Source organism: Haemaphysalis longicornis, unplaced genomic scaffold, assembly GCF_048455015.1.
Source record: "Haemaphysalis longicornis isolate Haplotype H1 unplaced genomic scaffold, Haemaphysalis longicornis Haplotype H1 scaffold_2, whole genome shotgun sequence".
NCBI lineage: Eukaryota > Metazoa > Arthropoda > Arachnida > Ixodida > Ixodidae > Haemaphysalis > Haemaphysalis longicornis.
The window spans coordinates 266784356-266856444 of NW_027526295.1; the positions used below are offsets into that span (position 1 = coordinate 266784356).

At 48.7% G+C, this 72089-nt stretch overlaps 2 protein-coding genes across 2 annotated transcripts; both read right to left on the reverse strand.

Moving 5' to 3' along the window:
* Window positions 1–8153: 8153 nt before the first annotated feature.
* Window positions 8154–9006, reverse strand: LOC144170665 (polypeptide N-acetylgalactosaminyltransferase 15-like). The gene has a single exon (XM_077700595.1). It carries the CDS (start codon window positions 8905–8907, stop codon window positions 8680–8682), a length of 228 nt encoding a protein of 75 aa, XP_077556721.1. The 5' UTR covers window positions 8908–9006; the 3' UTR covers window positions 8154–8679.
* Window positions 9007–9160: 154 nt separating this feature from the next.
* Window positions 9161–43174, reverse strand: LOC144168623 (polypeptide N-acetylgalactosaminyltransferase 1-like). Its single transcript, XM_077697570.1, has 7 exons — window positions 43029–43174; window positions 23009–23189; window positions 19897–20224; window positions 18218–18403; window positions 16027–16161; window positions 10420–10577; window positions 9161–9248 (listed from the first exon to the last, which is right to left on the reverse strand). Exons 1-7 carry the CDS (start codon window positions 43102–43104, stop codon window positions 9161–9163), a joined length of 1152 nt encoding a protein of 383 aa, XP_077553696.1. The 5' UTR covers window positions 43105–43174.
* Window positions 43175–72089: the final 28915 nt, after the last annotated feature.

Consider the following 72089-nt stretch of genomic DNA (forward strand, 5'->3'; position numbering starts at 1 on the left):
CAGTGAGAGCTGGTCCGCCTCGTCAAACAACGCATACAATCTGCCACTACTACTGGTGGCTACTGCTAAACTAGATGGAACTTATCGAAGATACATGAGAATTGAGGCGTGCCCGGATTAGCAACCCACCAGTTCCAACCCACATATGGAGGCGTCGACGCAGAGCACCTGCCTGCAAAAACGTAAAGGACAATCCCGCCTCCACATAATACGGAAATGTCATAAACAGGTGATTGGGTTTCATTATTGTCGTGGAAGCGTGACCATTGATGACTCTCTGCTTGAAACTTCGTCCAACATCTAGCAATGGGCTACATATTTTTATGAAAGATCAAGCGGTGTAGTAAAATTTGACGGCATTGAAGCCATTTTTATCCGCGGATGTTTCTTTAAAATTGTAGGTTTCTCACCATGTTGTATTTCTAAGTGTCGCGTTTTTCCTCTTGGTACGCCGCAAAAAGTAGGTTTGGCTGTCTCCTGGGAACCTTACAACACATTGACTGATTGGGGCATTTCTTATTTATTTATTTATTTTATTTTTAGTTATTTTATTTTATTTCTCATTTATTTATTTATTTATTTATTTATTTATTTATTTATTTATTTATTTATTTATTTATTTATTTATTTATTTATTTATTTATTTATTTATTTATTTATTTATTTATTTATTTATTTATTTATTTATTTATTTATTCATTCATTCATTCATTCTCCGAGGTCGGGTAAATTTCTCAAATACACTCTACGCCGTCGCCGACGTCCACAGTCATCCGACCGTGGCCGATGCGCTTCGACAGCCTTTAAGAAGCGGGCACCACTCCAAAAGTCTCGGACAGAGCATACTCGGCCACTTTCTTCGAAGGGTGTGCCGGTACGGAATTTGTGTTTCCCGCTGATCAGTTCAGGTAAGCCCTTTGGACAGCCCACCTCATTCACGGCATTACCCTCGCCTCGTCAGTTATGAATATGAAGCTGGTTGAAACGAAGGCAATGAATTACAAACTGGGGGGAAATCTCCCAATGTTCCACCAAGTTGCTGCAACATACGGCAGGCGTCCTCTTCATCTTGTTTTGTTTCACTGTATAACACTCTGCAACTTTAAGGCGCGTTAACCTGGGTCTGAATTCACAGTTGGGACAATTTGTCTTTTTAATGCGTCCATTTCGAGCGAGCTATGATTGGCTAAAAGCAAACGATCCGGCAGTGAAGTAGCAAAACCAAGGCGGAGTGTCTGTTTGTGTGCGTGTCATCGGCCAAAGTAACGGAGTCGGAGATGTCGCAAACGCAACTACGTCGCAATGAAGTATTTGAAATGGACACAGCTGAAAATTCCGCTCTTTAATGCATTCGTCGTTTTGTTTTTGTCTCAAATTTTGTTTTTGTTGTTTGTACTGTTCAGAGACTGCAATGCGATTACTTTCACCCTGTTGTCTCCGGCAGCGTTGTAAACTTGCTCAACCTGTTGCGTGGCTTTGGTAATCTCAAGATTGAACTAAAGGTTCGGGCTGACTTCTTAAAATTTTTAGCTTTCGTAGCAACAGATTGGTACGTATTTATAAATAAAGCAGGCCTCAAGGTTTCTAGAAGTTTCGTACGCTGCAGCGACTCATTTTTACTCAGCAAGAAATAATGCGCTCGTGGGTAACTTCGGTATCGTGTAACTTTAAACATGGGAAACTATAGAACACCGGTTTTCGAGTCAGTGATAATAGCTCGGGTCAACTTCTGTCACCCAGGAAAGCCGGTCTATCGATGAAAATGCGGCACATGCATCCGCTGCTTGCGCAACAACACCTGACTGCTTTTTTTTCGAAAACGCGTACGTTATCAGGGCGAAAGCCTCACACATCTATGTTTCATGGAACGCGTGAGGTACTGAAAAGAGTACGAAAAAATAGTGGTACAGAACATCGGTGCTTGAGCTGGAAAGCGCGAGCAGGAAAATAGACACAGCATCGCGGAGGAGATTTCTGAGAAAGGATGACGACACTTAGTACGTTCCGGATGCGCCTTGTACACGTCGGCGCGTGGGCGCAGAGATCCATTCCACATCGCGATGCGTGACGTTGCACGGCGAAAGTGCGCCACGGCGTAAGAGGCTACAGCAGCTCGAAACGCCGCTCGCCTTATAACGACCGTCGGGAGGAAGCGGCTATGGATGAAGCTGCGCCAGTGGCCCGACGAGACCCACACAAAAGTTCAACAGAAATTTTAACAGCACATCAACACAAGGTCCACCTAGGCTTTCGCCTTCACATTCTTCACGTGTTCTAAGCATCCCCCATAAATTTTCTGAGGGCGTGCTTGTAGTCTGGTTTCCTGGAGCAGTTTATAGATGCGTTGTAAGGCTCAGTTCACTAAAGGCACTAGTACCGTGATTCAAATTTGTGCGCCCACTGTGGGCTTGTACGTAACTGGTGCGAAGAGATGCTCTTTTACAGCCTTTCCCCCATGCAGGCACACGTCACCTGAGGCTCCCTATATTTCGCACGTTCCGAAACTTTTTTCCGTAGAGAAATTTCCTCCGCCTGAAAGATGCGAAAAATATAAAAGAATGTTCTTCCAACTTGGGCCAGAGTGGTGGGCGGAGGAGGGGGGCTATGATGCGTTTTAGGCCAGCGATATTCTTTCTGTCCAGCGAACTTTTGCATGGTTACTTTCCAGTATACGCGCCCCAGAAGTGACCAGAAAACGTGTGCGCTCGCGTCAGACTTCTGGTATTTTCAATAAAAGATTAAAAGTCCTTCACACACTTTCACCTACTTTCCTAATCCTTTCGTTTTCCCTTTTTTTTTTTGCACCTTTGTCTCAAAATCTCACGTGTTGTCGGTCAGGGTTTACTAGCGGAACGCTGGGTCAACCGAAAACAAAACAAAATATAGCTTATACTTGCGTTCTGCCGGAGCATTAGAACGGCATTCCGTTTGTTTACGGCAGCATAAAAAGCTTCTCACATCCCATTCCTACAGAAACAACTATTTTGGTTCATCGCAATATCCCTGCTGTACAACACACTCTCGAAAGCGGGATAGACCACGTTTTTGTGGAAATCATACCCCCCAGAAAAGACGCCCTCAGTCTCTTTATTCTCAACGTTTACCGCAGCCCTCGCTTTCATAGGCATCGTTTTCATTCTCTCTTCAAAAAGGCTGCTCTTGTTTCACGGAAAAACCCAATCGTCATAACAGGTGGCTTTAATGCACACCATCCAGCGTGGGGCTACAGAAAGAGCACTATCAAAGGCAGATCATTATGGGAAGCAGCACAGCAGGAACAACTTACCCTCCTCACAGATCCCGCATACCCAACCAGGCTGGGCAACAGTGTTAGCGTAGACACTACCCCCCGACCTAACCTTCAGCATATATGTCAACCCCCAAGCCCAGTGGGTGAACACGCAACAGGATTTAGGCAGTGACCACAAAATACTGCACATCAAAGTCACCCTTAAGCACATGTCCCGGCAGATGAAATCTGCCACCATCGTTGATTGGGACGCCTTTAGACGTGCCGAACAATCTCCTCGTCTCACTAAAGACACTCTTTCTGAGTGGGAGGACGGTCTGCTCAATCGCGTTAAATCGGCCACACGTGAATTAGAAATCGATGCGGACCTTCCCCAGCCAGATTCACGCCTCGCTCATATGTGGCAAGCTAAAACTAGCATGCGAAAACGCCTCTCCCAACAGAAACACAACCGGAACCTCCGAAGATGGATCGCTCGACTCAATCAAGAAATAGAAAATTACTCTTTTAAACTTGTGGCTCAAAACTGGGAGGCCACATGCGAGTTTATTTACGCCAATTTCAATTCGAAAAAAACTGGAACATCCTCCGCCATCTAATTGATCCCAGCACCACCAAAACAGCTCAATCCCAATTCATACAATACCTAATTCACAATTTTGAAGGATCAGAGCAAGACCTTCTGAACTACATCACTAAGAAATATGTTTAACAGAGTCCACCCATCATTCAACACCCCTCATACAGAGGCAACTCGAACGACGAATTGGATGCCCCCGTAACTGAGGCCGAGGTAAATGCGGCCATACAGCGGCTGAACTCCAGATCGGCCCCCGGACCAGATCTGATAACAAATAAAATATTGCGTAACCTAGACGATTTATCAGTGGAGGATGTCACACGACTCTTCAACGAATGCTGGGAGTCTGGTTCTATCCCGGAACGCTGGCGTACTGCCAAAACGATCCTAATTCCTAAACCCGGCAAACCACCACACGTAGATCACCTTCGCCCCATATCATTGACATCGTGTTTGGGTAAACTCTTCGAACATGTTATCCTTTCCAGATTAACCAGTTTTGCCGAACGGAAACATCTCTTTTCGCCCTCGATGTTTGGCTTTCACCCTAACTTGTCCACCCAGGATGTTATGCTCCAACTCCAGCACCATATTATTGACCCGGCTTTTGCCCCTGTGCGGACAACCAAGGCTATCCTCGGCTTGGACCTTACACGAGCATTCGACACCATCTTCCATTCGGCGATTCTCGCGGGTATAATGAACTCACATTTGGGAGAGCGGACTTACAACTATATTCGTTCTTTTCTATTGGACTAGAACGCTCACTCTGCACCTGGGTCCCATTAAAACGTCCTCAATCAGTTTGGGAAGGACTGGCACTCCCCAGGGCTCGGTCCTGTCACCCTTTCTTTTCAATATCGCTATGAAAGACCTTCCTCCTTTACTATCGACCCTATCGGACCTCCACCATTCCCTTTACGCATATGACACCACTCTTTGGATCTCCAAGGGTTCGGACGGACACATTCAGGACACCCTTCAAACAGCTACCCAAATGATCGAAACATACACATCTAGCCACGGCCTCTCCTGCTCTCCACAAAGGTCCAAGTTTTTCCTCTTTCGCCCCCCCCCCCCCCCAACATCTCGATTACCACCCAATCTGGCAACATCATACCTACCGTCGATACCATTAGGGTCCTTGTTTTGCGCCTCCATAGCAAGGGACACAACCTAGACACTATCCGAGAACTTGAACGTGGGGTATACCAAACTACAAGACTAATATCTCGAATAGCTTCGAAGCATACGGGTGTCAAGGAGGGCAACCTCATTCGACTCATACAATCCTTTGTCCTGTCCCGAATAGCATACTCGACCCCCTTCCTAACCATGAAGCTAAGTGAACGAATCAAAATTGACGGCTTGATACGTAATGTTTCAGGGTAGCCCTCGGACTCCCTCCAAAAACTTTCAACGACCGCCTCCTTGCACTGGGTGTCCACAACTCCCTTGACGAGATTGTTGAGGCGCAACGCACCGCCCAATTAGAAAGACTCACTAAGAGTCACACCGGTCGGCACTAGCTAGCTTCCTTAGGCCTTTCACCACCCACCTCCAACCATCAGAAATTGGTAGACATCCCCCCTTCCATCCGCCAGACGCTCCGAATCAAACCTCTTCCGCGAAATATGCATCCCGTACACAATGAGGATCGCAGACTGGCCCGCGCGAGAGCCCTTGAAAAAGCGTACCCTCCAGGCTCCCCCACGCTATACGCAGATGCAGCAACCTATCCTACCAGAGCGTCTGCTGTGTGGTTGACTCGAAACCGTGCTCGAAACAAGTCCAGCTCGCTTCCGCCTCCTTATCTACGACATCCTCCACGGCGGGAGAAGAGATCGCCATCGCGTTGGCTATGACCCACAGTCCCCACCTTCAAACAACTATGATCAGCGACTCTAAATCAGCCATCCAAAATTTCCTTTACGCAAGAGTTTCCCCAGCAACTTTATCAGTCCTGTTGAAGGCACAGAACATTCGATCGCGTTATTTCACTCTCGTCTGGGCTCCCGCCCATACCGCGCTACCTGGAAACTCAGCGGCCCACGAAGCTGCTCGAGCTTTGGTCTACCGAGGGCTCGATGGCGCCGCCAATGATAGTGAGATATTCACTCTACGGGACAGGCTGCACACATACGGGGACATCCTCGCCCATTACCGCTTGGAGCGTGCCATTTTTCTTCCTCCTCACCCATCTCTATCCCGATCCTTGGCGGTCATATATCGGCAGCTCCAGACCCGCTCCTTCCCCACCCCTGCCATCATGTCAGCGATCTTTCCCGACACCTACATAGACGAATGTCCATATTGTTCGGTCCCTCACGCATTGTTATCCCATATCATATGGGCCTGGGATAGCATCCCACTATCCAGGCACCGATCCCATCCCATTCTCCTTACTATCACCAGCGAGGCGCGCTGGGAGGCCGCCCTGCGTGACCCAAACCCCCAAATTCAAGAAGACCTGGCCCACTTGGCCGAAGGCACCGGACCCCTGCCGAAAAGAGGCCTTGCTGCCCGACGGACGACGGAAAAGACGTCGCCGGCCTAATCGCCCCAGCTGTGGTCAAATAAAGTTGTTCTGTCTGTCTGTCTGTCTGTCTGTCTGTCTGTCATCGTCCGAACGTTACTTGAACCGCAAGGTCGCTCTACGTTCGAGAACATTTGTCGCCGTTCGTGAAACGAAAGCGCTTGCAAAGGCGAGCTCTTGAGCTAAGGAGCAGCTGCTTTTGAGAGCAGTAAAGGGAGGTCGATGTCGGTGCATTTCTTTCGTTTTTTTTTTTTTTTTCGAGGTTTCATTACCTCTACTTGGTCCGTGCTATCAGGCGGGAGTGGGCACATATTTAACGACCCGCAGACCTGGAAAATACTTAACATGTTCGCGAGGGCTCTATTCCTATTGAACGCGCAAGTTATTGTCAGGTATTGGGTAATAACATCCCCGAATCATATTTCTCTACGACGTATATATTCGAGACAAACCGGCATTCGTTGTCGGCGCTGCAAAACGAAACCAACCTCTCAATGGGCCAGTATCAGTTCTGAATGAGGCGACAATAGAACTCACTTGGGCCTGACATATTCCGAGGTGACAGGGGTGATCTGCTGCTGGCGTCGCCAACGCCCGTAAGAGCGGCGACGACGCCAGCGTCCCCGGATAGCTCTTGTTGGCGTTGGAGCAGTCTATCAGGACGCAGCTGTGTTTTGAACTGCCCTAAACGTTCTATTTGCTTACAGACATAATTATAACAAGTTGTTTTGAACGCTAAAAGGCAAAAAGAAGCAAAATAGAAAAAAAATGGCCGCGTATCTGCTCCTTTCGTTGCAAATGTCGACAAAAGACGATAGTCTTTGTCGACTTTTGACAAGTAAATACCCCCCTTCGCTTTCCCGCTCACCTCTCATGTTGTTCCTCTCGCGTCGCGCTCCTTCCAAGGAAAGACGCCAAAGGTTTGCTTAAATCATTTTAAATTTACCGCGTTCCACTGCTCCAGGCCGGGTGTCTCGATTCAAATAAACGTTTTATCTCTCTCTCTCTCTCTCTCTCTCTCTCTCTCTCTCTCTCTCTCTCTCTCTCTCTCTCTCTCTCTCTCTCTCTCTCTCTCTCTCTCTCTCTATGCCAACGCTGCCGTACGGCCAAAACGCGCGTGAATCGAGGCGCCCTACTTCAACGTTTATAGAACCGCGTTTCCCTATTCCACGTGCGTTGCAAGCAGAACGTGGAACCTATCCAGTGGAACCTTTCGTGACTGTTGCCGGTTGATTCCTTAAAATGCCGCAAGAAGCTACAGTGGCGCGGGTGACAGCAGGTGACAGCGGATTGAATTTTTTTTTCTGCAGTTGACGAAGTATTTAATTTCGCAAAAATCGACTTTTTATGAAGGAACACTGCAAATATCACTTCTGTATTAATTTGTTGTCTTATATTTGCGTAATGTCTTGTTCTTCTTCAACAATGTTGACAAGTATGAACATTACACCGGACTTAGACGGGTAGATTTAGTTGTGACTATGTAAGACTATTGCGCCGGCATTGTTTTACTTTGGCCGGGTGGCTGAATCGAGTCACAGACAGACAGACGGACAGACAGACATACAGACAGACAAAAATTTCTGGGCTTAAGTAGCCCAAGAAAGACTATCGTCTTTAAAACACTGCATGAGTAGGTATCAGCTGCTGAGCGGTCATCTACTAAGCGCCGCCGAGCAGCGCCGGCAGGTGGCGAAGCGATCGCGAATATCGAACCGCATAGCCCTTTCGAACACAAGGCAGACCAACAGGCCGGAATTTACGAGACCACACCTTAGCGTTTCGCTCTGCCAATGGAGTTTGCGTTATAACAAAAAAGAATGCCAAAGGCCCACTAATTCGATTACTGCGCTAAGTAATGCGCACGAATACTCAAGATTTCTTTTTGCTTTGATCAACTGCGGTGTTTGCTTCGTCTCTTTTCGTTCCTCATCGAAAAGTCAGAATTTCCTTAGCCCATTATTGTCAACAAATAGAATGCGCTGAGTTCATGAGCAAATTTCTGCCCTCCAACGTCCGCGCCGAGTTCTGACTTAGAAAGCAACAAGTCGCAATAAATCAAGTAAACAGATGCAGTTGGAACGTCCACAATGATAAAATAAGGCGCAAAACCTCCACAGTTTCGGACAATTCATAAACATATCACTCATCCAGAAAAGGCAAGCCAACGTTACTATATACAAAGTTATTCAGAGTAGGTACATTACAGATAACTTTGTTTTTGCCTACGGGGATGAGTGATGATTAAAATAGACGGCTACAGTCATTAAACATGCCGTTCGTGATTTGAGTAGAAAGCAGGATATTCTAGGCCTAGTCCTGGTTCGGTGAGGTGGTGTCTGGTGGCCGCGCTTCGGGGTAGTGCAGGAACCTCCACATCTGGTTGGCCGCACCAGTGCAGGGCACGGCGAGCACGGCTTGCTGGTGCGTGGTGTTCGATTCAAGGCACAGCCCCGACACCCGGTGCCGGATGGGTCCGCCGCGCGTGTGATCCCAGCGGTGATGATGGAGGGACACCAGATTTTCGCCGCAAGACCGCATCAACACTTCCGCCCGGACTTTGCCGTTCACCGTTGTTTCGGGGCCCAGCTCCGCGCACAAGTCCTCCTTGCGTATCTCGCTTCCCCAAGTGTATGCAATCAACTGCGTAAAAAAAGACCTCGTTATAGTTTTGCCTGAAGCTAATCAATTCAGAGGTACAGTAAATTGCAAATTACAAGCTACAGTGTTTCGTTTCTTGTACTTGTCTCTACTGTGCCACAGGCTTTCAATTATTATAGGGAACCAATTTGGTTCACTGCAATGCCTCGACGCATTTGCCTATCGACGCATCGGTATATCGTTTCCGAAGGAGGCTCGATGGCATCCCCGAGGGTCGACAGCTGCAAGCGAAATAGGGGACGAAGGGGGGTTATAGCCATGTGAGAGTTCCGGAAATGTAACATTAGGGGCTGCGTCGCGTTCAGAGTACAGCATGACGATGAAACGCGATCGGTCGTGATTCTTACCCCACCGGGCGCCCGACGAGAGATTCTTGACTTTGTGATCGTTCGTGTTAACTGTAAAATCTCGCCGTCTCTTTTTTCCCTTTCGTTTACATTTTGACCGTGTCATTTCTTACCATTTAAAGGTGTTTTGCAGTTAACCTCTAAATGACTAGAAGGGCCTTCCCAGGAACCAGGGCGCATGAGCGACAAGAAAGAAACACCGAGTTAGGAGGTAGGAGCAAGGGAATAGGAAATGTCTGGGTCTGTGCCCTCTGACTCATGTGTGTTGGTGACATACATACACTGTCACAGCGTCGGTGTGGAGTGCCCATCTCTCAAGCGTGAGAGAGCGAGAGGCAAGGGAAGGTTTGGTTCTTCCGTAGGGTATAAATGTGTGACGTGGCGATGCATGACGGGAGTGAGCATGTGCAAAGTGTGAGGGGGCAAGCGGTGGCTGAAGTTCGCGTACTTCTTGAGAATGGTGTCGCCAACAGCACTGGCAGTCCGCTCGCCACCGCCGTGCTTCCAACACCAAAGAAAACGCCGTGGACGCATGCGCGACGCCGAGCGCATGCATCCACGTAGAGCCACCCTGTAGCTCGCTCATTGATGATGGTTTTGCGAAGCCGCATGGGCGGTATTTAAATAAACAATGTGGTAAACCCAATCCAAACATGTCCGTGTCTTCACATCTAAGCATACAGGGGTGCGTGAAGTGGCATACAACTGCGCGACTCATTTCAGAACCACTTTAACTTCGCATTATAAACCTTAAGATACAAAACGTGGCCGCTGCCTTCGCCCATCAACCATGCCCCAAGGTGTCAGAGTAGAACATTTTTAATCAATCCTTTTCTTTCTTTTCTCTTCATAATACTAGATATTTTCTTTGTCCTGTCTAATTGTGTCGACGCCTGTACCGGGAATATCAGTTGCGGACTGACCGACCAGGCGACACCAAAATGTCATAAGTTCGCTCATAAATTTTAGAAATATAACAGATAGAACTTTCTTACGACAAGCCATCGTGCGTATACGAAGTCGAAATCCGCAGGTTTCTAAATACCAAGCCAAAAAGCATAATTCCGGCGTTTTATTGTGTACACTCGCCTGGTTCGATCCAATGGCGTTTTCAGGGTGGCACGGGTAGATTCCGAGTGGCTCCCTCTTTTCGAGGTTGTGGTTCATGGAGTCGATGCACATACCCGTTTCCGGATTCTTCACCTGCAAGCATTGGGGTCATTAGACATCCCTTCGTTATTATTACGAGAAACGAGGAGTACGAGAAACGACACAAACCCCACATTATAGACTTTTAGCTGCCCTAGCCTGGCAGTGGAAGTGACCTGGGGGACTTTCGGCGCAGTTTTGTAGATTTTAAGTGAGAGGTAAATGATTTTGAATAGTTTTCATTGCGTAGGGATTCAGTAGGGGAGGTAATAGGTAAGGCGACTGATTACGAAGACCTATATTAACCTGATTCGCTCACCCCTTTTTTTAACCCTTTGCTTCGGGCACAATTCCACAATTGAGGTCGTTTGTTGGGTTCGTCTGGGAACTTCGCTGACCTATACTTATTGGGTGTCGGCCTGTGGCATTGTATGTGCATACTATTATTGTAAGGTTTGCTGGTGTACTTCTCTTTCACTAACGTGTACATCGATTCTGTGCTGTGTGGGATTATTTCCGTCTTTTTTGCTGGGAGTATTAGAGCGCTTTTGTTTTTCCTGGTAAACGCTCGAATCCTATTTCCGGGCTATGACAGCCACAACATTTACTCATTGCTGCAGGGTTTCCTCTATCTGTGCGTCATTCCCTGCCGATTTCCACAGCATTACGTCATCGGCGTATATGCGCGGGATTCATTCTAGTTTGCCTGGCCGGTTTAGCACTGCTATGTTAAATAATGCTGTGATAGCACCGCTCTTTTCATAGTGGTTATGGTCGAGAGGTATTGCGTATTGTATGGCGGGAAATGAGGTATTGTATTGCGGGAAATGCATATGAATAACAGCCGTACGATCTGCCCTGAAGTTTCTCATGTAATGTATTTACTCGCGAGGGGTGACTTTTCATTGTACGCAGAAATAAAAAAATACCGCGAAGGTCACGCGAGGCGCAACTTCCTGTCCAAAAAAAAAAAAAAGAACCGCTAAAATACTCACGCGAAGCCAGCGGAAGCACGGGAAAGCACGTTTATTTTTCGAACACTGTGACTAGAAAGCCAATTGTGCCGCTTTGAACTTCGTTCGTGGGATGTCCATTTGCCGAGAGACATCGCTTGTCTTGAGCTGTATCAGTTCAACACTGACCGCCACGAGGTGGCTGCACTGTTGCGTGACGAGATCAACAACACGCTTCTTGGATTCGCCGTGGTAGCCGTACTGAGGCCCACGAAAGCCTTTTCGGCCATGTTCGCACGTGAAAAGGCGTCCCATTGGAACTGCCATCCGCGGATTGTCGATACGTCGAGTCTTCCGGCAGCAGCTGGATTTCTGCTTTTTTCAGCCGTTAAAATCGTGTCTCTTGAACCGGGCGTCGTGCTGAGCGCAACACGTTGCAACCGCAAGGGGAGCCGAAGAGGAGTCGAAGCTCCTGAGGTCAACAAAAACCACAGAGGACTCGACACACTACGACGCAAAAACAAAGGAAAAACGCCCCGCAGTCCAGCACCACTGTAACTATAGTCTGTGCGGTAGCTATACCACCGCTGAAAAAACAATAAAACAAAAAGAGCCGGTCTTGGCTTTTAACGGATCCAAATGGCTCTGGTTTACGTTGCGAACGTAGGACTCAATTCTCCATAGAGTTTCTTAGTAAGTATAATAGAGAGGAAACTGCACGTGGGAGTCCATGTCGTCGTGCGGGACTATGGGAAAACCACAACTTCTGGCTGGGGCTGGGCATGACAAATGGATTGTTCTGCGGTTTTTGAGACTTTCTTTCTTAACTATGCATTAACACGTCTACGAGCTACGAGATAGATGAAATCCTCCTTGTTCTGCGGTAGCCGTGACCCGTGGCAACTACGTGTTCGGTGAAAGAGTGGGCAGTCCGTGATCTAACCTAACGTTGGTCATGCTGGAGTCGAACGACCGTATCACTGAGCGGGTAAATATGCCGCCGTGAAATTTGTAGCTGACGTACTTCGGCGTATTTCGGCGAAGACAAAATACGACAGACGCGGGGGCCCGTATCCGTCCTATCTTGTCTTTGTCCCCGACTGTTTAACGCCACGTTTTCTCTTTCTTCAAGTATGAACCAAATCGCTCAGCAACAAGTTCTGTTAAACTGTAGCTGACGGTCGGTGCACCGGTGCACCACGAACGCGTCGTTTTCATAGGCAGACTCAAACCTTTCCAAGCTCTTCAAACAACTTATTATTTGAAATAATGGCAAACCTAATTATATAGGAGGCTCTAATGAGTTTTCCCCCAAATATTAACATTGTTGTTAACTACCAGCTTGGCCTGCAGAATAGTAGGTTCAACACTTCCGGCAAGAATACGCTTTCCTTCCTTTTTCCTTAGCTTTAAAACAGCCTGTTCTATTTTCTTATATTTTCCTTAGCTTTAAAACAGCCACTGTTCTTTCCGTACTTCATCGTCGTTAGCCTCCTAGTCTTCCTTAGCCACTGCGTGTCCATGCTTTTCATGTATAGGTACCTAAAAACTTTAGCTGTCCACCTACGTTGATCCATTGCTCTCACCTTCCTCTGAAATCAATTTAATTTGCGCTTCTCCAACTTCAAACAACGCCCAGACGATATTGTCACTGAGCCAAAGACGACGCAGTTGCCTTCGAGGGAAACAAGTTTTTTGGAGTGAACTTGAGCTCCCTTAACAACTCAAAGAATACACAGGCGGCGAAGCAGCAGTCAACAAAGTGACGTCCGCAAGCGAGCGTCGGCGAGTCGAATACCACGGAGTCTGCCCTGCAGGCTTTTATCTTTCGGCGTGAGTGTTTGTCGAACCATCGATTTACATCCAGAACATTGTAGAGAAAAGAAGACTATTCTAGGCTAGTAACGTTAGAGCGAAACGCTCTCCTCATCGGAATGAGATAACACGTGCGGGATAAAAATAAAGAATGGAACACGCGCTTCGCTTGGGACACCGATAACACAGCCGGGCGCGGACGGGCAGTAAAAACAAAACATAAACAAACAAACAAACCCAATGCATGGTTCGCGGCAATATCTCCATTCCACGACCAACTATTATATATATATATATATATATATATATATATATATATATATATATATATATATATATATATATATATATATATATATATATATATATCCATTCACAGCTTCGTTAGTTGTTTTTCCATGCGTTCCTAAGGCCAAATGGCCTGCTGTTCTCTGGTTCACTTCAAGGGCTGCTATTTATTAAGCAGAGTATACTGCATTCGCAAATTTGAGACCAGGAACCATTACTCCTTTCCACATTGCTCTCACTACTTCATATTTGGGCCGGCAGAGCTCTATGCTTCGTTATAGCTGCGTTTCGCTTTCCCTTACCCTGATGTTGCTCCTCAGTTCTTAAAAGTAGTTATCGGCTTCGTTTATCCACACACCCAAATATTTACATTCCTTGACTGTGGATAACTCGCCGTGCTGAATTGATACTGCGTCAGTGCTAGTGTCATTTAAAACCATTGTTCCCGATTTTTCTGTGCTACAATGTAACCCGAGGCCTGTGGCTTCCTGTCCAATAATATTTATGAGCCGCTGCATTATTTCTGGTTATCAGCTAAAACAACAGTTTCGTCTGCGTATAACATTCCCGGAATACGCTGGTGTACTACTTTGTCTTGCAACATATGCGTTAGGTTGAACCCTAATTGACTACTAGCTTCTTTTCTAACCCTGCCATGTAAAGCATAAACAGTATTGGCCTCAGAGGGCATCCCAGTTTGAGTCTTCGATGGGTGCTGAACTGCTGTGCGCATTTCTGCCCTCCCCTTGTCAGGCGTCATCTATTATATTTCTAGATTGCTATAAGAAACTGTACTAACTCATCTCTAAGCCATGCAGTTTCGGCCGCCTCCACAGCAGGTCTCTGTGTATGTTGTCACATGCCCGTTTAATGTCCATTAACGCAATCCTTAATGGTCTCTTGTGCGCTTTCGCTATTTTAATGCATTGTGTTATGACGAAGAAATTATCACCCAATCGCTTACCTTCTCTAAATCCATTCTGAAGCTCCCCAAGGATTTCATTTTCTTTCATCCATGCTCGAATTTCTGATTTCCTTGCCTGCATTACGAATCTATACACCACTGACGTTACTGCGAGTGGTCTGTATGAATCAATACTGGCTTTGTTGCCTCTACTTTACATATGAAATTCATCCTACTGTCTAGTAAATCCTCCGGTATTCGGTTTGTATCCCCTTACCTATCGCCCTCATTACCGATGGCTTACTTTTAGACCCAAGCAGGAAGTTGCCGCTGTGCTTCATCACCACAGCCAGATATTACGCCGTGCTTGGAAAGTAGTGCGTTACTGGGAATATTTTGAGGATGACAGGCGCCATTTTGCGTAGACTTTTTTTGGAATTAATATGCTGATAAACTACATCAGCGACGACAAACAAACTACGGGAGAATAGGCAGACGATATCACGCATTTATAGCAATCTCCTTTCAAAACGTACGCGCCCGTTGACATCCGGGTCCGTAGCTTAGGCGGAGTGATACCGTAGATGAGCTATTGCCGATCTTAAATTGTTCCCGAATATAGCGCCAGATTCCTCACTAGTGTACACAGTAAGAAAGTCAATGCTATTCTCGACTACATAAATTCACTGTGAAATCGCCATGCTTTTGCGTAAGCAAAACGTTAGCAATTAGCGAGTGATGCACGTATAGCTATGACGACAGGCAGTGTACTATGACACTTAGTATATATAAAGATCACAATCAACCTATCAAGTGATACGCATGCCTATAAAAATGGGCATCTGCATGAATGATCTCCTGCTGCTCGTCGGAGGGATGTTGGTGAGAGCATGGTTCCGAGTTGTGCTGAGCCGAGCACCCCCGCACTAGATGTTCTAGGTCAGCTCTAGTACGGCAAGTGCTTGGGACACTGGGAAGGATTCCCCGTATCTATGTAGTCCTGGTCCTTCCCGCCACCTATGGGCTTGTGGCGTTCACTGCTGCTCTTGCTTCTGGACCCCGCAGCACCAATCGTCGGCGACCGGCTTTAGGGCGATGAGAAAGATAGGATGGCTACTACTCCCAACGATCGAAGAGATAACTCCGGGGTGCTGACACTGCAACTGGAGGCATAGTTATCCCTTCTCAGTTTTCATTTCCCCAGAAATCCCCCTACCAACCCTACGGTCATCCATAGCAACACCCCAGCGCAACCAAATAAAAGAAACGTGTTCTAACTAACTCAATCGTCGGGGGGCCGGGTGCGAACGGTCGCCGTTCCCCCTTTATATAGACTTCAAAATTGTATAGACCGCTAAGTTAGACTGCATCTTAAATCAAGGATCGACAAATCCAGCACAATTACACATGAATCTAATGATAAACATTTAAAGCCTTTTTTATATTCTCAATAAAAAAAAACTGCCTGAGGTCATTCAATCACGGAATATTTTCTGCCTAATGCCTTCTTGGCATCAAGACATTCACAGGAAAATACACTCACGTTTCCGTAAGCGAAGACCTGTTCATTTGGAATGAACTTCTTGGGGTACACATTATCCAGGAACCACTTGAACGACTTGCAGTTGAGCCTTTTACGCAGTGCTTTCCGCTCCGAGACGTCGCCGTATGATATGTTCTGCGTGAAGTGTGCAACAACGGACATTTCAGCGAAACTACACGACAAAAAAAAAAAATGACGCTATATAAAAAAACACAAACATCTTATCAGTAATGGCAGGTTCAAGGTCCAGCCATATATGAATGTTGGCTTTTTGGCGTTTTATGACATAGACAGCAAACATAACCTTTTTTGCGGAAATAAATATATTAACGATTTCTTTGCGGTTTATTATCTGGTACATTCATGGCTTCAAATAATAGCCCCTCGGTTATTACCATTTTTTGTAAACTGATGCTTACCGACGACTGAACTTGAGGCTTACTATTCATGGTTTGCTTGTACACCCATTAATACAAACAGGTTTATGTGACAAACGCCTTTCCCTCATTGTTTCTCCCCATCAAAGGCGCATGCGGGCAAAGGCTTTTGTAAAGCACACGTGCTGAAGAATGAAACATCAGACCATTTAGGATAGAATAAAACTACCTTTTTATGTCAGGCAAAAAGTTGTAGCAGGAAATCTTTCAGCAGTCACAAATACGATTTTCCACCATATCGTGGTTATTTCAAGGCTGATTATTCATAGGCTGTAATTTGTTCGTGTCAGTTATTTTGGTAGAGATATCAATGAAAGTGAGAGCTTTCTTTTCGTGTTGATATAGCGTTTTGCAGGCAGCCCTGGTGTGTTCGGGATATACAGAAACCGTAAACTTTAAATTACCTTCACGATTTGCGCCATAATGTCCCTGTCCTACAAAGTATTTGCGCAGTTCAAGGCGGAACCATGCTGCTCGCGCCAAATATCCCCTTTCAGAAATAATTCTACGAAGTCAACGAACGTCTTGTTTAGAGGCGTTGCTATCTCTCACCACGTGAAAGAAACGTGGATGGGAAAATCAAAGAGATGTACCCGAGGCCATGCAACCTCACTCAAAGCATGACAGCAAACAATTCCGTTTGCGTTTAACCAGCCGAGGTTGCACCTGCTCTACGAGTCCCGCTGTACTAGGGCTGAGGAGAGAGAGAGAGAGAGTAAACGTGTTTAATGCAAAAAGCAATGGGAAGGAGTCCTCAGTCCAAGACCCCTTGAGCTTTCCCCGCCTCAACAGCCCTCAACACCAGCAGGCGCTAGTCATTGAGGTCGGAGCTGGTCAGAGCTCTCTCCCAAAGCTCGCGAGAAGGAATGGAGGGATTTCGCGAATGTAGTGGGGCGTGCGCGCAGCCCCCTACCATATGAAAGAGCGTCCCGGGGGCTCCGCAGAAGCGGCATAGCGGGGAATATACGGTGGGGTGCAAGATGTGGCATTTAGTGGGATGGGGGAAAGTATTCGTCTGGAGTGCACGGAGCTGCCGTTCCTCCTCTTTCGTTAGGTGTTTATGCGGTGCTGGGTAGATGATACGTCCCAACTTGTAGTGCTGCGTTATTTCGTGATACGTGATCAGCGGGGTTGGCCTCTCTTGCTCGCTTCCCGGGGCCCGGCGGGATAACCCTCGGGCCAACAGGTGGGCGGTTTCGTTGCCCGGGACGGCAGAGTGGGCGGGTGCCCATGTGATCATGATAGATCTGTCTGGTGGACGCTGACAGATGATTTGGTGGGTTGTGCGGTGAATTCGTCCGCATGAGAAGTTCATTCAGACCAACTGCAGATTTTTAACCCGCTACGGAAGGCCGTAAGCCTACGGGTGTTTCAGCAGTTGCTTTGCTCGAGGAATACGAACTTATCAACTGGGCATCGAACTCACAACACTCTGCATAGGAGCAAATCACTCCCCGACATTCGTGACGTTGCAGTTTTGCTAGACTAACCAACATAAAGCCCACAGAGCCCAAATAAATTTATGCATGGGAAACGAAGATGGCCGAAAATAGCTCTCGGCAATCAATCATTTCTGAGTCTTTTGATTTCTGAATACAATCAGACTTGCCATCTGCCTCCTCAAAAACCTTGGGTGACATACATTCAATCAATAATGATCCAACAAGGCCCCCATCTCCAGCGGTTTTCCTCACAGCGCGAACACAGCATTCCGCCCCGTGGGCATACCGCGTTGAACGACGGTTCCAACGCACCTTCATGTCTGGATGGTTGGCGTAAACGAATTCTTTGTATTTGTCCATCCAGACCTCGGCGAGCCTTGCAGTGTTGATGCCGAACGTGTTCTTGTTGCTCGGGAACTTGAATGGGTGGAAGCCGCGGAAGATGTGACCCACGTGCGAGCAGGGCGCCTGCACCATGCTGCCGCCGCACATCCATATCTGTGGCCGAAGAAAAATGACTCGCTCAACCTACTGGTGTGGATGAAGGCAAACAGGGCCGTTTCATACCATCGGGTTTTTTTTTTTTTTAATCAAGGGGAAAGAAATACAACCTCTGTGACCTTGTAGACACAAGTGACCTGCTGGAATTTCAACAAGAAAAGATTTCAAGCTAGGCAAAGTTGTAGGGCAGCTGGAATGTTGTACAGTATTTTCTACAGCATTCCCCGTCGTTCTCACTGTTGTAATGCGTGAGCATCGCTATAGAATTACTTGGCTCATTTCGCACCACAAAATGAAGCTAGGAACTTGTCATAAAAGTATACCGATTGGCTTCCAACGCTCATATGTGATGTCCTGACATCTCCATTGGCTGCGACATGCCACGTGACTGAAAAAAATCGTTCGTGGAGAAAAGACAAAGTATAAGCAGCCGAACCTGCTGGCACCGCTGCAGTGGTGAGGGATATCTGGGTAAGGGACAGTCCGACGTCATGCCTTACGCCTTACAGGCGTAATTTTCGTTAACCAGTGCCCGCAGCCTGATCTACAGTAAGTTTAACGTTACTTGTCACGCCCACGTACTTTGCCTCAACGCTAACGATTCTAACGTTAAGCTTCACATTTGCCTAAAAATGGCGATTGGGCTCCGCTCCTACCCATAGTATCAGACAGAAAACCGGGGAAAGATGCGAAGAGAATTGTGCACTTCGTCCCATTATACACTCAGCAACCCTAAACTCAACGTCACAAAATTAAGAGACACAATTTATCGCTTTGACTTACAATAGGTTACGAAACCTCAGGGTTGCGTAAAGTTAAGCCTCACAATAGGCCAAATAGTGTTTATTGGCCGAGGGTTTCTGTCATGGTAACGCCGAGAAGAGGGAAAAGATGCAAAACAAGCTCCGTTTTTCTAGAATTTCTACACAAAGCATCCCTAAACTCAAGTACAAGGCTTAGCAAAGTTATTTGGCGGCATTATTTAGCGTTAAGTCATGCTCGCACATTCATTCATTATAAGTAAAGGCTTAGATATCCTGTAGTGCTTTTCAGGTTGACTGCCAAAAATGAGGGCGTAGTCTGCGCGTTCATGAAAGGAAAACGTTTGTTCAGGAAGTGCAGGGTGAATGCGACGTGCTGCCGTTGGAGACCTGCGTACAGCATATAGTGTTCCACCTCCCATGCTCAATAAAAGCGATGCAAGGACGTGAACTGTAGAAAAAGAAGGGCGATGTGCTGGAAGCTGAAAAAAATTATGTTCGTTCTGGTTCACAGACATGAGTGCGTTCCATGTTTTAGGACTTATGCAAGTATACATTCAGAGAATGTGGCCGTACAAGACATTTGCCTTCCTCCCTCTCCCACACGACCTTCTCCCAAAGCAAATTGTGCACTTATAAAAGTCGCTTTGTCTGGAAGCGGTTGTCATTTAGTTCTAAATACATCTGGGGCAACTCCTCCTTCCCTATCTCAATAACCGCACTGCTTACTCGGAATGATATCTCCAGGTTCTCGCCGCCCCAGCCCTCCATGGCGTCGTCGTAGGCACCGGTCTCAAAGAAGTACTTCCGGTCGATGGCGAACAGTCCGCCAGCCATGGTCGGCAACCGCACGGGTTCGGTGATGCTCTTGCGGGCTTTTCGCCACTCCTTAGGCACGTCGATCCAGATGAATTCGCCTTTCCAGTTGAAGCCGCCGATCTGGAAGACGTCGGCGCCGGAACCCCGGTACAGCAGCGACTTGTCGTCGATCGCGTCGATGATGGGACACACCACCGTCGACCGGCTCCGCCCAATTATGTCGACAATTGGTTCCAGCCTGGGCAGAAAAATGCAGTGAGACAGTGCGCAACGAAACCACGCGAGAGCACGTTTTCCTTAACTTTGAAAGGCTGCCGAAAGTACTGATTTCGGTTTTTTCGCTTGTACGAAAAAAAGGAACGTCCAGGTAGCGATCCTTTGTAGCTGCATATAGTCTATCTAAACCCAAAACTACAACAACAGTACAATCGTTCTGAAACGGAATCAAGAGTTTGGCGGAAGTCGGCCTGGTCGGTAAAACACATGACAACAATTAAAAACGGACACCGACCAAGAAAGTTTACGAAAATATCTTCTGTATCCCGTACGGGAGCCCTGTTCAAAATATTTGTGTTATAAACATTATAACCTTTTTATTAGCGTATTTTCTTTTATATACATTATAAAATTTTTATTAACCTCTTTTGTTATGAACTTTCTTAGTCGCTGTAAGATTTTAATTGTGGCATACAATCATTCTGGTCGGCGAGGTCAGTATGGGGATGCCAATCATTTTCGTCCTGCAAGCTTACAGAAGAATACAAGGGTCACATTCCTGAATAGGAGAACATTGTGATGTCCCGAAGGGACACTGCAGTTAGTCGAAAGCATTGTCTAAATCGCTCGCGTCATGTTCTGAGTTTCTTTTTTTTTTAGATGATATTCACACATTTTTCTAGCCGAGAAGAGGGCGTTCGGTAGTGTCATGTTTGCATCGTTCTCCACTCCAATGTATAAATTTATGGGGCTTAACTCAGTGCACCCCTTCCATGTTTACTCTATGCAACAACCAAAAAAAAAAACAACTCTATATAGAGTTTTTTTTTTCACGATCACTATATAGTGTTCGTGAAATACGTGCAATTTGTCATTTGCAATGCTGGGATAGCGCTAATTCCCATTTCTAACTTCTGTGACGTCTGAAATGGTAGTGCCGAGAATAGCGAGTGATATTTTCTCTGCTGTCACCAACTGCAAAACAGTCAAGCATTGAAGTTTGTGCGTTAAACTAAAGCAGCCACAAGGATCATTACGAACTCCCTCCAGTGCCTTCTCAGACTGCAAACTCTGTGCCTACAGCATGCCCCAGTTTAAGAACTAGAGTTTGGGACCGCCGCAATACGATGCAGTCACAACTAGGTCAGCGCCTTAAAGTGTTTATCGGCCAAGCCCCTTATGGATTGGGCTATCGGCGTCTTTTGTAGGCGTCGTCGATCGCCTCATGTAATCACGGTACTAAAACACCGGGACGCTCGTTTTCCACCGCCTCGCGCCAGAACATTTCATCTCTGTGGGAATAACGCGCACTAAAGGAACACATAGGGACATTCGTTTTCCAACTCCTTGCTCTAGAACGCTTCGTGCTTCAAAGACACGAAAGCTGTATACCTTTACCACCCAATGGTATCATCTCCGTGGGCAAAAAAGTCATGGCGCCGTGAATACACTTATATACTGCGTGCTTCTTCCCTCCCCAACTTTCACGTTAGTGGAGATGGCCCGGGATTTTTTTCTGATCCGACGACTCTCTACCCTGCTCTCAAACCCTACATCAAGATCGCATATCCTTGTCTCTTTTTTTTTTCTAACACAAATCATGACGACGCCATTTCTCCGGTTATTCGAATGTTTTCTGCCTATGGAATAGTCGGGCCCATCAAGAAAAAAAAAACACCTTGGAACGGTGGCGCTAACTGTGGTATTTACGGCGAAACACGAGATTCCTGGTCGGAGGAGGGACAAGGTGGGAGAAAAATGGTAAAACATTGCAGATTAAAATTTTATTTTCCCCGCTCCTTTAGTGGGATCCCACAAAGTTGCCTTGAAGTGGATACGGGCAGCAATAAAATAATTCACCACCCCGCTAACCACATCGCCGTGCTTCACGGAGCGCGGCCACTTGAGGATCTGCTTTGGTCCCCGGGCAGTGCTAGGGAGCGAGACAAAGTGCTCGAGGCCCTGGGTACATACCTGCGGGCCTCGGGGCTGCACAGCGAACTCCACTACAACTCTGCCTAGCTGCCCAGATTGTGGTGGAGTGCTGCTGCTGAAGCAGCTTCTGTACTTGTGTGTGTGCGTGTGTGACCCCTTTTACATGTGTGCTTTGTCCTTTGTAGATTCATGTGTTGTCTATATCTGTAGTGTTTCTCTGTAATGTTAATTTTCTCAATGTGCAACTCCTTTTTTTTCTCTTATTCCCTTTTTTTTCTTTTTTTTCTCTTTTGTGTTTTATATTTACCCTTAATCCCCTTTTTCCTTTTTTTTTCTCTTTTGTGTTTTATATTTACCCTTGTGCGTGTTACATACATTGTATAATGTCAACCTTCTCCCCTATCCTCCTATTCCTATGTATTCTTTTCTCCCTATCCTCTCCCTCCCCCCCTACACCAGCAGGCGTTCCGGTGTCCGCCCCCTAGGCGAGACAATTTACGCCTGTTTGTGGATTTTCCTTTTCCAAAGAACAATAAATACATACATACTTCGTTCTGGATACCACCGGTAGCGGCGCTGTTCGGGAGTGGCCAAGATGGCCGCCAGCTCTTTTCTAGACAAAAATTGCTCCTTGCTGCTGATTCTCCGTCTACTACGCAAACAGATACCGCCCATTTCAGTGTACTATCCTTACTGAGAAAAGCAGCTGTCAGCGGGAACCCTGTTTAAGAGCCTTTTCCGTCCCCCGTATTTCTCAGTTTAAATGCATTGTGGATAGCCGATGCATCAAAATCAGACTATCGCAGCTTTCGGTGTGTGTGCTACTCGTACAGCGAACCAAAGCGAAGACTGGGCGCGCCTGCAGTCTCACCAGCCGTTGGTGGCCTCGCAGTGGGCGTCGAGGAATACGATGACGTCCCCAGACGCCGCCTTGGCTCCCGTGAGCCGGGCCCGGATCAAGCCACCGCGAACCGGAAGCACGATGAGCTTCACAAAGCCCGGCCGGAAGTGCCTCCGCACGAAGCGCTCCATGCGACCGCCGGCCATCTCATCTGTTCCGATATCATTCAGACGACGACGCTTGAACAATAGTATAGTGCTAAAAGAAACATTTTAGATACATGTTCAAAGCGTTACAGGAAGTTCGGTTGAACGAACGCTTTTAAGCAAATCAAGTTAAAATGCCTGTAATTGGGGCTCTTGTATGACAAGTGTATAAATTCTGTAAGCCAATTTCCACGTGGGGACTGCCGTGTATTTGCTAAATAAACATGAAATTCTAATCAATTCTATCTAAATGAACACTGCATTTATACAGGTGCGATGGAGGGCAGCCAAAAGGCCAAAAATATGCGCGCCTCGACAATGGCCCGGGTGCTTTCAGTAGCCAATAACTGTCGACATTCTACGCTAACAAATACAACAATAAAGCATCGTAGAAACACACAGCAAAGAATAAACATAGGTTAGCTGAACTAGTACATTAAATTATCTGTCATACCTTTTCTCACCGAGATAGCAGGGAACACCGAGAGAACGTTAATCCATCAGAATACAAAATATCACGATGACAAAAAAATGTTGCATTGCCTTCCTTCTTCCTCTCTGGCTCTGTGCATACTCGTGATACACTAAAGCCATTTCTTAAAACCAACGAAAAAATTCGTTGTGGAGCTTTCGTTTGCAGACGTGCTTTGAGTGCAAAGCATTATTGCTTCCCCCTGCGATATCTTTCACGGCCTCCTTTACTGCTACACCCTGTCTACGTCTCTATCTTCACTTTCTTTTCTTCGTCTTGTGGATCTTCCCGCTGCATTCTTTGCCTCCTGAGCTTCGGCCCTGGTGCTGTGTTTGCGTGGTAAACCACGGTTAACCGATTCAGAATCTGGCGATAAATCCGACGTAAAAGGCCTTTCCAGTATGCCACCCCGCATGCGCTATTTACTTGAGAGGCAGAATGGCGACAATTCACGCCACCACTTCCCCAGAATGTACGTTCTTCACGGCTGAGGTACACCTTTGCTCCTGAGATGCCGTCACATGCACGCTCTCCCCGTTGACTACGCGCTGTGACGTGCACAATGACGCGCTTACCACGCACACCTTTAGCCCGCTACCTTGAATAAGACACGGCGACAAGGTATGGTCGCCTCGCTCCAGAGGTCGGATTTGATTTCCATCCAGACCTAACATGCAAACGTCTTCCTTTTCCTTCAATAAAGGCTTGAATCAATCAATCGATAAATTAAAGCCACTTTTGGTTTGTGTACAGAAACGCGCGTGAGAAATGCGATGTTAATCCGGGCTTTCTGAACGCATTTGCAGTCTTCGAGCATTGGCCCTATTTGGTGCCGTTTGGCGCTGCTTGCCTTTGCTATTTATTTATTTATTTATTCATAATAGCCCTAAAGGCCATCGTGAGAGGGTATTACACAGTTGGGGGGCGGGGGGGCCTTTACAAACAATGAACGTCCAAACAAGGAAAAGTACAAACAATGAACGTCAAAAAAAAGGGATAAAATTTCAAATTAAATACATACTAAGGTTGAAGTATATATTATAACAAGTAATTGGTAATGACAGCAAAAATAGAGCAAGGAATAGGCAACAAATCGTTCGAATACAGACAAGTACACAGTGAACGACCTATGAAAATGCAATGAAAAATAATCAATACACTCAATAAAAAAAGAAAACAAATAAAGCATACGCTCAAAAGCAATTAAAAAATAAATACTCACTCATAGCACCACAAAAAAGCTGAATCAAGGTAAAAAATGGTACATATTTGCGCTGTATGTTCCGAAAAAGAGGGGGAAAAGAATTAAAAGAGAAAAAGTTAGATGGTGTCAGCATTTTGAATTAGTTCTTGAAATTTCGTGGCGTCTTTTTTTGACGCAATGTGCGATGGTAGATTATTCTAATCGATTGTGGTACATGGAATGAATGACCGGGAAAACTCAGATGACTTACAGTGTACGCGTTTAACTTTGTAGGGGTGATCGCGGCGTGGAAAAATAATGGCAGGTGGCTCGAAGAAATCGCCGTGAAGTAACGCGTGGTGATAAAGTTTATGGAAAAGTGATGGGGTTGTTGCGACCGGGCGGGGGCACCCGATCCGATCTCCGTGGCCTCCGACATACGAGTGGTAGCGTGTATGATCACAGAACAGGGAGGATTTTAGAGAAGCAAAGGTCTAGCTTTGCCTGTAGTGCCAGAAAAAGCGTAGTGGCGGCGTCGTGAACTACCCAGTATGCCCGCTTGATGGCGCTATAAACACGGCTTTGTAAACATGGCGGATGCTTTTTGCACAGGCCGCTTGAGCTCCTTAATAACATGGCTGCCCTCGCACGGCGGCCGCCGGCTCGCTGCTCCACGGCCGGACTCGACTCTCCTCCTCCCGCGCTCGAAAGGAGCGTCGAGTCCGGCCGTGGCTGCTCCTGCTGGTTCCTGGCTGGCACGCTGGCCGCGTGTTTACTTGCGCCGCGCTAGTGAAGTGATGTTACGCCAGGTGACCAGATGGCCTCGACTGGCACAGACCACAGTGAGCAGCAAGTGAGAACAAATCGTTTATTGACATCCGCAAGTTTACAGAGGCCAGGACATTTCATTTCGATCGCTGCAATTGTACGTCGCTTTCGTGACAACATTTTTTTTGCCATAACAACTCGTTCACTAGCGCTAAGATTTCGAACGAAGGGCACAAATGAGGTATTGACTGCGACAACGGTTTCGTTTGCACCGTCTTTCTAGCGGAGTGCATAACACTCACCTTCTGTTAGAATAATCAAATATTCTGGCCTCGTCAGCTGTCTTCCGATGCGGAATTTCCCACATTTGTCACTCCACAAGCACTCAATTCCCGTGTTTTGCCAGTCCCAGGGTTCGTACAGAATATTTGACTGAAAATTCAAGGACTTTTCAAGGATTTCAAGGATGAGAATGGGCGAAAATCAAGGAGTGTTAGCAGAATTTTATTTGCTTAGAATACTTATGAAAGCAGCGCAGTTTTCGCATGGATTTCTTTTTCTACAGAAGCTATCTCCACTCCTTTTCTTTAGCAGTTCGACGGAAGCTGTTTGCCTTGACTAAGTAGGCGAGGTCGTTTTTCGCTTCAGCTTCTTCCGAAAAACGGTCCGCGGATTCCAGGAGGCACTTGAGAGTTTTTTGAAGCTTTGACCTCCTCCCTAGCATCTTATCGAGCTCTTGCTCGAGCTCTTTTCTCTTTGAAGTTGCCTGCCGTGACAGTGCTTGTTTCTTTTGTTCGTCTAGGTATGCAGCATACCTATGCCGGGCTTGGCGCACTGACGCCTTCAACTCTTTTGAAATTGGAACGTTCAGCAGGCCGCCATGGTTTTTCACAGCCTTGCAGATAACTCGTTGAGAAATATATGACAGCTCTGCCAAATTCTCGACCGCAACCTGCTTGTTGATGCTGAAGGCTCTTTCCACTGAGGCCTGCGAATGGCTCAGGCGGAGAAGTTTCATCACAGCCCATAATTGCGAGAAAGAAGCATCGTGCTTCAGTAGCCGCACGAAAAAACTGTAAAGACGTTCATGATCTTTTTCAGTTTTGTAGTTCATGCCGTTTTTCTAGGCAAAACTGAATATTCTGTGTGCACACAATGTCTTGTTTGTGCTCAGAGAGAAGCTTGTTGTCGATTAGGCAGTTAAGCACAATTTTTAGCTTCCCAAGGCACGTGTCTGTCTTGGACATCTCTGTGGGGTCGAAACATGACAACCCACGAACGACAGGATACCTCAGATAGAGTGAACTAGAATAAGGGAGTGTCCCGAGCGGCGGCGCCGAGCCACTCCGGTTGGCGTCGACACCGCAAGGTGGCGCGACTGCGCCCTTTCGCAGCTGGTCTGGCGCAGTGAGACTGCGCGTCTGGCCTTGCACTGTTATGTTCTCGCGTTCTCTTTCGGTTTTCAAAGGCATTCAGAAGCTAAGCAAGATTCTAAACGACCAAACCTGATTTTTGCTTTACTTACTCCTGCTCCAGGTCGAGCACAAGAACTGTGGCCTCGATGTGGTGGTCCGTTCTGGTTGCAGGCACCTTAGTTCCGCTATCCGCGATCTTGATTCACCTCGAGCTTTATATCTGGCGCGGGCGCTTCTGAATGTCAATGAACTGTCACCTGTGTTCTCCGCGACACGCCGAATACTGCCTGACGAACGATAATTACTTACTTTTCGCGAACTGGCAGGTGTTCATCATGGACTGTTAGGCCCTGCACAGGGCAGAGCATCGTGGTTCTAAAAACACGTCATTGCTCGTATAGCAGCATTTAAGAGCAACAAATTTTTTAGCCGAGGTGTTGCAGTCAACTCTGATGTATTATGTATTCGGCGCATGTGCGCAAATAAGCCCGTTGACCCCCCGCCCCCCCCTCAATCTCCTAAAAGGAAGTTTAGACGCGCCGCATAGCACAAAAACGAAACTAACTTCTGCTTGCTTGCCAAATGCCATGGTATGGAGTCTTTACGATTTTTCAGAGATCAGAGGTGCTATCATGGCGAAAGGCAAATTATTTTGTAGTTCTTTCTTGTTATAATTACTAGAAAAAAAGAACAGTACCTAACTAATGTTAACACTTACATGCAATGCTACATGTTAAGCAAAGTTGTGTACAGCTAATGGCCCAGCTTCACCTTTTTTTAAACCCGATTGTAATTTTTATAATATACATACAGTGAACGAGATAGAACAGATTACGTTTCAGTGTGCTGTCACAGTTTCTTTCGCAATTTGGTCCTGTACTACGGGCATTTACCTAGTTTAGCATACTTTGCAGATTCCCGTTTTTTTGCGTAGCTTCTGCTGATGATTTTGAAGTAGAAGTGAATGCGGGTCGAGAGGTAAAACGCACCTCTGCGGCAACAGCCTTACAATGATCACTGCACCCAAGTTCACACTGGTGCTTAGCCTTCACCACACTCAAAATGTAAAGGATGCCATCCCAATGAAGCTCATCAAGAAGACTGAAGCATTCAGTGAACGCGTTCTCCATGTTTAGCACAAACCTGTGCAGAACGGCCTGTACACAAAGTGGAGCTCGCACACTGCAGCCGATGATTCTGTGAGGGGCTTGTCCTAATAGTGACAAATACGTTTCCCCATCCAGTCAGGATGCATCTGTTATTTCCCACACAATTCGACGGACAAATACTCAACCAGGCACTCTATGGCACATAATATGGGAGTGCGCCAAGAACCCAGACCTCCCACCTCCTTTTCCTTCCCCTACTCCTGAGCAGTGGGAGATACTGCTGTCCAGCTCCCTCCCTCAAGATCAACTTCTTCTGGTCGAGAGGGCCAGTCGAGCCGGGACGGCACATGGGTTACCTGAAATGAGGAACCACCCCACCTAAAAGCTCGATAAAAAAAGTTTTGTCTCTCTCTCTCCTGCCGGCGCAAATTGCGCTTCCACTTTTTCGAACCTCTTCGTCTCTTGGGGCGGCAATCAAAGACGCCTTTGGAGCGCCCTGATAGCCGGCGTGACAGCCTGGGCAAAACAGTGCGCATCAGTCCTTCTTTTCGCCGTCTTCCTCACATGCTGGTCCTTGAAGAAATGCCCTCTCTCACTGTTTTGAAAAACACGTCAGAACCTCCGCACCAATTCAACCGAACGCACGTGCACCCACCGCCTTCCAAGTTCTACGTTTCGTCCGGTCTGATCGAGGGCTGCGGCGACAGCGCGGGCGCCCGGCGCGGCTGACCGGCTGCGAGATCGTGCACCAGCGCCACTAGCCACCCTAGCGGTGGTCGACGGCGCGCGGCACGCCGAAAGCAACGCCGTCTCCGCCCGCTCGTAGGGAGCCTACATGCGCCGCGCCTTCGTCGTTGTCCCCTGCGTTCCTTGTGCTGATATTCCGCACGGGGATAAAATATATGGTTGATTCTTTCTTGCAACACTGCCAAACTGCGTATGAGGGGTCACTAAAGTCTGCAAAGATTTCTGTGGCGAACCGCCCCATAAAAACTCCCGTACGGCATTAGTTACAGGGCATAATCAATTGCCATTCCAAAAGGTAAAAAAAAAACGCGCGAGAGCAAGCATTCTGCCTCGCGAGCGATTAATTCAAGTGCATTATGTGTTGTTTAAATATTGTTGTTAAGATTGACTTTTTTCTTCTAGGCACATTTTGAAGATTCAAGTTTTGAGCAGCACCGACAAGATACCGACAGCACCGACAGGATACGCAGCTGCGATCAACTTTTTTATGTGAGGACACTTGAACGACTTGAGTGGTACATTCAATCGTAATTCAGGACTGTGCCTTTGTTAATGACTATATGCAACTTCATTGCCGTACAGTTGTAATAAAAAAAATGGATGCCTTATTTGTAGAATTTACATTATGTTCAAAAAGCTGTGAAATATTTTCCTGCTAACATTTTCTCTTGCTGCTCCTCAGTACCAGCCTGAAAAAGGCATTCAAAACCAAGAACACTGGTGTGCCTCCATTCACATTGCGCCTTTCTCTCGAGACGTTGCTTTCCATTGTGTCAGTTGCTCACGACGTGTTTTTATTCTCGACTAATGTCATGGAAAAACAAGATACACATGGAGCTCCAGGCACGAAAAATCGCGTAGTCGCGCGCTTCTACGCACAGCTAGTGCACTCCAAAGGAGGCACTGGCAAGCCTTTACCAAGGACGTAAATGCCGCATTAAACGAATGATCCCGCGATCTCAACTGTGCCCAGCAGCAGTAAGTTTTTGGAAAGCTGCTTGGCGATAACCGCTAACCACGCACGATCGTTTCGAAGCAGGTCGGGCTAGAGATAGCCTGTTCCGCGAATCCGTAGGCGCGGCGCATGCCGGCTCCCTAGGTTGGGCGGGCAAAGGGGACCAATATGGCGTCCCGTCAAGTTTGGCGGCCGCCACAGCCACCGTTAGGAAACCTTGGACTCTGCTGTCGCCACCCTAAACGACGAAGGCGCGGCACATGTAGGCTCCCTACCCGCTCGGGCCACTCCCCTATTCTAGTTCACTCTACCCATGGAGGAAAAAAAAGCTTAGGAGAGGCCCCCAGCTATCCCCGCGCATTGGCAAAAGTGTGGAGGAAGTCACGTGTTTTCGGCGGCCATTGTAAGTCGCGTTAGCAACGGCGTCCTAGCAACAGCCCGCCCGGCGTTCGCCAGTCATGGAGGAAAGGCAGCGCCTGCCTTGTCGTCCGATTGCGAAGATTGCTGCTTCGCTTTGCTGCGCTGTGGTCTTGCGGAACTCGAAAAGGATGCTGCGAGTTGCGACAGCTGCGCCGATGTGAATATGTCATTTAATTTCTACTTGCAAGTGCACCTTGTACCGTGTCAAGCTTTTGCTCCGGTCGCGATCACGACGCGCCTATTGAAGTGCAGATATCGTGAACGCGCCGTCCGGTCGTACGCGCGGACACCCGTCAGGTAGATTTTCGGGAAGTGATACATGGTGTGCAGAACGTAGGCGACTTGCAAACGAACGATTCGCAACTCAATTTTTAAGAGCGAATGCTCTTTATAAGCGACCCCAAACCATCCACCGCCGGCGGCGGCGGCGGCGGCGGCGTCGGCGGCGTTGGCGTCCGCAGTGCTGTTTAAAGAAAAAAACAGCATCCGGCGCCAGGTTTCGATCCGAGGACTTTGCGGGCCGCAGCGCGACGCGCTACCGACCAAGCCACAGACGCGACGGTGATATCAGTGTTAGACGCGCCTTATATCTTTAACGCATTCAAACTACGTCGTCAGCGGCGTGCGTTGGCGACTCAGCGGCGTTATAGCGGCTTGATAACTGCGTGGTGTACACGTGATACTACAAACCCGATGGAAGAGATGGAAGAGAAGGCGGCGAGGCAGTGGGCTGCGGGGGCCGAGCGCAAGCGCCGCAAGCGGGCCGACAACCGTGCATTCGCACTTTCACATTCTCCCCCTCGGGGAAATGCGGGGGAATTTTTTGGTTATCGCCGCTGCATGTAGTTTGCTAGGCCGGCAATGCGCGGCAGTGCCTTTGCAACTGTTACAGGGTAAATTCCCAGTTGATATAATTCCATCGTCCTATTACCTTAGTAGGTGTCCGTCTGTTGAGTGGAAGAGTGCTGGATCTGGAATCTGGATCTTTTTGTGGTCTCGCTCTGGATTTCGCTTTTCAGCGCTTCATACTGCGAGGTTAGTGTATGAACGTTTTCAACTGATATCACCTTGAATTTATTGACACTGAGACAAGTTGAAACTTGGCGAAAAATAAGTTTATTGACGCCACCTACCCTCTCCTTTTTTTTACTCAATAAAACGTTTTGCCTCCTCCTCCTCCTCCTTCGCAAAAAATTCTATCGAAGGCACGCGAACAACGGTAAAAACATTCCACAATTTTTTAGCTTGAAATCTGCATGAAGTGCTGCTTACCTATATATATATATATATATAGAACGGCCGTTTAATTGACTAGTCATCTCTGGGATTGCCAGTGAAACTGCAACGCAAACTTAATTGGGCACTTTCCAGTCCGGTAGCCGCACGGCGTTCGCCGACTGTTTGCGGCGTTCTCCATCGCTTGGAAACCTATAAACGGCGGCGATTGCAAACAAAAGATGAATGCACACCAATGTACAGCAATACTTGTCAGCGGAATGATGCACTAACCGGTGGAAAGTGACGCCCAATTCCTTGGGTACCGATCGCGACTTGCAGCCTGGCACCGAGCATTGCGGCATTGTTGCGGCCACACTGCTGCGGCCACACTGAAGACGCGTAACGGTGTAACCGCGCGTTTAGGTTCACGGTCACGCGCTGCAAAACGGCCTTCTACCTGCCTATCAGCTGATTTCCGCCGGCTCGGCGCTGGCAGATGCAGACGAAAAGAGAGGCGATACAGGACGAAGGAGGCGGAGAAGGTGCACCTAGAGAGAGGGAAAAAGAGTCCGCCATTCGACTTACAGAAATGGCGTTTCCGGCTGCGCTGGGTGTGACGTCAGGGCCTCTCCTAAGCTTTTTTTTCCTCCATGACTCTACCTCAGAGGACTCGCATTTGTTGCCAGACGACGCAGGCGCTGCCTGTTTCGAAACCGAAACTTGCTGCTCTTGCTCTTCTGTCAAGGCTACTTGTTTTCGCCATAGAGATAATATACTCTAGAGGGAAAGCGCGCCGCTGAGCCAATGCATTGGAACCGTACGACACATGGTGGCAGACATGATACAACGATTTGAAGGTTGCCAGCTGAGCTTTTGCTTACTAAAAACGACGAAAGCGATGGGTTGTAATCTGGCAACGTGCTACTGTGGCGTTTCCGCGTCCGGCTAGCGAAGCATGCCGGGAGAAATTGTAACATGGCGGACCGCTGGCCAGGCCGGCCAGGCGGATTTTGTGTAGGCGGCGTCAACAGCATTGCGTAGTTTATCTCCTGTGGGTAGGTAACCGACGTGTTTTTGGTTTAGCGTACGTGCGACTTGTATGTACTGATACTATTTGAGCAAGATGTGGCAACGCTCACGCAACACTTGCGCGCAAGCTCGAATGCGACTGATCGCATGCGCGAGGACGCCAAGGAGTCAGCTGATCCGTACTGGGTGCACAGAAATGAATCTCCGTATGATCTCCGTGCATTTTGCGCTGTGCCGCTTTATCTGCCATTCTGTGACTTTTGCGAGTCGCTCAATGCTTTTCAAACGAAGTGTAGTGAACTGACTGTGGCTTTAGCTCAATGTAAAACCTTTATGGACACACGAAAAAGACATCGCATGGGCCAACGCTGATATTGCCGGTGAGTCGCGGCGCTTTGAAGCACAGGAACGAAAGAGCACGGTCGATCGCAGGCCAATGGAGTGGAAGAATGCATGCCAAGGGAGTATGCGAAATACAGTCCGCGCCGTGTCCCGTTTTCTTTTCTGTCTGTATTCCTCAAGTTCTAGCTGCTTTCCACCACTTCAAAGGGAAAGTTTGCGGGGCTGAATGCGCAGTCTTGAATGGGCATTAATTTACCGCACAGAGCGCGTGAGGAGAGAACATTGACTGATTAAAAAAGAAACCGCATTTCGTTACCTATTTTTTCGTTCTACCTTCACGAACGTTTGCGCGAAAGTTCGAAGCACGAAGAGCTGTAAGAAGTTCCATGAATAAAACAACTGGAACTGAACGATTATAAAAGCTCCTTTTATTTCTCTTCCAACGGGAACGATCGCCGGCTGCCACTCCGTAGCCTGTAGTGAACTTGCGGTAGTCAAGGTCAGATCAGAATCGCTGTTCCGGCGTCGATAGATAGGGTGCTTAACGTGAAGAAAGAATGACAGCCTCGCAAGCGCCCGGGGAGGCACTTGCTCAGCGCGTGCATCCAAGTTGTACCAGTTGTACACGTTTTGCACGCATGCAGATCTGAGCTGAAGACTGCACACACACTACGCAGTCAGGCGCAAGGGCCTCGCCACTTCCTAGCACACTTAAAGAAAATCGAAACCAAAACTGAACTACACACTTACTCTTTCTCCGCTAATAAGAGATTAGTTACACTAGAAGTTTTTTATAAAGCTAGTTTTAATTACTGAAGCGATTATTTGTAACTATTTTGCTTCAGTTTTTTCTTTTAGTCAAATAATTACGGAACAACTTTTTAGAAGACTGAATACAATTGATCTGGCAACCATGAAAATTGTATCATGTCAGCGCCCACGATTCGTACGGTCTCGGAGCTCGCTTTACCCCCCTGGTTTTCGCGGTCATTCCTCAGTAAACGAGTTTTTGAAATCAGTGCGACTAACGGAAAGATGTCGTTCATTTGCTCTATTGAAACAAAGTCCACTAAATTTTCAAGGATTACAAGGAGCTCACTCATATTTAAGGAGTTTCAAGGGCCCTTGAATTAATGTTATCAAATTCAAGGACATTCAAGGATTTCAAGGGTCTGTGCGAACCCTGCAGTCCTCTCAACAACTGATGGACGCAAAAGCACATAACAGCAATAACAGTCACGAAAACAGTGTTCCGCGCACATAGAAACGGTGGGCCGTTGCAGCGGTTTCAATTTGAATTGGCGGCTTTGTGGTTGCGAATTCAGAAACGAGGTGGTGCACCAGTCGGCTGTTCGTAAAAAGTTGCGTACATTTTTGATCAACAGATGTTTGATGCGGAAATTGTTAATCATATTTTTAAACAACACATTGTAAGCGAACTGTGTTGGCTCTTTGAGTCACGGAATGAATGTTTTGTATTCTATACCAAAAGTAACATTTCGCTTGCGCCGTCTGGTGGACTTGATGGTCGAAAAGTGCCCTGTAGGTTGGTCACGTGGGGCGTCGATTTTTACGCCGCCTATAGGGAAACCAGGGAACGTCCAAGCTTGAGAGGCCTGGTATGATGCGAGCGGCCAGCCGCTGTTGCAGCCGTGAAGAAGTCCAGAAGCCGTAGGCTAACGTAACTGTTTACTTCATAGCGAGAGGTGAGCCGAAGCCAAAGAACAATGCCCCGACGGGCGAGGTTACAATACAGGACTCGAGCAGAGCGACAACATCGATTCGCTGCTCTAACAGGAATGGTTTACAACGCTTGGGAGCTCTATTTATACCCGAAAGCGGTAACGGTCAAACGCCAACACGCTGGAACACGCACTACACTCTTTCCAGAGTTCGTAAGCTGTTCATAGCCTCGGGCACGTTGAGTCCGAGAGAGGGGAGAGAGGAGGACTCCGTTGCGATCACCGGGGCCTGCCTCTGTGTCCTTGAAGAGCGTGGAGACGAGCCGTGCAGGCAGCCGCCGAAGTTCAGCCGCTGCAGGCAGCCGCCGAATGCGCAGAGAGCGAAGCGTCTGACGAGGCTTTGTCGCAACTTGTTGCCGACATGATTGCGCCTGTTTTCGAAGGCGCACGAGTGGCTTCGCCGCACAGCCGAGGAGTGATGCGGGGAAGTACTGCGGCGCTGGCCGATTCGTAACAGCTTCTCCGCCGGGGGTCCGAGATCCCGATGGATAAGGGTCTACAACCGTTGTCCGGAGGGATACTGTCGAAGTGAAGTGTTCGGCAGACGCTCGACTCCAGGCCTTGGCTGTACGACATCGTGCTGGAGCGTCACCGGGCCGGTCACTGGACGAGTAGTGGCTCCCCAAGAACGTCTCTGGCTTGGTCAAGCAAGCAACAGAACAACACAGGAAGACACAACCGCATCGCCGGCAAGTGCGAAGACAAATCAACACTGAAGATCTACCAGGCTTTTAGTTGCGAAAAAGTACGCTAATAACTAACTACACTAGTTATGTTTTTGCCCAGCAGTACTTTAGACACGTGAACAAACCTGAAAGTTGACATTTCGCTTGATTGGAAATGTCCCAACAAAAAGAAATGTAATCGTAAAGGGCGAAACCTGTTCCAGGAAAAACAATGAAATTGAGAAAGTCAGGCATCTACAGGCCACTTCTCGTGCTGAGAGCCGCGATTTCAGCTCTCTTCACTGCTCCGAGTTTTTCCCTTCTTGTACCACACTTTAGGTGCACCCGTTCTCTGAACGCTGCTGCGACCGCGTGAGAGGACACCGGCCGTTCGCTTCGACAACAGTCGAGCGCGCGGAGGAGCGAACGAGATTTTCCAACGTTCAAACGAGAGGCGCGCACTCCTTTTTGGAGGCGGCGTTCCCTTGGCGCGAAGCGAGCTCACTGCTTGGCCTCTCGGCGTGCCCGCCCTGAAACGCGCGCCACAAGTACCCGCGGAAGTTTTCGCTATCTCCTCGTTGCTCGCCTTCTTACGAACGCGTTCGGCAAGCAAACGCCGGAACGCGTTTGCGTTCCTTCCCCTTGGCTGGTCGGTTCCCGACTTCGGCTCAGCCACAAGAGAAACTGGAATCTCAACTAGCTCAGTAGTTCCCTACAGTCACTACCTTGTCGTCCCTCGCGCTTTCAGCGACAGCCTCGGCACGCGAAGACCGAAGCGCGTTCCCGTTCTCTTTTCTCACTGCCAGAACTACACTACAACCAAGCTGCCCTGTCTGATTCTCAAAAGATGGCTCAGCCGCCCGCGACACCTGAATCTCTACGAGCTCGGCTGGCCGTCGCTCGAGGTCAGCTACCTGAGCTGGTGGCACAACGGAATCGGCCTGCTCAGTGGCGAGATTGTCATTTCTCCCAAATGAACCGTGCAAACCGTTCGCTGCCTCGGCTGCAGGCTTTGCCACCACATCGCTCGTTTCCGCACTACCGTCCGAAGGAACAACCTCCGCTTCAGCGGACTCGTGTTGCCTTTCGGTAGCCTCATGGCTTAGGCACTCCAGCGAAACCTCACTATCTCGCGAAATGTTCATGTTCAGACCGGTAGCCGTTCCTAAGAACTCCCGCGAATTTGAACCGTCCGAACACTCCGCCGAGATCTCCGAAACAAACGCCGACACATTATCGCACTCAGTGGACACGTACTGCCCTCTGCCGCCTCTGCCGACAGTCTGAGCTAATGCGCCGTCGTTATCTCTCTCAGCAACCTTGACGCGCTGCGGGGCAGCAACGGTCGCTTCCGACTCGCGCTCCCGAGCGTCTGCTACTTTCTTTTCGTTACCGTGGCCAGTTTCTCTATCCACGACAACGAGGTCTTTTTCGATCAACTCAGGCTTCACTTCTTCCTGCTCGAGTTGAATCTCATGCTCTAGGTTCTTGTTCTCCCGTTGGAGTCTCTCTCCCTCGAGCTCCCTTCTTTCCTGTTCAAGGCGCTCGAGCTCGAGGTCGTACCATCGCATCTTTTCCTGGTGCTGTCGTTCTTTTTCCTCGCGTTCCTGCTGTCGTTTCTGACGCTCAGCCTCTGCCTCTGCCTCTGCCTCGGCGGCCTGACGTTTCGCGGTCTCCCTGCCATTGATCAGCTCAATGCATTCCGACAGCTCCTCATCGTCAGCCCCGACAGCGAGTATAGCCTGTATCAGCTCTGGCTTTCTCAGCGCGTCCGTAACATCCAAGCGCAACTCTTTTGCAAGCTCCAACAACTGCGGTTTTTTCAACGCTTTCAAATTCATGGCCGGTCTAGAGTACTGCTTTCCCACTGCTCCAAAAATGTTTTGCGCGAATAACCCACGCGACAAAAACACGCCCTACCAGCTATCCTCAGAAGCCTGGTAAAACTTAGTGAAGAAAAGTCCCGCACTCACCCTTGACCGCCGTGAATTCTGCGAAGTCCGAAGCCGCCTTGACGTCCGTAGTGATGGGTCTCGCACCGCTGGCCTCAGGTGTTACGAAGTTGCCATCCGACCGCTGCCAACCAGTTGTTGCGACCGGGAAGGCCGACTGCAGCCGGGAAGATGTCCAGAGCCGATAGGCCAACGTAACTGTTTACTTCATAGGCCTCCTGCGCTGGAGTTTTGGCGACATGCAGCGCCCCTAGCGGCCGATGCCTCTGGGTAGTACAAAAGCAGACGACCCTCGCCGCCCTCCATGTGTTTTCAATTACAAGCCAGAGTGAAAGTTGGTTGTGGCGCTTTGTAGCGTGTTTAAACGACTGCATACTGTATGAAATAGCCCTTAAAGTAGCTGCAGAGGCTAGACAAAATAATATCCGCTAAAAGAAGCCGATTTGTCGGCTTTCTTTTGAGCGAGCTGTCGCGGTGGTCGCGGCGTGGGACAGTATCGCCAGGTCGGGTGGTTTAACTGTTTGACGACAATTACAGTTTTTTTCTTCTTGCGTGCGGTCGACAAAGGAAAGTTCACGAGTAGCATAAACACGGAATGCTGCTCATCTTACATCCTGAGGTAACTGCAAAAGGTTGCTTCATCGGGAGCATGCAAGCGAACGCAAGAATTGCGCAGCCGACTCTGCTGACACTGCTGGCCTGGCACCGCCTTTGAAACGAGTGGAAACTTTGCTTCGTATTTTCGCAAACTAAATGATTCTTGCGTAACGTTTTACGACGCACGATTTACGAACGGCAGGGTACATGTATACTAGCGAGTACGTGGGGTACCAATTAAATAAACAAATTAAGCGCTATTAAAGGACGCAAAGCACGCACCAAATCACACGCCCGCTGCCTGCAGAGATGAGTACTTCTATATTTATTTATATACGATCATCACTGACTGTGTTGGTTTTCTAGTGCAGGGGTCGTCGAATCTGAACGCCGACACGCCAGTTTTGACTTCAAATGGAGTTAAGGCCCATTCACACTGCGACGAAAGCGACGTGAATTCTGTCGCTTTGTCGCGCGACGGCAAGAATTGCCATTCGCCAAAAACGGACGTCGCGCTACAAAGCGACGGAATGCCCGTCGCTTTCGCTCGCTTTCGTCGCTAGTGTGAACGGGCCTTTATACAGCGAGACAAGAACAGAGAATTGGCGTCCTCCAGTTGAATTGCCCCCCCCCCCCCCCTCTCATCTTCACAACGTTTATAGACATATCTATAAACGTTGCATCTTCACTCTTCGCCAGATTATTGTCAAATATTATTACAAATTCGCTGAATTTTTTTCTCTTTGCATTCAAACATTCAAAGCCCCCCTCCTCCTCCCCCCCCCCCCCCCCCCCCCCGATTTGCTGTCCAGCCCTCCGCCGTGTCGGCTGCATGGAACTCGGCCGTTGCTGACCCTCATTCTAGGCTATTAAGTGCGAACTGGGAATGTATGCTGCAAGAGCGTAATTAAGTAAAGTGAGAGCAAACAAGGAAAGCGAGCGGCCTCTTAGTTCGCCCGACCACTTTGTTTTACGGCTACTAATTTCGGAATCGCAAAACAGATTTCACGCCTCTGACGGTCGCAGCATTTTGACACTGATACACGCAACAAAACAGCAAGCTAACGCTGCACCATGTATTCGTAACGGCGACGCAAACGAGCACTGTTAAAATGAAAGTGCACGCATAGTGTGCAGGTACGCAAAAGAGCGGCGCACCGCAGCAGGCGAGCCTGCGGTCCGCCGGACTCGCTGGCTTTTTAAAGCGCGATCATAGCCGATTGCGTCACTCTTCTTTTTGATCGGCTGTTTTTGACAAGTCTTTGTCACCTAGAGTATTAGTTTAAACTAGAAATTTTACTTAAAATTTCCCTTCGTACGACCATCGATCGGTGAACCTGCGAGTAGCAGACGCCGTCACGGTCCCGGCACTTTCGTCGGCGCTGTAAACGTGTTTAGCGCTGCAAAGCTTTTTCCCCTAATGCCAAGTTGATCGCTGAAATAGATCGGACGCGTCGGGGATGAGCTGGTGACCACGTCGCAAAATAATCGGGAGCGTCGAGCTCATTTTGTTTCTGTCAACACGGGATCCTATGGGACCCGCGCAGCTTTGTACTACCCGGAAGTACTGCCCGGAAGCCGCTTGCGCAGCGCCCCCTGGGCAGCGCAGGAGGCCTATAGCGAGAGGTGAGCCGAAGCCAAAGAACAATGCCCCGACGGGCGAGGTTACAATACAGGACTCGAACAGAGCGACAACATCGATTCGCTGCTCTAACAGGAATGGTTTACAACGCTTGGGAGCTCTATTTATACCCGAAAGCGGTAACGGTCAAACGCCAACACGCTGGAACACGCACTACACTCTTTCCAGAGTTCGTAAGCTGTTCATAGCCTCGGGCACGTTGAGTCCGAGAGAGGGGAGAGAGGAGGACTCCGTTGCGATCACCGGGGCCTGCCTCTGTGTCCTTGAAGAGCGTGGAGACGAGCCGTGCAGGCAGCCGCCGAAGTTCAGCCGCCGCAGGCAGCCGCCGAATGCGCAGAGAGCGAAGCGTCGGACGAGGCTTTGTCGCAACTTGTTGCCGACATGATTGCGCCTGTTTTCGAAGGAGCACGAGTGGCTTCGCCGCACAGCCGAGGAGTGATGCGGGGAAGTACTGCGGCGCTGGCCGATTCGTAACAGGGTGAAAATTTGCGGCGATGGAATAGTTCGGGTAGTTCTGCTCGGCGTTTTCGTACTGTGACGTTGGAATGACGTGAATAATCTGAAAATATGAAACGAGCGGCACGATTTTGCCGCGATTCAATGTCGTCTATGATATAAACATATTCGGGATCCCAAATGGCTGATGCATATTCTCATTTTGGACGTATTATTGTAGTAAAGGCAAGTTTGCGTATGTTACGAGGAGCCTGTTTAAGGTTACGCTTGAGAAATCCGAAAGCGCGGTTAGCAGCCGCCAGGGTAATTTTTATGTGGTAGTGCCATGACAGATCAGGCAGCAAATAAATTCCAATATATTGATAAGTGGAGACGAGGTCAACAGTAGTATCAACTAACACGTAGAAGGTAGGAATCCGGGGTACGTGTTTACTAAAAGACATTGACTTTGTTTTAGAGTAATTTATGGTCATTAGTTAGCATGAGCACAATGCGTTAATAGCTCTTAGATCAGTTTGCAAAGCTGTCCGGTCATTATCAGAGGAAATTCGGTAAATCACACAGTCGTCAGCAAAAATTCTAATTCGGGATGAGACACAGGATGGCAAGTCATTAAAAGAGATGAGAAACAGCCGTGAACCTAGTACGCTACCCTGTGGGACTCCGGAAGTTACTGGTTTGAAGGAAGAGTTAAAATTGTTAGCGGACGTGAACTGTGTTCGAGAAAAAAGAAATCTTTTACCCATGCAAATATGTTAGGGTGAATGTTAAGCCTAGACAGTTTGGTTAGAAGCCGGTGATGAGGGACGTGGTCAAAAGCTTTAGAAAAGTCGAGGAAAATAGCATCAACCTGGGATCCACCGTCAAGAGCTGATGTATGTCATGAATGAGACCGGTGAGCTGCGTTTCACATGAGTATACTCGGCGAAAACCATGCTGATATGTATGTATAATGTTATGATCTTCCAGGTAGTTAATTACTTGGGTGTGTATTATATGTTCAAGAAGTTTACAAATGATACTGGTTAACGCGGTACGTTAGTTCAATGGCGATGAGTGTTTCCCAGACTTGAAGATGGGAATTACTTTTGCGATTCGCCGGTCATGTGGTATGCCACCTAACGATAACAATTGTGAAAAAATGGCGAACAGTATGGGACATATGCTAGCTGATATATTCTTTAGTGTTTTATTGTTAAATCCGACGTGATCAGAAGCAGCACAAATTTTGAGTTTATTTAGTAAGGAGAATATACCCGCTTCACTGAATATTATTTCTGGCATGCTGATATCAGGAATGAGGTTAACTTTCGGGCATGACGTCATGTCTTCACACATGAATACTGATATAAATGCGTCGTTTAAAACCTGTGCGCACTGACACACGGGAATGACGTCGTTATTACTGAGTTGAGGACGATATCAGGATGATAAGTCATGTTTGAAGAAAGGACGTCGAGTTGATGTGAGCAGTGACTGATATTCCTTATCGGATGTTTTATAGCGTAACCAGGAAACTCAAAGGGGGTCTGTTTTATTGGCGTGGCGGTAAAGTCTTTTCTTTTTGTTATTGAGGCGTTGAAGCCGTTGGTTATACCAAAGAGCGGTGTTTACCGTTTTGGTGGTGATAAGAGGAATTAACCTGCTGATTAAATTAGTAAGTGGATTTCTAAACATGAGCCAATTATCTTCAGCGGACCTGGATAAATACCCTCCAAAAATTTATTTGAGAATGACAGGAGTTCATTATTAATGCTGTGGTAATCAGCTTTATTATAGCACCTTATTTGCTTATTGGTAGTTTTGAGTTTGTTAGGAGAAATCAGGACGGTTCCAGTAAGGACGTCGTGGTCAGGTAGCCCGTCAAGATGAGTAATTTCAGAAAATATATCAGGACTCTTGGTAAATACTAGGTCCAGAATATTAGCTGATGTGGCCGAACACCGTGTGGGATGAGTAATTAGCTGAACCAGGGAAAAGACGAGAGAAGACTGAACAAAATTATGAGCTTCACTTTGACCATCCCTAACGGAGTGAGTTGACCAGCAAATGATCGGAAAATTAAAATCGCCAAAAATTATTAAGAGAGAATTAGGAAAACGAGAATACAGTAGCGTCAGGACGTGGCTACATTCACTTGAAAAGTGGATCTGGGGGACGGTAAAAAAACACCTATAAGTATGGCGCGGCCCTACACTTCAGAGAAGCCGAAACAAATTCCAAAAAAGAGGTAACAAGAACAGGTACTGCAAGCACATCATTTTTTATCGCCAGAAGTACGCCACCTCCCCTTCTATGTTTCCTGTCACAACGAAAAAATTTGTAATCTGCCCACGTGAGAAAAATACTGCTGTCAGGAATGTTATCGTTTAGCCTCGTTTCAGTTAATGCGATGATTGTTGGTGCGCAAGAATCAACGAGGGAATACAACGGAATGCTTTTGGACTGAACGCATCTAATGTTCGCGTACAAAAAACGAACCCCACCAGAACTGCTTTGTTGCGAAGATAAGGAATGGTTATTTGTTAAATGGGGTGTATGGTTGGGCTGCCGTCATACCGTAGCGGAGGAGGATACCTTTAAAAATGCAGAGAGGTCGGATACCGCAGCGGGATTAGTAATGAGTGCGGCTTGATTGCTATTGGTGTCCCATACATAAACGTCATCATTGATGTGAAGCCTGTCAAAAACGAGCCTCACATGGTCCCTTTTCTTTTTTATTGTTTTCGAAAACTATTAGCCTTCCGCCAATAAACGCAAACCACCACTACCACCCAAGAATCATCATCATCATCATCAGAAGCCATCCGCGAAAACTGACGCCGAAATTTCAACTCATGGTGCGGGACATACAGCGCTTTATCCTTTCAAAAAATGATATCCCACTTAGGACACTTATCTGCTGTCTCTCGGAACGTACAAGTGCACGGGGACCACAGTTGGAACGGGTGCTTGAGCCTGAAATGTAAGCCACACATGACGTACATCTCAGCCTCTAACAAAGCACCACATTCAAACCTGAAGCTCTACCCTCTGTTTTAGCGCCTCATTTATCGGAATCCTACATCTTGTACTGTTTGCTCAAATATGATCGAGTGCAGCGGCATCTGTAGGTTCATTCCGTGAACTCACCTATCTGGCTGTGGTCATCGACGAGAATAATTTCCCTCAGGAGGCGACGTGGGGTGCGGTTGATCACGCTGTACATGGTTCTCAGGATCACCGAGAATATTTCGTCACAGTATATGATCACCACGGACGCCGTGGGAAGCTTCTGGGCATCGTACGACTCATTCAGGCAACTGCGCAGAAAGGAAACGAGAAGGAGTAATGTCGAAGAAGTAGCAAAGCAAGATGGGAAAAAAGCCGAGCCAGCGACAGTAGTGTTTAGCTTCCAACAGCAGGAATTCAGGTCACTACAGTAAGCGATTTTTTCCCGAAGGAATAGCAGCTCCGAAAATGATCTGTGCAGCGAGGAACTGCGCGCTTGTTTCGCCCGAATTAATAGCCCGAAATCGCAGCGAACCCCATATACATTTTAATTTGCGGTCGTGCTTCTCACCATACACAGCTGTTCGAGCTTTTAAATTTTGAAACTATTAAAAAACATACGCATTTCATCCAAATCGTGAATTCGAAAGCATTCAGTGCAGACTGGAGGCTGCTCAGCGCTCTTAGTTTCGTACTGGGAGGATGTGCGTCTGTTGCCCCACGGAGGGGTCCGCGTGCTTTCATATACTGCCAGTTCAACACCCCTGTGACATCCGCAGCTTCCCTCTTTCGCTTCCACATGGCGTTGCCTAGCAGAGCGGTCCTTTGCGTGTGTTGTTATTAATGAGAGCAAAGCCCGCGGTATGGGGCGCTTCGCATATGCGGGCGAGCACTTCTCATAATCTGACTGCGGCGCCACCTTTTGAACAACCAAGCCGTTCTTTGCGACATGGTTTTAGCGCTACAAATGGACGAACACAAGAAAGAGGACGGGGCAGGCGCTACTAACAACTGGTTTCATTGCATTGACGTGCAACGAAATATATAGGAAAAGAAAGAAGCAAGATGCGCAGAAGAGGTGTGCGCAGAACTTCATTAACCAATGTAGGAGGCTACGGAAGGGTGATATCAAACAATCTCGCAGGCATAGAGATATAGACGTGTCGCTAACACAGTCGCCTCCTTTTTCTTTATGTGATAGGCCTCTAAACGTTCACGGGATTTTTGGTCCCAGCTTCTGCCTAGAGTTTTGGCCTGGCGAAACATCGGCTCACACGTTGTGAATTTATTGCAGTGAGACGAAAGGCCGGCCCCATCAAGTTTCTTTAAATTTTGCGCATGCACCTTAAACCGGCCGGTTTGCCCTATGTACAGGTGCCGTCATAAGTAATTGGAGCACGGGAGCTGTGGCCGAACTGTATCGGAGCGCCGTGTAGCTGCACCGGCGGTAAATGAAAGGACGAGAACACGCATGCGCGCCTGCCGATGGTGATAGCCCATCTATACCTCTCAAACCACTTTTTTTAACCTGGCTTTAAGCATTGTTCGCTCGCAGCATACTGGCCTCCGCGATGGCGCTGATAGCGTACACACGTAAAAATATTTGAACGAAAAACTCGCTACAAATTCCTGTGTCAGCGCGCAGCTTCTCCGGCAGCTGGAAGTGCGCCAGAGACGCTGCCAGAATCGTCTCTGCTATCAGCGCCGTCGCCGAGAGCACTGTTGAGAAATAAAGAAGCGCAGGCTGGGGGCGACAGTAGGAGAAGAGGAAGAAGAGGATCGGAGGTGCGCACTGCCTAGCCAGTCGACTCCATCACCGTATCGGAAGCCAGACACTGGTCCTCTTTCGCTACACATTTTCTGGTGCCGAAACCCGGGAACCGGCGCACGAGCGAATCTACGTTCGACGGCGCAGCGGCTCCGAGGCACGCGAGGCTTGGATACCTTCGTACTTCTTTATCCTGGAAGCCTTGCCCTCGGCCGCCGCCCCTTTCGGCTCGTTCCCAAGGCCGCCCTTGTTCCCTTGTTATTCGCAACCCCAGCGTCTTGCTTCATCGACTGGTGCCATGGACGCTCTTCGTATTCGCCGAGATGTCCTGCGAGCGACCGTATCCGGGACCATAACAGTCCTCGACGCCTTGCTGCGGAGCCAGGCAGCAACGGCCCTTGATAGACAAAATGTCCTCGACCTCATCTTGCATGACCAGGTGAGCCTACACCAACTCGACGCTCAAGTTCAGGACAACCTGAAGGATGAAGAATTTGATGCCGATGTTTTGGAAGCGATCGATTTCGACGAGCGTATCTGCGCCCTGCGAACGCGCGTACGCTTCTCCGCGAGCGAAGACTCTTCCGCAAGCCCCGTCCTTCAACCTCAGGCGGCCCTGTTCACCACCCGCATCGCACCCTCGTCTACTTGCTCGCTCCCCAAGGAGGTCTGGCGGACAGGGGTCCTAGGTGACGTGCCGCCCGTCCGGGAAATAACTGGTGCGTCGGTAGAACAGGACAACGACGACGGAGGCGCTGCAGCCTTTTAGAACGCCAAGCAAGACCCCGATGGGCTCAGCCCGGGAGAGTGGCTCCAGCGACCACCCAACCCTGGTGTTGCCGAGATTTCCGAGTTGGAGAAATCTGAGGGAGCCTGCCGAGACCTCGCCGTCGCTGACACGACCATCGTTTCCGAGACGTCTGACCGGCCTTGCCGCAGCGCTGGCGTCACCGACGCGGCTCGCACGTCAGAGGCGTCATTACAGCCCTTCCGCAACCCTCGCATTCACGACTTCACTACCGCCACGGAGACGTCGGACCCGTTCGGCCACGGCCATAGATTCGATTATGCGACTCTTGTTTCGGAGACCTCCGAGTTTTCCTGTTGCGACCCTTACGTCGGCGACGCGTCTCTCGTTTCACAAGCAGTTCAGCGACCCGGTTTCAAGTCGAAGATATTTGCATTGGGTCCAGCAACGAAAACGTGGTTCGTGCAGAAGATGGACTCGCTTCAGGGGATAACGAAGCCGCTACTCCTCCGACGCTCCATGAGCGAGCTTCGACGCCGGAAGCGAGCTTCGGCCGCGCTCGTCAAGGCTCGGTGTGGAGGCAACTTCGTAACAAAGCAGAACAAATGCTTCTATGGTGACGACCCCTTATTTAGCAAGCGCAACTCGATTCTGAACGAGCCTTTGTACCGTGCATAGGTCGGCAAAACAGAAAGAACTCACTCAAACTCAATCACATTTTTTTTAATTTACGCTGTACTCAATCAAACTCAGACTCAAAAAGTTCGTCTGTTCACAAAATCACTCGTACTCACTCATCAAATACTCATTTGTAATCGTACTCACTTGTACTCAAACTCATTTGTCCTCACGAGTATTCGTACTCAATCTGTACTCATGAGTACTACTGCTCATGAGTACTACTCATGAGTACTACTCATTATGCACTCGCGAGTACTACTCATTCTGCACTCACGAGTACTACTCATTCTGCACTCATGAGTACTACTCATTCTGCACTCATGAGCACTCAATTTGTATTACTCACGAATAATCAACTTATCTGCACTGTTAGCTAGGTCGTAGCTCGAATGAAAGACTAAGTAGAAAAAATAAATTGTTTAATTGATTAGAAAAACACAGGTTACATATAAATCAGGACAGAGCAAGAAAACGTCTGTCGTTGGGCGACTTACTGTGCGAAGGCAAGTACACTGTACATGTGAGAAAGCGAAACGGAACGTAAGCACTCGCGTTGCGCCTGGCGTCTCGTCTTGTTCTCAGGCCGGGTCGGGCTCAGGGGAGCTCGGGGCTTGTCGGTGCGGCCGTGGCCGTAAACTGTTTTTCTGCGTGTCTTCGGGTGGCAGCTTTTGTCGCCCGTTTTCGTTTCCGGGCGCGCTGATACGTATCCTAATCGTGCTCTGAATCCGAAATGCGCCTGCCCCCTGGCACAATGAAGCATTCGCGTAGATTGACGTCCGTTCGTATCCAGATCACTGTCCGCTTGTTCACAGATGCTCGATGCTGGCGTTTGTTTTTTGTTGTTCCAGATACTAGAAACTTCGTTAAGAGGGTGTTCGTCTCGTTGAGTTTCGGTGAATTTCAAATCTGCTTGATTTTATTGTGTGTGTGCCGTGGGATTCACTTCGTCAGACCTGAACTTGACAGTGTTTACGGCGTTGCGTTGGTTGCGCCGCTTCCGTCGGCGATTGTGTTCGTGTAGCTCGTCGCGTGCTTGATGCATGTGGGGGCGTAGACGTCTGGTTTGTCCGGTGGCGAGCTGCGCTGTGTAGGGATGGCATAGTTCGGCGCGTTGAGGACGTTGCTTGAATTGACGCGTGCGTTGCGTATGGTGCGGGAGCCGTTTGGCTTTTCGTTTAGTGTGCGGTAGCGGGGCGTTTTCGTAGGGTGGCATGGCTGATCGGTCAAAGTCGTTGCGGCTCCGTGCTCGCAGTCGCCGTGGTTGTTTCGGAAGTGAAACCGTTGTGGTGGGGAAGCGGGCGTAGTTCGTGCCGTCCGTTCGGTCCCACATTCCTCGGCGTCGCAAGCGTGCATGACTTCATCGTCAGGGCATTCGATGCTTCGTCTGGATCGGGTTCATTCGTTGCCGTTCTTGCCGTGTCCGTGTCGTCGCTCAAGACCTCTTCTTTTGCCCGTTGTTTCGAGAATGCTATAATTGCTATCTCTCCCATACAAGCAGGATCCGTTTATCGCGAGTCCGCTTGCTCGCGGTTGCGTCCTCTTGTACGAAATGGTGTTTGTCATGTGAGTCTCGATCGGAGCGCGGGTGCCGGTGATCTTGTTAATTCTGGCTCGGACATGCCGCATGCGCTGGCCGTGTCGTTGCTCGTTGACGGACCTACTTGCACGAGTGTCATGTCGTTCGTCCACTGGACTCGGGCGGGAGCAGCGGGTGTCGGAGAGCTCGTACTTTCCGGTAGGGTTGAACCGCGTGCGCTGGGTCTTTTGTTGCTTGTAGCCAGGTGATTTCTGCGCTTGTAACATTCGCTGGCCAAGTCCGGATAGCACCTGCAGTGGGAGCGGAGGATGTCGCGAACAGCAGTTTCCTCCGTGTGTGCTGCGGCTTGGTGGCGTTCCGTGCGTTGTGCATTTCGTTCTCCGTGGTCAGCTCCACTGGTTCAAGTTGGATGTCGTTCGTCACTTCTGGTGCGTTTCGTGCGCTGTGCGTCTCGTTTTATTTAGGAAACTCCCCTATAATTGGGGTGCGGTCGTTCGCCACGTATGGTGCATTTCGGGCGCCGTGCGTCTTGCTCGCTTGTCGTGGCCATATCCACCAATCCGGATGCGATGTCGTTGGTTGCGTGGACCCGCGCCGGGACAGCACGCGCGGAAAATGTACGTACCGGCCCCGTTGCGTTCCGTGCTCTCAGCGTTCCGTTCGTGTACGTCTGTGGCGGAAGAGCGGGTGCCAGGAACGTGGTGCCTTCTGGCTCGTGCGCGTTGCGTACGTTGCGCGTCTTGTGGCTCGTTGCTGGAATGACCTGCGCGTGGGCGATGTAGCAGAGCAACGTGTGTTCGTCATCTCGCCAGAAATGCGCTGACCTTCGATGCGTCTCCGTAATCGTGGCGATTACCTGGGAAAGGTCCGGTGAGCACGCAATCACAATTTTGCATGCGTCGTCTCGTTCATGTGCGTGCCGTCGTGCATTCTGCCTGTGCTCGGATCTCGTGCAGTCCAGGCACCGTGGAAAACGTGCGGCCGACTCTCGCCAGTTGTCTCAGAAAACTTTCTCGTTCATCACGCAGCCTTCTGCGCTCAAACAGCGCCGCTTGCATGGTCCTCTGCCGTTTGTTGTCGGAGGCAGCCTGAAGTAGCGTTGGCACATTCGTTCGTTTGGACAGATGGCGACGTTCTTCGTTGTCCTCTAGAAGACGCAAGATGATGTCGTCCTTACGGCCAGAGCAGGGTAGTCCTCGTAATCGTAGTGCGCTCACGAACTGCTGTTTCTTCGTAGAGCATAGGACGTAGCGTTCCGTTGAAGTCAGCACTGTGTCGACCACCGCTGGCGTGGAGTGCGTCGGTGCCCCATGTCTGCGTGCTGCACTCTCGTAGTCATGGTGCGGTCCGTCCAGGTTGTTCGTCCGTTCGTCCTCCCGTGGCCTTAAATCATGATCCTGTTGACTGCAACATCTTAGCTAGGTCGTGGCTCGAATGAAAGGCTAAACAAAAAAATAAAATGTTTAACTAATTAGAAATACTGAGATTACATATACATCAGGACAGAGGAGCCCGAGAAGAAAACGTCTTACACGGTGCATTGTCGTAGGGCTTCCCACTGCGCGAAGGCACGTACACGGGAGAGAGCGAAACGGGACGTACGCACTCGCGTTTTGAATCGCGCGCTGAATCGCGGTTGAATTGCGGGGCAGTTGGCCAGTTGTAGAGAGGGCGCATTATGTACATGAAGCTACTTAACGGCGACCCCAGTAGCTCCCATGTGTACAGCGGGGCGTGATATTAAGTTGCAATAATGAATTATCTTTATGACGGACACAGACAGACAGACTGACAGGCCAACATTGTCGCGCTCAAGTGGCCGAAGAAAGACTATCGTCTTTAAAGGAGCCATGAAGACAAAATACAAGTTAGGTTTATTAGAAAGACGGCTTAGTCCCGATAACAATGATACCAATATCATCGCAATCTTCGAACAAATAACGGAGATATTAAAGAAAACGTGTGAAGCAGTCGCGACCCCCTAGCCAATTTCCCGCAACTTTTCTATGACGTCACGGAACCTTGTTTGTGCGATTGGCGGCCGCCTAACTGACCTCTTCTTGTTGTTCTTAGGTGGTTCGGGTGAAAAGGAACTGTCGCGACGACACATGACTGGACGTCTGTAATGGGGCCTCTAGTTCCATTTGAGCGCATCACTTGAATGCTAATGTGCAGTTAACGCACTGAAAATTGTTTTACTGTTGGCCCGTATGACGTCATTCTTGCTCATAACACGTCACTGTGGCGCAAAATTTGAAAGTTTTTAAATACTTCTTGCGTTTTTTCCGTTAAAAAACATATTTTGTGGCTGTAATGGAGCTGAGTGAGATACTGAATCCTAGTTCTTTCAAATTAAACGAAGTTGTATTTTCTCTTCATGGCTCCTTTAAAACCATCTGGAAAGAGACGCTGCCGCCGCTGTTCCGAATTCTGCGAACATTGCGCAACCGTACCCCTCGCAACCGCCGCCAGCCCGCAAAGTAAGAGATAAACAGAAAGACGAAAACCGGCTAGCGCGCGAAAAGCCAAAGAGGGAGGTCCCGCCGCGAAAAAGGGACAGGACGGGCGCTACGCGTCGTTGTGTCTATTTCCGTTAACAGCTAGGCCAAAACCCACACGGGTCTGATCTTACTAATTTTTCTATGCGTGTGTGTGCGGTTAACCAGAGCACCCGACACAAATTTGCTGCACCTGGCGACGCGCCGACGGTGGGCCCGATTCGCGCCTCGGTCAGCCAGCCCGCGGCAGACGTGCCGCAACTGGCGGCACACGGCGCCGCCGAGTCTACTCTCCTTTTCCCATCGAGACGGCCGCACCAAATCATGCTTGGGATGACCGGCCCGCAAAAGACACGCAGCGACGAGTAGACTCTGGAGACGGCGCCGCTGAGTCGCCTCCCCTTTCCCATTCGTGGCTCGGCTGACGCAATCACTTCGCCTGCATTCGCCGGATTCAAACTGCGGCCAGTGATAGTCCTGATTGGAAAGATTCGAACTGCACGCGGCTGCGGCGGAACCCCGGGGGTATAAAACCAGCCTTGAAGCAGCGGCTGTGCGGCGGCATTTCATCGGAGGCCCTGAGTTGAGAAGTGCCTCTGCGCGAGCCATATAACGCTCTTGCTACCTTTGTATATATTGTATAAGAATGCAGCCTAAAATCACCGTCGGCTCGACAACTTCATCGCTCTCCTCTGCGCCGCGTCGATAGCGGACTGAGCAGGGCAACGTCGCAACATCTATGCATCTGTATTGTTAACCTGTGGCTTTTGTATCTATGTTGTACAACGCGCCCCTTATGTAACACCCCCCTGTGGGGTCTTTAAGGAAATAAAGTGAAGTGAATCGCACAGTGGTGACTGAGCTAGAATGGCCCAGTCCCAACAGTGTGTGTGTGTGTTCGGGGGGGGGGGGGTGGAGAGGGTATCGGTCGCAGTCGAGGGCCGCAGGGCACCCAGTTGCTGCCGGTGCTTGGCAGCCGTTAAAGCAGTGTCGAACTGCTCTGCCGTGCTTCGTGTACTCGAGAACAAAGTTTGTAGACGCGTTTTTCGGAGGCGTGATAGCTTGCACTGACGTCACTGTATTGCCGTGTTGGTGGGTTGGTTGCACAGTGGAAATCTGCAGCTCTTATCTCGAGCAACGCCGATGAAGCTGGCAGCGATCGATCAAAAAGTGCGGTGACGTCGTTATGTGCAATCTACATGTTTTACGAGACGTTCCAAGATGAGAGCTTAAGCGACAATCCCGGCGTCTGGCGTTGGCGTTCATCAATTCAAAACAATTCCTTCACGAGGCCTCTCACAGTGCGAGCTTAAACTCGGCGGTATAGTTGCTAGCGAGGGGTGGTCGCCCCGCCTGTAAACAGTAGTGAAGGTAGGGGAATAACAACCACCGAAATTCACCATCATCGTCAGCGCCCTCATTACACGGTGGCATAAACGAGAAGCGGCGAATCGGGTTGCCACTCGAAAGTAAAGCCATTCGAAAGCAAAACACTCCTCCAGCGGCAAGATGACAGAGCTCTTCGACAAAATATGTGAGGCTAAACAAGGCGCCGCACGCGTTGAACTGGATATTATGATGTCCGATTCACAACTCACAAACGTGCTGTGTACTCGGATATTTTATTTCCATTGCTGGGGCAAATTCCACCGCCGCGCGTGCACGCCGTAGTGCACGGTGGGGCTATATGCTCACTTGTAAATGGCACTACACGAGACCATATTACTAGCGAGCCTGGGCAAAATGTTTCAAAACGGGAACCTAATAAAACCATATGGGCGCACGTACATCAGCCAAACTGTCGCTCGAATACGCACGGCGAACGTTACAAACCACGCAGTCGGTTTGACGCGAGTTACGTAAATTAACTGCGACTGTTGAAATGAGCGGTTCGGCTCACGAAAAGACTACTCAGCGTGACATGCGTCTACGGAAACTTCTGAAGACCGAAAAAGAGGGACTTCAGTGCGCCTAGTTCGTGCGTTGTTAGCAGCCTCCACCGCCTCTCCCCTAAAACAATTGCAAGGGAGCAAGCGCAATGAAGCCGCCACGCGTTCACAGGCCGCGTCAACAAAAATAACTGCGGCAGTCAACAAGTCCCATCAGAGAAGAGCAACTGAGGCCGCGTTTCCCGCCGGGCCCTCACCCCCTCCTTTTTCCCTCTTCACCGTGACTGACCCCTTTGCGAGCGACCGCCGAAAAACGCGCCAAACAGGGACCGGGAAAGGAGGGAGGTGCAGTTTTCGTTGTCTAATTTTACCATCCTTGACAGTTAAGCTGCACAGCGGCACCGCTAAATGTTTGCGACTCGTACACGCGCGTCCGGACTCGAGCTCGTGATAAAACTTGTTTGCACTACTGTACTCAGGAGTGCATATACTCATGAATACACAGTACTCATGAGTACACAGTATTCATGAGTATTGTACTCATGAGTGCTGTGTACTCATGAGTACTGTATACTCATGAGTACTGTGTATTCATGAGTACTGTGTACTCATGAGTACTGTGTACTCATGAGTACTCATACTCATTAGTACTCAAACTCATGAGTACTCATACTCGTGAATACTGTACTCATGAGTACTCATACTCATGAGTAGTGTACTCATGAGTACTGTACTCACGAGTAGTGGACTTACCCCTGTACTCACTCGTCATCGTACTCACTGTTTTTTTCTGGGTGTGTGATCACTCATCATCGTACTCACTCATGAGTTTGAGTACAAATGAGTACAAATGAGTGTACTCACGAGTGAGTACGCCGACCTATGGTACCGTGTTGGGTCCGGCGAGAGTGAAGTCCTATGGTTCCCAGAGATAACGGACACGCCGCTGGAACACAACAATTACTTCACGGAAGGCGAATCAGACGTGGACGCAACGGCGATGCCATTACACTCACCGCATGATCTCTGTAAATTTGACCGTCCGAATCAGCTGTTTCCATTCGATCCCGGCGGCTGCCTTCTGGCCGAAAACCTAGAGCATGCCCCGGGTGACCGTATGAACATTCGCAGTCTTTTAGCCCTACGTCACTTTGGTCAACAACCCAGCAAGCGCTCGTTGCCCGTGCCGCTGCCAGCTAGCTCCTAACGAACTTGGCGGAGGCGGGAGTGTGTTGAGAAATAAAGAAGCGCAGGCTGGGGGCGACAGTAGGAGAAGAGGAAGAAGAGGATCGGAGGTGCGCACTGCCTAGCCAATCGACTCCATCACCGTATCGGAAGCCAGACACTGGTCCTCTTTCGCTACAAGCACTATGCTGCGAGCAATGCTCGAAGCCAAATTTAAAAAGTGGTTTCAGTGGTATAGATGGGCTATCGCCGTCTGCATGCGCGCATACGTGTTCTCGTCCTTTCATTTACCGCCGGTGCAGCTACACGGCGCTCCGATACAGTTCGGCCACAGCTCCCGTGCTCCAATTACTTATGACGGCACCTGTACGACCTGCCACATTTCACCGGAACCTCGTACAGTACTTTTGCGCACTGCAGATACGGAGTGGCATGTTTCTTTGAGCAACCAGCCATTTTCCTCGCCGGCTTGGTTGTGCATGGGCAAAGCTGTGCTAGCTTGATTGGCACCGAAAAAACCATCAGAATACCATGCCGATTTGCAACCTTTTTTGGGTTGTGTGACCCCTTGTGTACATATGGTACAACTTCAGGTTTTTTGTTGTGCACTTCCGCATCCGCGTTTTTTTTTTTTTTTTGGCGCTGCCCGTCAGTTTTTGGAGTAGAGCCTCCGCCACTGTCATTATGAACGATCTAGGGAACCCCGCAGACAATAGTCTTTCCACTTGTTTTGTGAAGGTACTACGTGTGAGCCCGACTTTCGTAGAGCCGACTCTAGGCGTGAAATCACTATGCCGCTCTTAACAAGTTTAGAGGGGGCCGAATCATATGGCAAGAGTTCTTTTCGCGCTCTGGGAGAATACAACCAGCACGTGTGCCCCCTCAAAAACCACAAATTAACATCAAAACACTGCACCCCTTTCTCATCCGGCAGTTCATATGTGAAGGACAGGCCTTTCCCATGTTCCTTAAACGCATTCACCAATGCCTGCACCCTGTCCTGGATGCAGGCATTTAAAGAAACTTGATGGGGCCCACCTTTCGTCTCACTGCAATAAATTCACAACGTGTGAGCCAATGTTTCGCCAGGCTAAAATTCTAGACAGAAGCTAGGACCAAACAGCCCGTGAACTTTTAGAGGCCTATCACATAAAGAAAAAAGGAGGCGACCGTGTTAGCGACACTTCTATATCTCTGCATGCCTACGAGATGGTTTGACACCACCCTTCTGTAGCCTCCTACATTGGTTAGTGAAGTTCTGCGCACACCTCTTCTGCGCATCTTGCTTCTTTCTTTTCCTACATATTTCGTTGCACGTCATGCAATAAAACCAGTTGTTAGTAGCGCCTGTCCCGTCCTCTTTCTTGTGTTCGTGCATTTGTAGCACTAAAACCATGTCGCAAAGTTCGCACCAACTCGCCCCGCAGCAAATCCTTCTCAAGCCGTTCTTTCTTGAGACTTTCATAGGATGAAATGTGGTAACGCGGTAGCAGCGATATGGAGAGGGCATAGCCTAGCGAGGAGGAGCGCAAGCGTCAAGCACACATGCAGAAAGTTTGAACAAATGTCAACAACCTTCCCCAATCCATTCTCACAGCTGGTAAGACACGTGATTGGGCCCGACGAAAATATTCTTGGTGAGGATAAATCTATCCTGGCAGGCTCGCCAATTGTTTTTATTGTCACGTGAACGGATGGTTAGGTTGTCTTTACCAGCTCAGAGAGATGGATGAAGGCAAGCCGTCGACGTGGTTAATAAAACAGACAAAATGCACACGAAAAAACCCTCAAGCAAACCACTTAATAAATCAATTGCACTCTACCAATACCCAATCAAACCTCAAATTAAATATCTCAAAATACAATGCAAATCACAACCCAAAAGTCTCTACAATCATGCCCTACACCACTATTACAAATACATTCCTTACATCAAGTTCTACTGAACTCCTCTCTCGTACCACATCTCCCCATTTGTGTCCTTTACGACTGCGTCACTACTGGACTGGCCTACCCCGGTCGTCGGCGCTGACGTGTCGCACCCTTGCGTGGCCGCGACTCGGTGGTAGCCGTCCGCGTCTCTCCTCGATGCCGACGTTCGATACGCTCAGTCGTTCCTTGGACGGCGTGGGCTCCGCGCGTCCTGACGTTTCCTCTGCCGCTACCCCCTGGTAGCCGCTCCCGTTAGAGGTCCTTGATGCCGGCGTTCGACGCGCGCGGTCATCCCTTGGGCGGCGTGTTTCCTCGGTGGCTACCCCCTGTTAGCCGCTGCCGCTGGAGGTCCCAGGTAGGCTCGGCGCGAACGTAGCCTTTCGGGGCCGTCGAAAGGAAGGTCGACGGAGCGTAGACGTTGGCCGCTGGTGCCCGACCGATGCCGCTGGGGCCACAAAGACACAGGTTCGTGGTGCACCTAGGATCACGGTGCCGATCCGAAGTCGCACCGCTCCCGCCCAGGCTCGGATGGCATGGTCGATTGCCTGGCCGCGTCCCCCTGGCTCGCTCCTTGAAGCTCACGTGCTCCTGTCGCCTCCTGGTTTCTTGCCTCCAGGTTTCTTGCCTGTCTCTTCTCTTTGTGCGCCCCGCTTTTATCCCCTCTGGGCTCTCTCGTAGCGCACTCTCATTGGCTCCTTGGCTTTCTCATGTCCATTTATGGCCATCACGCCACTGGTCTCCTGCGCGGCGTTCTCTCATTGGATGACCAGTGCGCTGTCATATTTTACCATGATGCCTGGGGGTTAGGCGCTGGCGTTCTCTAATTGGTGCGCTCCTTGCGCGCACTTTAAATAGCCTTTTCCTTGTTCTTTTTTTCCCTTTTCGAGGGGTTTTGATGCATCGATCTACGTGGGTGCCTTTGACACATGAAAGCTTGAACGAGACGCTTATAAAAGCAGAGCTTTTCTAAGCTGATAAATCTGGTGGAAACGTTTATGCTTGACAATATTGTTGAGCAAAAAGAAAACATTTAGCATGTTTGAGGTAACAAATCAATACATCACTGACGTTCAAATCGTTCTTTTAAGTAAACGTGGATGGCTGCTTGATTTTGCGACAAAAAAAAATACACCGCGAGAAAACTAAAACCACTCGCAGTACCCCTTCGTGGCAATTTTCCACGTTCAAAAGCACAAGAGGTTCCAGTGGATGGCAAGAGCAGTGAAACGTGACAAAAATTATTTAGCGCGAACGGGAATCGATCTGCTGGCTTTCAGGAGTCTATAAAGTTTGCACTTGCGGTTAGGGAACGCCAGGTAGCACCGGTGTTAACATCAGCGTTCGCGACGTTGAGCCAGTAAAGCTAAGCTAATTATCTCCCAATGAACATGTAGCGTCGCGTCGGCGACGGCAGAGAGACGTACGCTCATAGCATGGGGAAGTCCAAAGGGGCTTTATTCAAGGTGCCGTTGCCTTTTATTACGTGGTCACAGCCCCTGGTGGTATTCCCCAAGAGTCTATTCCGAAAACCCCGATACTGCGCACCCTTAGGATGAAGTGTCCGGTAAAAGCAGAAAAGTAGGTAACAAGCACGGGCGAAACTCACATGTACATTAAAGATGAGAGCCCATGCAAACGTGTCGTCGCTAGCCCCCGAAGAGAAATGAACACTCTGTCAATAACATATGGACAGTGTGCGCCAGCTCCTAACCTCTATCTTCTTCAGCTCGCTTATGTTTCGCCGCTGCTTTAAGGTTGCGATATTCGGGATTGGATCGAACTGGTCGCATCCGGTCTCGAGTAGCGGTGCAGCGGCTTTCGCGCAGCGCTTCCTCTTGTTGGGGAGTTGCGCTCTTCTTCTCTCGCCCCTTCTCTTCCTTCGTCGGAGACCCGTCTGTTAAACCTCCAATGGATTTCTGAACTTACTACTGAAAGTCATCCATAACTGACAGCCCCGGAGCGTTTTATCCGCAAGGTTTCACATTTCTCCCAAAGTTTATACTGTGTTAGCACGCACTAGAGCCAGCGGCAATTAGCTGGCTTCGCCCGCTCGGCGTCTGTAGCGCCACATTTTCTCTACTTCCCACTTGAGGAGCGAACGCACGTCAATTGGCGAGGAGAAGTGCACGCTATATGTCGCGCCGTGAACGCTAGGCAAAGTGTTCTCGAAGGTCTAGCGGTACCGGCTCGCGTGATGACGTCGTCGTTCTGCGAGGTTTTCCTCCGCATGTTCGCCGGCCCAACGACAGCTTAAAAATTATCGCTGTTAAAACACATCTAAAGGACGGCGATCCTGGGCAATGCTACTCACAAAGCAGAGAGTTGCAGCTGCGTCTATGAGAGCTGTGTTCGGCAGACTTCGGCACCGGCCACTGAGCTGCACAAGCATGCCGCTTCTGAAAGGATTTTTTCCTTTCCTAGAAGGACCGACTGACCCATGTTCAACAACTCTTCACATGGAACCCTTCTCCCCTTCAGTCCTCAAGGTTCTCACTTGAGTATTAATTACTACCACCGGGGCAGCCGCAAAGAACGCCGCCAATGAGCTCGCATAGCGGCGAAAGAGCCAGCTTGACTCGTGCTAGGTGTCCTCATAGTTCTTTTCTTGCCAAAAACAAACAGTACATAAATTATCGCGCTGCAGCGTGGACATGAGTAGAAATCCTTAGCTAACTTACGTAATTCATCGGTTTTTACACTGGTGTAACCGGGGTGGAATTCAAAGATTCAGTGAAGGGGGTAAGATGTGTCATCTTTTTAAACTAAAGAAACTGCCTATACGCGTGTCATGTAAGCGTTTGATCGGGACAAGATACAAGCGAGTAAAGCTTGAACAATGGACTAAACCGCTGAACAATCACTTGAACTGTGTTTGCACATGACGCAATTAGAAAAAGGGAAGATGGTTTCAGAAGCCCGCCCCCACCCCCCTTCCCGAGGCCGTTCCTCGGAATTCGTTATTGATTTTGACGCAGACACTCGCTGGAGACATGGGTTGGTGCTAGACTAATAACGGTACATGGTGGCGACTCAAAAGTGAATTAAGCCAAACAGCCAGTCGGGCTTACCTGTGGTGTCGGCGCTCACCAATCGTTCTGTTGAGCGGAATCCTATCGGAAACGTACGCGTTGAACCCTGCCCTGGAGAACTCCTTGTAAGCCGTGTCATTCTCGGCGCCTTTAAGGTAAACTCCCGCACCGTTCTGGCCCCAGTGAGGGATGAACCTTGCGAAGAAGTCGGCCTCGTCCGGGTCGTCCACGTCCTCGAGAAGCGGGCTCTCATCACCCGTGTAGGGCGGTGCGTCGGCGCCAATGACCACGACGCCATTAGCTGCCCCTGCAGCTGACTTGTCATCGGCGGAAGCTACGGCACCGCGCTTTCGTGCGAACAATCCCATGAAGGGGATGTCCTCGTCTGGTGTGGTGCGACTTTGTAGCAACATCACTATGACTACGGAGATCGTGAAGGCGACGAGGAGGCGAGCGATACTGGAACGGCGGCGCTTGAAAAGTAGAAAGGCCATGCTGTTCGGCGTCACTTGTGGCCCACAGAACGGCAAGGTTGATGCTAGGACGACGCGCTGATCAGCTGCGACAGGCGTTCGCTTTTTGCGTAAAGGGCGACAGTCACGAATTATGCGGCGTGGAACTATTCTGAGAATGCTCGTGGCACAGGCCCGGGTTGCGAGATGAACGTGCGCGCACGTGTCTTGCACGCACTGATGATGATGGTTGCGATGACAATGACGATGAAGCCTTCAATGAGTTTTACTACGCACGTTCCATGTCTTCTTCTTCTCTTTCATAGGAATATATTCCCGCCGAGGGGTTTTTTCCAAGGCTTGAAGAGCAGCTTACCTGCAAAATTCCAAATAAGTAAACATGTATAATTGGGAGACAGGCTATTACTAACAGTAAAGGAAGTCAGAACAAAGTAAACTCTTGTTGGCTTGGAAACATAGAGAGAAAAAGTGAGAGGGAAAGAAAGAACGAAATAAAGAGAGAGAGAGAGAGAGAGAGAGAGAGAGAGAGAGAGAGAGAGAGAGAGAGAGAGAGAGAGAGAGAGAGAGAGAGAGAGAGAGAGAGAGAGAGAGAGAGAGAGAGAGAGAGAGGCTTACAACGAACCCGAAAAGAACAGTCCTAACGCCACAGGCTTGCAACTGCTCATGTGAATTTATAAAAAAATGAGCAGCCTACAGGTTTACTTATTTTACTTCAAAGTTTATTTCAAAAGTACAGAGCTATTTGTTACTTACGGTAGCTATGCAAGAGGTGATGTCAAGTAGAAAACAAAAAGTCAGTAGTCAGGACAGTCTATCATAGTCATTTATGTTTCAAAAAGGCTGACCCTTTGTTCCCGAATAAATTAATGGTGGCGATATTGATCTGAACCCGAATAAGCACAGTGTGTCCCCACGTGCCCCACTCACAAGCCGATCTCACAAGCAAGCATTTTATGCTTCATTATACGGCCACCTGGGTCCCTAGACACACAGGTGTAAACATGAAAAGAGATTCTGTTCTCCGTCGAGTATTACTCCGGCACTACCGGCGCGCTGTTGAAGGATAATTGAGAACAACATGCACAAACATTGACGCAGTAAGAGGACATCCCAAAGACAAGCAGCCAGAGGAATGCATCAAAATTTTGGCGACCACACACTACGATTCAAAAGGGGGAACTAGCCGGGGGTTTAATCAAAGGAACCCTTCAAACTATGTACAAATGCCGAAGTGACCAAACAGTGAGCCCCTTTTAACGTTTGCTCAGCAGGACAGCAAGAGTTCTCAAAGCAAACCAGCAGATGGCGCTATTTGTATACGGGATCGGCGAGACTTGTAACCCACAATGGAAACGCAATGACGCAAAGGGGAATGGAGGGCCCACGTCTTAGCCCGAGCTATTTCTCACGATACGGTATCCATATGCCATGACCAACTTTTATTCCCAGAAGAGCTTCGCCAAGTTCTGCATTATACTCGCCCTGGATATTTATGAAACGTCAGAAAAAGAAAAACAAACCCTGTCCCATATCCTGCAGGATTCCCCCGTCTCCTGACACTGCCCTTTTTTGACGACCGGGAACAAATATACCAACGCATCACATCTATGGTCTTCCAGGCACTCCGAAAATCTCGCGTTGCGGACAATGACTACGCACTCTGAACATCCGCGCAAATGTACAAACCACCCTCAGACTAAAATTCCAGCCAGTTTCCGGCACGAAGCACCCTTCCAGCGGTGGAGGGGGGCCCAAGTACCACAGCCCGTAATGAGCTTGAAGAGCTCTACTGGACCACTTTTTTAACCCATATCCGTATGTCTGCACAACTGCACGCACGAGTCAAGCAATGCTCGATACATACACCTCAAAATAATATTGCATCCCTCCCTCCCCACCACTACCTCCCTCTGCAGTAGCTGATCAACAAAATATCTTTACTTTGGAACAAAAAAAAAAAACAATGGCAGCGGAGCATATATTTTTCTGGTGACTGACTGGGCACTACAAATTCAAAAAAAGCTGAGTAGCAAACCAATGAGAAACACATTGAATTGGCGGAAGAGAAAATTTATCAAAATATCAGTGCGTCACTGCAGAGGTACTATATCCGCTCATTGGTTGCTTGGTTGGCGACCTCTAAAAATGGCATATATACATGCACTTCTAGGCTACGTCTAGTACATAACTGTAAATCTAAACTAATGTTGTATTCGGGTGGTCGCTCTGATACTCCGACTCGGAGTACGCCGATGCGCCGCTTCCCCCAATTCGAGCAAGAGTCGCCGCTCCCCAACTGAACGCGTACCCGATCTTGGGGCAGCACGCGACCGTGGTGCCGCGGCGCGGCCAACACTGCAACTGCAAACAGCCAGGCCGGCCAAGATTCAACTATGGTCCCTAGAAATATATTCTAGGGACCATAATTCAACTATAATGAAATATTTCCCCATGGTTTCAACAAATGGCGGCCTCCAGATCGGATACGTTAGCTCCAAGCCAAAGTTGCGAGCGTATTCCTGTACTTTGGACACAGGAAGCGGTGCTGCGAACAGTTCGGCGAACTTTGTCGCGTAAACGGACGAGTCGTCGTCGTCTGAGCTGCTGTCCTCCTCGGCGTCGATTTCGAGCTGCAGGAGTAGCGGAGACGGTTCCCCTACACTCAATAGGCGTCTCCGTTGTTTCGACATTATGCGGAGATGCCTTCAATAATAGCACTAGACGCAAAAACGTCGAAATACTCCCACAACAAACCGCTGGCTAAGCCTCAGCGAACGCCACCGACTAGGCAGGCGAGCGGGCGAACCGCGATGGCCGGGGTCACGTGACCCGATTGCCTCCAGATTTCGGCGGCGCTCCCACTTCGGACTCAGAGCAGTCGGAGGCGCTCGGAGTGGAGGACGACGCTCTGAGACGACCAAACGAACCTAACGTACGTGGAGCGCTCGATTTCGACCACCCGAACACGGAGTCGCTTTCCGGAGTTCTCCAGAGCGCTCTAAAACAACCAACCAAATACAGCATAAGCATATCTATCTTTTTTTAAAAACTAAAACGAAGCAGATATAGGCAGAAATATAGCATGATGTATTGCCCTTTATAAACTACCTAGCACGATAACAATCCAAAAACAGTCACTGGGTACTATATCCGTTAGCCAGGAAGTAGATATAGTACGCTGAAATTGTACACTGAGCAAAAATTATGATAATCGGTGGACATGGCTGCTAAACTAGAGGACAGATCGTTTCCAGGTAAGGTAGTCACATTCATGAACAATGTTCGCAGATATAAAATATTCCTGCAGACGTTCCCGGTTCATCGCAAACAGGGATAGAAATACGCGGAACCATTTATCCATCAGCGAAACTATAGCATGGGTGTCCTGCGACTTCTGATGAGTGCACCTCGCATTTGTGCCTTTTGCATATTCGAGTATTCCTAGAATGCGTCAAAAAGGTGAATAAATTAGGAATATGGACATAAAAACACTGTTGTCGACTTCAATGTAGCACAAAGCGTCGAAAAGTGCCCTGAAATAAAGGCATGTTTAGCTCTACAAATGGTGATTGCATTGAATTCGACGCATTAGAAAGCCATTTGTTCTTCAAGAATGAAGAAAGCCATATGACGTTCTTTCAAGAGTGTGATTGCACACAGCCAATGTAGTGAGACCAGCCCTGGCAATCATGGGTACCGAGGTGTGTTTTATCGTAGGCAGAAAAAATAAACCTGACCGCCATTCGCTGAATTCGTTCTAAATCATGTATTATGGATGGCTTATGTGGTTCCCAAATTACAATAGCGTACGGCAGATTTGGCGGAAAAAAGTAGTGTATGTTTGCAGTTTAATATCTTGAGCAGCATTCCTTAATTTACGCCGTAGCAAACCTAGCCGGCGCTGGGCAGATCCCAAATATTTTCGACCTGTTCATTCAAATTATGGTTCCTCTGGATTCTGACGGCGAGATATTTCAGTTTTATAGAACGCTTAATTATATTATTATTAACAGCATGTGGAAACATCAATGGGGTTTCCTTATTCGTAACCGTCATGTTGTCATTCGTGATTGTCGTGACGAAAGACCAAAAGGGAACCCGGGTGCCAGCATGGACCGGTGCCTGACTACCCTGCTGCAGGGCGACTGGTGGTTCAGGAATTCCCTGGGTGGCATTCTGTCCATCCTGCACCGCAGCGAGTTTAGGACGGCGAAGTGGAGCGTGTAAACTCGGCCGAAGTCATGATTCACATTAGAACCTTGACTTGCAAGGAGGGGGCCATGGTGTGGCCCTTTGGCCCCCCTGGCGCCGATTTACGTTGGTTTGTTAGGCATACCTTCGTCGGATACTACGATAATGCTGTGCATTAATGTTTTTAACTTTGCAAGTAATGGTGGTTGAACGCAGACTTTACACCTGGCCTCTCAACTTATGAGCGAATCGTTCTGCCAACTTGCATTTGTAAATGCCACGTGTACATGGGAACTTAGCCGTGCCCGTACTATGTGTTATGGGCGAATGTTGAACTAATACCAAATACTATGTCTGTGTCTGTATACAGTGCGCGATAAAATTACTCCAGATTGCTGTACCCATGGACCGTCAGATCGAGGTTTTAAGTACGAGTATAATGATTGGGTGGCTGTAGAGAATATTGGTACACAATTTTAAAGAAGCCGCCTTTCGTAATAGTAGCTGGAAGCATAATGGCTCACTCTTCTGTTTCCCTCAATAAAACTGTCATCTTTCACCATATAGTCACCTATTGTGGCGACAGGTGAGCAGGCCTTCTTCAGTAAACGTAAAATTACGTTCTTGAGAACAGTGACTTTGATATACGTGTTTTTTAGAGCGACATCATAGAGTCCAACTTTATATTTCTCAGTACGGGTGCGGAAGCGTGGCCTAGCGATTGGCCTAGTGACTTCGTAATCCTGTTCCCTTTTGACACAGGGTAGGTGCGTCAAGCGCTAGGGAAAATTTATGGGTAATAAAAAGGAACTGTGGTGACCCATGGTGTACCATTTTGAGAACCTGGCACTCCTCCCGCTCACGGCCCGGCTACAAGATGTAGAGGGCATATATCAGACTCTCTACGCAGACGGTACACTGTGTGAACGTCGAGGGCAGGGTCGGAGAGTTGGGTAGGTGGCCCTTCACAGAGCGGCAGTGACCATGCACGAATTCGCTCAATCGTGTGGCCTCAATTGCTTGCCACAAAAGTCGGAGTTACTCGTCATCGAGTCAAGAAGAAAGAAAGGAGAGCCAGAGAATGTCCGCATTACCATCGATGGGATGAACCTAACGCCAACCTCGCAAGCACGTATCCTGGGTGTCATCTTTCAATACAATGGCAAGGTTGGGGCGTCGATCGACAAAAACAAGGTTTCTACGAAACAAATTTCGAACATGATAAGAGTAGTCATGAACAAAAGAAGAGGATTGAAAGAGGACGATGCATTGACACTCGTCGAGGCCTTCATGACGTCGTGCATTGTTTAGGCGGCGCCTTACCTCAAGGTTACTCAGGAAAGACAGTTGAATAAGCAAGGAAACCAAGATGACCGCGGGAATGTCGAAGCATTCGTCGGCCGACAAGCTTCTCGGCATGGCCAAGCACAACGTTGTTGAAGAGTTAATAGAAGCTCATCAAAAGAGTTCGGCTAAGTCAAACGTCGACGAGACGTCACGTGCTTGCCAAGTTGGGCTGGCAAGAGGCAGACCCTAGGGAAACGGGACTGTTACCCAGGTTATGGGCGCATAAAATCTATAGTAAGACTCTACCTCGAAAAATGAGGCCGGGTCTAAGGACAGCCGCAGATCGTCTCGAATAGCGGCCTTGGCAGAGACTTTGGATCAAATAGAGGAAGTGGAACAGGGGCTCACTCTCTTCACAGACGCTTCAAAGACGCTTCACAGTAAAAGCGACGTATCTGAAAGGAAAGTTGAGTTTATATGGACGCCGGCTGACTCTGGGCTGGAGAGTAACGAACTTGCCCACCAGTTCGCCGGAGAGATGGAACGCCGGTTAGAGGAAGGTGAGCCACAGTCCATAATTAGTTATTGGGACATTATGAACTATTACAGGACGGAGAGGCGACCGATCCTCACAAAACGTTTAGTAGAGAACAGCAAGCGATTTACAGGTAGATACAAGCAGCATCGTTCCAGCACCCTTACCCTCAAAACAAGATGTACCCGGAAAGGTACGAAAAAGAATGTGATTTCTTCAAGACTCAGTTGGGTATGCTCCAACACGTCATTGGAGTATGCGATTTCTTCATCCGATCCCTCCCCCCTCGTACCTTTACCACTATTCCACCCCATCCCTAATCCTCCCTTACCGAGCGACGGAGACCTTGCTAACCAGCCCCCCTCTGGAAGACCAGCTCGTCCTGATATTACATTCTGGACCAAGGCGGCCAGTGTTGCCAAAATAGACGAAATCCTCCAAGCTGCTGTCACAGCTGTAGTAGAGGGCACTAGCCTCGCTGGCCTCCAATGCTCCCTTAGAAATCACGGCTATTGCGTTTACCTACAATAAAAAGGCAACATTGGAATCCAAATATCCATGCTTCATTGAGTTAACCCATATACCGGTTGTCTCAAAAATCAATTCTCGAACTCATTATAAATAACTCCAGAACTACTGCGGACTTTATAAAACAACTTTTTCCTCCCGTCAACCAAATCGTCGGATTAATTAAACGTATTGCTACCCGAAATAACGGTGTTAAAGAAGCTGATCGACTTCGTTTACTCCAAGCCTTTATGATCAGCCGTATTACTTACTCCCTCCTGTACCTTCTCTCAACCGACGCGGACCCAGCGAAAATAAATTGTCTCATACGAAAAATCTATAAGGTAGCCTTACTACATCTCCCACCCGGCACTTCCACTGCCAGGCTTGGGGCCACCGGTACCTACATCATGGAACAGGAACATATAGAAGCGCTCCGTATTTCCCGGACAATACTTCTTCACTTCCCGGAATAGCACTTCTTCACTTCCCGGAAACACTTCCCGGGCAGCATCTTCTTCAACGCCTCCAACGCAAAGCTGCCATCATCACAGCCTCCAAGTCCCCATTCCTACTGGAAATTCACGCTGGCATCAAAATCCGCCCATCCCTCGAAACATGCACCCTCTTGCGCACCGGGGCCGCAGGGTGCAGAGAACCAGAGTGCTTGCCCAAAAGTACCCCATACGTCCAGACACAGTGTACGTCGATGCTGCTGAACACTGACACCGCAATACATTCGCAATAGCAGTCATCGATGCCCCAAACAATCCCCCCCTCACTTCTCTCACGATCCGCACGGCAGAACCGGTCACGGCGGAAGAGGCGGCAATCGCAATAGCCCTTGAAAGTCGGCCACCAACCTCAATCACATTTTCTTATTCCAAAACAGCCATTATAAATTATGCTGCGGGTATAATCTCAACCCCGGCCCTTAACCTTCTACATTAAAACTTACCTACTACCCAAATTGAGCTGGTTTGAACTTCTGCCCACGCTGAGCTTGGGAGTAAAATGGTGGCACACACGACAGCCCGAGCACTCCCTTTTCGGGCATGTCCAAACTCTCTAGACTCTCACGGAGACAAATCACCCCGAGATGGCCAATTGAGCTACAATAAAATTAATACTCCTTACCGCCTCTCTCCTCAAATACCCACCGGCACACCCCTCAGTGACTTACACAGAAGAACGAATATGGAGGCTCGCACAGAACGAATCCCTTCCCAATAGGGCCCTCATCCATCACATAGATCCCTCAGTTATTCCTTCTCTTTTTTGTCCACTATGCGGAGACAAGGCCACGGTACAAGATCACATTTGGGCCTATCCATATGATCCCCTCCCACAAATCCCTTCCTCGGAGCTGTGGGAAGCAGCGTTGAGCTTCTCTGACCAGGAGATACAGAGGACCATCACACGAAAGTCTGCTACGAAAGTCGCCGCACAGCTCCTGCTGCCGGCCACCTCCATCGCTTAGAGGTCTTCCTTAATGAAACGTTTCTCTCTCTCTCTCTCTCTCTCTCTCTCTCTCTCTCTCTCTCTCTCTCTCTCTCTCTCTCTCTCTCTCTCTCTCTCTCTCTCTCTTGATCTCCAGGAGCCAGGCGGCTATAGAAGCATATGGGTCCCGTAAAGAGGGAACAACTTCCATGGACGGCGTCTAAGATGTCGTAATTAGCTCGGTTCAATGAAAAATAGTTCTCTCTATCTCACCTGTGATGCAGTGTCAGGGATAAACATAACACACTGAGGCCACAACTTTTCGCATCAATACTGTCCTATATATTGTGCGTCAAGTCAACTCATCCCATGGTTTAATTATGAGCAGCTCAAATCGGTCTGTGGGCTGCGCGTGATTTAAGCAAGGCACTGGAATTCTGCTTTACAGTTTAGGCCACCCGAAGAACAGTTTGAGCTATTTATTCCTGCCGCAGTGGTTACGTTCTCGCTGCAGCGAATTCCCCAATGCACAGCGTATCGGAAAGACGAAAGCGGCTGGTCCGCACGACCTTCCTGAATAAGGTTTATAGACCGAGTTATATGTACTACTGTTGAGTTCTCAAAACTGCGGCATCGGTATTCATTCGTGGCAATTTTCTTTCACGCACTCCCTGTTGTTACCTATTTTACAGCCAAAAATGACATTGGGGTCGCTCCTGCAACACAAGACCTGAAACCGTTGACTGAATAAACCCTATTGAAGGAAAGATGGCGGAAAGGAAAGAGAGGAGAGAAGTAATGTAGAGTAACAGGGATAATTCTTAAGCAGGGATCGAACTGGGCAGAAAACTACGCACGATAATACTAAGGAAAGCTGAGAGTAACATTAATTCAAAATGCGCGATGCACCGGCAGCACGCTGGAGACGCGCACTAAATGGGTCTTGAAATGACTGATTACGAAATACATTTTCCAGCGTGGTCTTGATGTTCTCTAATGGTTTTCTGCTCTTGTAATTTTAAGGGTACGCATTCTTAGGCCCTACTCCCGCTTTTACGGGGAGCCGCTGCAACTGCTGATTGATGCTGGAACTGCTTCTTTCTTGTCGCGTGCGCCGCTGGGTTTTGTATCGCACCATATAACGCTTGCTTCCGCGTGTCGCACCCGCGGGGATGGGAAAGCGTCTCGCCAGATAACTAAGCCCTTCATGTAACACTACCCAGCGGCCATCCGAGGAAGCTACGGGCAGTACAGGGAGCGGTGGATGACGCCCGAGTTCATGCGTGTATCATGTTGCCGGTGCTTGGAGTTCGAGGCGCCTTCGCCAGGGAGGTTCAGACGTTGAACGTTTCTGGTTACATCTCGTATTTATTCAAACGCAGTCGCCACTGCTCACCATTATGAAAAATCAGCAACTAAATGCCAAGCGCAGAAACACTAAAAAAATCTCACAGGTAAGTTCATTTCAAACCCAGTATATATCCATGAAAGCTTCGCATTACGGATATTTTTACCTATGCGTGGGTTCCGCCCATTTGTTGTGTTCGTCAGTTTATTTTTTTACATTTTCTTTTCCTTTTTGTGATTATTTATTTTTTGGGCTATGTATATCTAACAACCGGTCAAGTGACATCACCAGAACCCCCAAGTGAAGCGGAACACGTGGACACCAGGCTTTCACCGGTACGTGGACGCTGCTGATAAGAATCGCTGCTGGAAGTGATCAGCGAGTGGCGAAGGTCGCTAGGCCTGGTCGGAAACATACCCCCCAGCTGCTGCGCAAGGCGCAAGGCGCACGTGTCTACGTGCCGCCCGATCGTGCACTAAGCGGTGGTGGGCGGAGAGGACTATGACCGGCAATGAAGAGCACGCGATGGAACAAGAAATCCAGGAGATGACCGTTCAAAATGCGAACACCAACACCCAGGTCGTCCATGAAGCGCATACTGGAGAAGAAGAGGAGATGCGAGAAGAAGCCGCGGAGACCATGATCCAAAGCGGGAATAACACCACCCATGTGAGCTATGACGCAGACAGCGGAAGAACAATATATCATTCATTGTGGATGAAGGAGGTTAACCGAAGGAGCGCTGCCAAGAAGAAAAAAGAACAGGAGGGAATGACCGCTGCTGCTGCCCAGGACAAGGAACTTCCAGAGGGGAGCACTTCACCTGGCAACAACAACGGGAAGGAGCAAACAACAAGGAAGAAGAAACCCATGGGCCTTAAGTCACCGGCGCTGCCGGAGACGGACTACAAGATCGTGTATCGCCCCCAAAACGGGTTACACCTAGCAAAATGGAAAGACTCGGACGCTGCTATTTCCATGTCGCAGGCAATGAACATGCCCCTACGAGACTTTGTGAGCAAGATCACTGTCCAAGTACAGTGGACCCAAAACCTGCTTGTAGTCATCACGGCCCATGAGGAGCTGATCAACCAACTCACAGCAATCCGCCAACTACAGGTGGGCCCGAACATTCACAATTTCACTCCATATCTCAAACCATTGCCAGACACGAGTGCGGGAGTAGTAGTAGGAATCACCGATTGGCTGACCAATGAAAACATTATGGAATACATTGCGGCAGAACGTCACGAAATCGTATCAGCAAGACGCCTGGGAAACTCGACGGCAGCGGTAATACATTTCAAGGGACCGCACGTGCCCTTTTATGTAAAAGTATTGGGGACAATAGCCCGTTGCCGTCCGTACCGCAAATCCATTCAGTACTGTAAGGCATGCGGTGATATTGGCCACAGACAGGACGTATGCCCATCGCCCAAACCGGACGTATGCACCAAATGTGGCACTAGAACAGCCGCTGCAGATCATACGTGCAACCCGAAATGTAAGCTATGCAATCTAGCTCACGAGACGGCCAGTAAGGAATGCAAGAGGCGTCTGAAACCAGCCCCACCACCGTTGCACGTCAGACAGGCTTGGGCACAGAAGAGGGACAATGCGGCGTGGTCGACACCCTCCTCAGACCGCAGCTTCACCAGTTCAAAGAGCAGCATAAGCTCCGAGCCGTTGCCTTTGAGCATTCTAAAGGCAACCACTAATGGCTCGCCTACTTGCTTAACCTCGGGGCGCAGATCGCGATCCCGTTCAAAGTCGGGGACCAGAAGAAACTCGAGGTCCAGGTCGCGGTCGATTTTAAGAAGGGACTGCAGTAGAGGTGACGACCAGAACACTAACAAAGTTGTGTTCTCGGATAAACATTTCCCGCCTCTGTCTTCTGCTACATCCTGCACTGCAAATAACATCAAAGGAGGGAAAGACACGCCTGACTGGCTAGCCCCTTTTGAGGCACTCCGGCGTTCCATGGAAGAGAATACGCGAACAACCAAAGAATTGATCAAGGAAAACGTTACGACGAGGAAGTACTTAGAAGAAATAATGAAAGATATTCAACAAATCAAAATAGAACAAGCACGACAAGATAAAGAAATTGCACAGATGAAACAAGATCAGGCCCAAACGAAGCAATGCCACGCCGAATTTCAACAAGCGGTCTTAGGAACTTTCCAAAATATCCAAACGCAGATCCAGAGCATAAACGAGTCTCTGAAGCAAACCCATGAAACGCAACAGAAAATACAGGAAACTATGGCAGCAATAGTGACGAGGATATCGGAGCTAGACAAACGAGTCACCGCTAGCGAGGAGAGAGACAAAGTTCGCAAGAAGCCTAAGAACTACCCAAGCAGAGAAGCAAGGATGGAAGAGATGCTCGAAAGTGATGAGTAACAACTCCCAGAAAAAGAGAAACAAAGCAAATCAGGAGCATAGGCTCAAAATTTGGCAATGGAATTGCAGGACCATTAAACAGAAGCGACAAAATTTGTTGCAATTCAGCGAGAAAGAGAAACCGGACATTCTGGCCCTGCAGGAAACCCAAACAAAAACCCTTAACTTCAGAGGTTACGATACCCACATTGCCGAAGGCAAGACCCGCACTGCCATCCTCACCTCGAAGAGCCTAACGACGCAACAGCACCTAATTCAACACAGGATGGAACACACGCTCGTTGAAATAATACCAGCGAAGAAAAATCTACAGAGCCTCTTTCTACTCAACATATACAGTCCACCCGCCGACAACTTGGGAGACTTGAATGGATTCTTTCGTACGGTCCTCAAAGTGACCAAAGGACATAGAATTGTTGTTCTGGGCGATTTTAACGCTCCCCACGTAGCGTGGGGATATTGTAGAACACTAAAGAAAGGAGAGCAAGTCCACAACTTCGCCCAGCAACACCACCTGACCCTTTGGAATGATGTCCAGTGCCCGACAAGAATCGGCAACAGTGTGTCTAGAGACACTACTCCAGACCTGACATTTTCGAGGGGAATTCCCTACATAGAGTGGATGAGGTTGGATGAGACACTGGGAAGTGATCATTATATTATCCAACTAAGCATTGACCACCACCATACCCGGACACTTACCAGGGTGGGGAAGGCACGAATCACGAATTGGAAAGCCTTCAGAGAAGAAGAAGAGGAGGTAGAAGAAGACGATCAGTTATTTGATCTCGAAGACTGGACCAGACGATTGGTTGAAAAGGCCAACAAACACACAAAAGAAATTCAACTTACGACAGATAATCCTAACGCGGATCCCCACCTCTTACACCTTTGGGAGGCTCGACGAAGCCTTACCCGAAGGTGGAAGAAACAAAAATGCAACAAGAAATTGCAATGTCGCATCGCCCTATTAACAAAAGAAGCAGCAGAGTACGCCAATCAATTAGAAAAACAAAATTAGAATCAACTGTGTGATAAACTACAAGGAACCCTGAGCACTCGGGGAACATGGAACATTTTGAGGTCGCTCATTCCATACAATTCGGAGTCAAAGTCCACGACCAGAAAAAACGTGGAGCGACTTATTCACAATTTTCCGGGCACAGAGAAAGACGTCCTCGAAGCGGCAAAGAAGAAATTTTTGGGCGAAACCACGTCAACAGCCGTCACCCACCCGGACTACAATGGAAACCCCAACCCAGAACTTGATCAGCCATTCACGCGGCCAGAACTTGATGCTGCACTGGCCAAGCTCACGAGAAACACCTCCCCGGGAAAAGACAAAATAACAAACAAGATGCTACGCAATACCAGCGAAAAGATGAAGGTTGATCTCTTGGGGAAAATAAACCTGATTTGGGACAGCGGCAGGCTTCCGGCCATGTGGAAACACGCAGATGTCACCATGCTTCCAAAACCCAACAAACCCTTGGGCATATCGAACCTTAGGCCGATATCTCTGACTTCGTGCGCGGGCAAACTAATGGAACACATGGTGCTAGACAGGCTTACATCTCACATGGAGGAACCAGCAGAGGGACGAAAAGGATTCCCTGACACCATGTATGGATTCCGCCCCAACTTGTCCACTCAAGACATCCTCTTACAAATTAAAGAAGAGGTTATCGACAACCTAAGCACCTCACAAACAAGCGCCATCCTCGCCTTGGACGTCAAAGGGGCTTTTG

What these genes read in the sequence shown, in the direction of transcription:
- LOC144170665 (XM_077700595.1), bottom strand. Translation starts at nt 8,907, where the DNA reads ATGCGGTCTTGCGGCGAAAATCTGGTGTCCCTCCATCATCACCGCTGG.
- LOC144168623 (XM_077697570.1), bottom strand. Translation starts at nt 43,104, where the DNA reads ATGTACAGCGTGATCAACCGCACCCCACGTCGCCTCCTGAGGGAAATT. An exon ending in CGATGACCACAGCCAGATAG is followed by an intron (nt 23,190 to 43,028) that starts GTGAGTTCACGG and finishes ATATCGGAACAG; the next exon opens with ATGAGATGGCCGGCGGTCGC. An exon ending in AGGTCTTCGCTTACGGAAAC is followed by an intron (nt 10,578 to 16,026) that starts GTGAGTGTATTT and finishes CAATGCTTGCAG; the next exon opens with GTGAAGAATCCGGAAACGGG.